Raw genomic sequence first — 64,037 nt, 5'->3', positions numbered from 1 at the left:
TTGATTTGGCATCTCAACCTGTGATCAACTCGTGGCTCGTGACATGTCTTGTGAATTCTCCGGCCGAAGCTCCAAATAAACCGTCACTGTTTGCCATCAAAGGTCCGGCTCTCCTCGTGTCTCTCTGAGTTCTGTTTCCAATTGCTTCAGAAGTTTCCCTCACACATACAAATAGTCAAATACAAGCAAAATAAAGAGGTAAAGTATGTTTTGTCTTTTTGCAAGTGCTTTCTTAATTGCAGTCCTCGCAGAAGCTGCATGCATTGCATCTAAATAGCAGTGACTAACTAACAGGAAGCTAACTCACTAAATGCATTTTAAAATAAGCTACGAATAACTAATATAGTACTACAAAATATCATGTTCTGTACATCTCCAGTCTCTGCTTGTATCTGTTCAATCAATGTTTATTTATATAGCCCAATATCACAAATGTTACATTTGTCTCAGCGGTCTTCACAGTGTGTACAGAATATCAGTATGACAATACGACACCCTCTGTCCTTTGACCCTCACATCGTACAAGGAAAAACTTCCAGAGAAACCCACAGTTTAAAGGGGAAATGGGAGAAACCTCAGGGAGAGCAACAGAGGAGGGATCCCTCTCCCAGGACGGACAGACGTGCAATAGATGCCGTGTGTAAATCGAAAAGATAAAACATTTACAACATACAGTAGGTAGTCCAAATGTTTGGAAATGCATGTGTCTATAATAAGAAGCTGAATCCACGAGGATGTCAGCAATCTTGTGGGAGCCATCAGGGAAGTAGTATGGTGAGAGTCTGGCAGGACCGCAGAGACAGGTTCAGCCACGACTCGAAGTCCAGGACTCAGATCCAGGGCTCAGGATAGAGGATCCAGGACACACGACCACAGCAACAGGATTAGCCTCGACTCAGGATCCAGGCGTATATATGAACTCAAAAAAGAGATTTGGGGGAAACTGGGTTAATCGGAACATAAGACTACACAGGTACAAACAGCCAGAAAGACGGAGTAAGGTGCCCCCCCCCCCCCAACAGTCCAAGCCTAACCCTAAACTAACGTGTCTACATACATGCACTCCCTTAGGATAGGTTGAGGGAAAAGGGTAGCAAGTAACAAGTAGGAAACAGAGGTGGAGAGGCACACACTGGGAAAAAGGTCTCCATTGGAACCTGAATTTGTCAGAGTTAGGAGTGGGTCAGTGACAACGTTCCACACTCCCCGGCCGGGCTAGGCGTTCTCTGCAACCTGCTGCCCTCTAATAAACATCGAGAGGTCATAGAGGGGAAAGGTTTGGATAAAGTTTTAAATATAAGATCTAACTTTTTAGGATTTAAGTAAAAGAGTAAGAACTAAAATGTATAGGTGAAGAGGCACAACGTATCTACGTCAATGCACTCTTATTAGATTATTTTATTTTATCACTATAAGCTTTATCAAAAAGGAAGGTCTTAAGCGTACTCTTAAAAACGGATAGGCTGTTGAATGTACTGTAGTGAGAAACGGTGAACTAGATCTACCCAGCATGCCGTTGGGGGGTTGATAGGGGTCCCCTCTCATTACACTACACACTGTGTACATAACAGAGTTTTAGAAAACGTTCCATAGATCTCAAGAGCTTGCACTCAACACTGCACTTCCCTGGGTCCTCAGCAATATACCCGTCAATATGAACAGATGTTGTGAAAATGGATATAAACATACAGACAAAGACTTCTTCCTTTTAATTTAGATAGAATGTAATATAATACTAACCTGTGATTGTTTTGGTTACATTTGCCACTTCTGTTAGTACACAGACAACAGACAAAGCAGCTCAGAGTTGCTCCAATATTCCAGGGCACAACCAAGGACAATAAAATGACCTGTCTCTTAGGATTTATCCACCTTATTGTACTCTCCTACTGACAATATCCGTCCTACATCTTTCAGAACAACATCCATGATTATAACAATATTTGTTTCCTTACAGAGGACAATATTTATTAGGAGTACCTGTGACCTAAGATTTTCATCGTCATAACTACACTGTAGCTATACTGTCTGTACGTATGACCAATAAAAGCCTTGAACCTTGTTATATTAAAATAAACTTAGATCATGTGCGCCTTCATTAATAACTCAAGAGATGACTTAACAATGCATAAACATCTACACAAGCTCATGTTTTAATAAACACAATGCAGCCTGTTTGAATGCACACTTTGTCTGCATTGCAAGGACAAGTCATATCATAATTGTGCTATTGATTATACATAACTCACTTTGTCTGATTATGATTACAATTTAATATTGACTTCTCCGCATGCGATGAATTCGCTCTCCCGGTGTCAGTCTTGTTGACTTGTATGATCTATGATTCATCAATACCATTGATTCTCCCAAAGTTCATCCATCCATATGTGACTGGCACATCAGTATTTTACATAAAAAAGATTGAGGGGAGGCAATCTGCATGTCAGCAAAATGTCACCATAATTGAGCCTGGCTGATGTCATTGTCCCTTAACGAAGTTCTGACTGTTTTATAAACAGGGCTGGGACAAGAGGCATCACTCACAAGGGAGACTGTTAACATTACCAAGGACAAAAGCGTCTCGTATTTAAACATGAGCATGCCGCTCTCTGATGCACTGTGATCCATGTAAATATCCATGTATCTATGTATCCATGTAACCATGTATCTATGTATCTATGTATCCATGTCTCTCTCTATCAATCTATCTATCTAGCTATCTATCTATCTGGTTGACCCAGACAGGAGATGTGTTTACAGTTTACAGAACAAAAGGAGCATTGCAGTACTACAATAGTTCACAAGAATGACAGCACACTGAGGCTAATTGGAGCAGGTCTGTCACTGATTACTGACACACTGTTTGTGTACGTCTGTTTGTGTGTGTCCACGTGCCTGTGTGTGCCTCGCGTGGGTGTATGGCTATTCAGTGCACACACACCTGTGTATCTCTGGCAATTGCTCTGCTGGTGGACACCGCTGTGACAGTGGACTGCCCTCGGAGGTCTCTGGATATCCAGTGTAAATCCAGCCCAGTGGAGCTGTGAAAAAAGCTAATAATATGTTATTGCAGTCTCGGTCCTCCTGTCGCCTCTCCATCAGAGCACCACTGTCACCTTACACATGGACCACGGTGTGATAATGGACAATAATGCGGAGTAGCTGAGAGTGAGAAGTCCAATCTGCCTCCTGAGTGGTAAAAGGGCCCGAGGAAAGCACACCCCATATGTTGTGTGAGAGGTGAGTGTCATCCTATGATGAATCTCTGGGCATCCCTCCCAATAGGTAAGCATGCTTGTGATTGATCCCATTGATTATTATCTTATTTCATACATCGCAAAGGTTCCGTCTTGACAACAGAGTGCCTGTGTGGGATTTCCCCGGCGCAAACTCTCTAATTACATTCTCTTCCACCGACAAGTGAGACTAATTTGGGAATACTACTTCACAGCTTTGTTTATGTCGGTACAGGTTGTTGTTTTTCCAGCAGTCAGATACTTAAACCAGCTACACAGAAGACCATTGCCTAATTGTTTCATCATGATGTGTATTCATATTTAATGTAGGAGCATTTTCTTCTGCAAAAACATGGTCATTAGCGAGAGCTCCACAAAGAAAGAAATATTCTGATTTGTTGTGAAAGTGTTTAAATGTCTCAAAGAGAATCTAAAATCATGTTATCAGGAGTGACTGCAGGCGTGTTTGCAGTTAGTGAGGAACACATTAGCCAATGAATTATTGTTGTGCCTTCTTTGTTTAGAAAAAAGTGTTGTAAAAGAACCTTCAGAACATAAGTAACAACTCTGTTTTTAGACCTAAACACATTAAATATGCTTCCTTTGATCAAGCAAGTGTTTTCTGCTTACAGTGAAATGTTTCTCGGAGAGAAATGTTAAAGCATTAGAAAACAAAAGTAGCAGCAGAACTGAATATATAAAAACTAAGTAGTGCAACTTCAGACGGAATGAGGCCTCTCGTGTCTTGAAACACCACCCCCACTCAAACTTACCAATAACATTACCCTGGTGTCAAGGGTCGAAGGATCACTCTCGAATTTGATCATCAACTTTAGAATCCCATATTAATTTAACATACTGTATATGTGAACATTGGTAGGTGCAGAATACAGTTTGATGTCTTACAGCTGTACGTACTCTTAATGACGAAATACTTGACATTATGTGAAAATGACTTCCAGATATTTCACATGCTTCACAGCGCTTTCTAAACGTATCTGGTTAGAGTAATTATAAGACGGTAAATTGTATCTGACTTTCTATTTGCAATGTTTGTGATGTTGAAAGGGCACCAGGGGGCATTTTATTTTGTGTCTGATGATTGAATTCCTGCCTCTCTCCAGTGCTGAGCTGTATTTCGGTGCGTGACCACGAGCTTTGTGGTTTTCCAAGCCTCATGGGACCAATTCCCATTATTTACTTGACTGTGACCCCGTATCGTGACCCCTCAAGTCTCTCATTCTCCGGAAGCCTACTTTTAAATTGCCCATCTAATGGCAACCTGCATTTTTTACTGAACTGTAATGAATGCTCCAATTACGCTGAAGGTGATGGAGGCGATTTTCCTATGATAGAAGGGGTGATTGGATCTCCCACACTCCATTGCACTATCACTCTGCTCTTCAGGCATTCCCACAGACGTGTGGTCAGCACTAGCTGTTGGGGAGGAAACTAAGCCTCCACTTGTGGTAATGCACCCTCTCAGTGCACTGCCAAGCCGTGCAACAATGAGGTGACTACAAAATTAAGTGCTTGAAATAAATGAATTCATTCTGGCAGAAATGTGTCAAATGACCTTTCCGCTGCTCATTACACATGGTGCACATTACACCAGAGAAATGCTCCTGTTGTCTGGGCTCCTTTGTTTCCCACATCCCCTCTTTCTTGTCAAATGGGGAATGGTAATTAATTGAAATCATTTCCATGTGTAAGGTTGAGTAGATCCCTCCTCAAGATGTGTCAATGGGTCGATAGAAATTTGGAGTGTGTAGCAAAGTCAGGTGATAAGAACGTACTGTGCCTAAATGACTCCAGATACACAAATTCAAGGACAGAAAAGTTTGAAGGCAGGAAATAGCTGAGGGAGGCGAGCGATGCTCTGACGGCAGTGTCGGTGGTCACCATGCACAGAAATTGAAAATGTTTTGGATCACTCAGGAAAGGGCACATTTTTCATTCGCCACCTCTTTTTTCCTTCTGATTAAAAGGTTGTTTGTGAGAACAGTCTCTCCGGTGAGGTGGTATCCTCTTGCTCGACTGAATGCGGGACATTTCACCCACTCTGTGCACGAGAGAGGAGAGCTTATCCTAATGCAGAGGCAGCCTGTGTGCCTGCCAAGGAGAGATGTGGCTTTAAGAGGCCCATACATGGTGTTGATTAGTTTTACTGAGCGGGTATGCAGAGACCAATAAATTAAATATGAATAAATTAAAAATGTACTCTAGCAGAAAATTGCTTGGAAAACAACCACCTCCCCATTAAAATATGTATAGTAATGCCTTTTATGTGAAGTAACTTGGGATTAGATATCACTGTAAATTAACACGCCATCCAACCGTAGTCAAGAACTTTTCACTTTTAACAAGGACTTATAAAGGAGGTATTTACTCCAGTGTGTTCAGTAATTAATTTGATATTCAAATAAGCTTACAGTATGTATTATAATTGCAAATATCCCAAATAAGAGTAGTTTTAAAAAAGGGGGTAGTGTCAACAAAGATTGATGAGGCTTGCTTTGAAATTGCCATCTGTTTCAAATGTTTATTTGAGCATCCCCCCCTCCCCTGCCTCCCTCTTTTCTTCTGTGGAAATAGAGGCATCATGGTTCTCTCATGCCATTTGGCCGTATGTATCTATTGTTTTTTTCTTGTGATGGGGGCATCAGAGAACATAGCAACACAGACACACGCGCACCTCCACACACAACGTACACATTGAAGGGGATCAGGAGCATCAGCATGTGTGATGAGCCCCCACAGATAACGTCTCCGCAACATTTCCATGACATTGTAGCTGTGTTACCTCATTACCACAATGTCACAGCAGCAGTGTTAGGATGTTGTGTTTGGGGTGAGGATGGAGGGGAGTACAGTGTGGGGGGGGGTTCAGCTGCAGGTATCAGGCCTCTGCAGATGAGCTGATTAATTAAAGAGAGCTCTATTAAGGTTATGAGATGCGCCCCCTCCCCTCTCCTGGCAGCCCCCTCCATGCTCCTCAGTGGTTAAAGGTGGATGGAGCAGAGGGGGGGCGAATGGAGGGGAAGCATCCTTGCCTGTTTTGACATTAGCCCATGCGCACCCACTTCACACACCCCGCGACTCTCGCCACAAGTGCCTCTCGGCACCTTTGCAGGAGTGACACTCTCTTCAGGCTCCAAAATGGGGCTGCAGAGTTTTAATCCCTACAGCGCGTCAACCCACCCACCCTCACTTCCATCTGTCAGGAGCACTGCTGGAGGAAAATGGGGGAGGGATTTGAGGGAGGGGGGGGGGGGTTGGGCTGGTGGGGGTCGCATCCCTTGTTCCATCCCGACGAATTTTCTAATTTCCTTTTCCTCCATGCTTTGTCCCAAAATCACGCCCCTAACCTATCCACCATACAGCCCGTCTCGTCCTGTCCCCCCTCCCTTAACACCTTTTTTTTCCTATGTTGGTTTGACCAAAGGAGTCAAAGTAAAACTGGGGGATTGCAACAATACACACTGACAGTTTTGTACAGCCACTGAAGCTACTGTCATCATATATAAAGAAACACTGATTCCTCCATATTTATTGCAACGTGTTTCTGTCTCTCTACATTTGTTTCACCCTGAGTCATGAACAAGCACTATGATTTGCTTGAGGTCATACTCTGCTTGCAAAGAGGTTTTTTCTTTAGGTTTCCCTATAATTAATCAAAAATCTGGCACAAGACAATGAGGACCATATGCTCAAATCCCATCTCCTCTTCTGACAAAAATGAGCCATACAAGAGGTTGTTTCAGCAGACATTCAGTTTGGGGAAAAGAAGTTTAACTAGGACAGAGATTTTTTTATTTTTTTTATTTCTCAAATTCTCTTTCAACAAAATGAAATGTTGGGTATAAGACAGCACCCAAAAAAGCATGTCTTAGCCATTTATTCAGTTTGAATGGACCATGAAGACATAACCATACAGCATATTAATCAGTGACACATTGCATGGACATCACAGTTTTAATAGGCAGTGACTCAAGCAATCAATTCTAATTACACATCTGCATGCACAAAACTAGGTAGTATGCTTTAGGGATAGCACTCTCCTGTCAGATTAACTCCAGGAAATAAATTCAGCAACTAACTACAGCTCCATCTGCTGTTGGTACCGGTACGAGTGAAACAAAGGCAGACAGTATGTCAATAAATGTGCAGTAATGTATTTTGGCAAGCAGCTTAGAACAAAGGTAATTAACATGTTGTCATTTTCATACTACTGGTGTGTTTGGTTAAAAATAAATCTAACATAAGACAGTGAAAAAATCTTCTATGTCAAGTAACATCAGCCGAGATGAGTCAGTCTACCTGGACTGCATTTGATAAAGGTTAACACACCATGTCCATACTTTTACAACAATTACCTCTTCCCTGCAAAGTAGAAATATCTTTTTGAAAACACTTCCGACAAATGCACACTGCATTTACAGACACGCTAAAGCACAGAGCCTTTGCATGGGCACGGAGCCCCATTGTTGGCACTCATTCACTTCAAGATGCAAATGGGTGGATTTGAAATTCAGCCTCTGTGTGTTATGCTTGGCTACTTTAATGTTGTATCTATGCTGGGGATTATTCTCTCTACAGCGGAAAAACCTGTGCTTGAATGGCAGTGCCCTCAAAGTAGCTTCTACTGCTTTCAATGGCCTCCAAACGAGATTAGACCCGCAGCTGCCCTCAGTCCCAATCCTCTGCATTCAGATGGAGCGTAACCAGCCTGTGTGACGGGTTTTCTGTTTTGACACTGAGTGGGTGCAGTCACTGCATACAGGGCGTTTGGAATTGAGAGGTCAGAACAGAGGAAAGTAAATCCCTAATGTTCACTTTGGCATTGTGCAATGGTATCCAACAAATAATATCCTGTAGTCTGTGTGTATTCTCTGTAATTAAGCATGTTATTATAAAACAATACAAATAAATATTTCATATTGAAAATAAATTAAGCAAAATTGCTGATTTGTGTTTTATGATATTTGGCACATTTAGGGTCTTATTCTTATTCAATGTATATGTACACTATTATATTACTGATTTGAAGACGGCTTTGACTTGTTTTGTGGGAATGAATTTTTACATTTCTTTAAAAAAAAAAAACTCTTAATAATAATAATATTTTTTTCCAATGTAATAAATTAACATTCACTTTTAGGACAGTTTTGGGGGGGAAAACATAGAGTATATTCACAGTTTAAGAGATGATATGGAATGACAAAATATGCTGCTAGGTAATAAGTTAATTACTAAATAACAGTTTTATTAGGGCATGAGCTGTGCTTTGCTCTTATCTCCTCTTTAGATGACGGTTGCTTTATAATAAATACTTTATTTAGATGCGACTGGTAAAACCTGACAAGCTCATTCAATCTCTGTGTTTGCTGGCCACCATAAAACAGTTGAAGTCTGTATTTGGGCTGCATGACGTTCCTAAACAGTTGGCTGTGCAACAGCAAACATTTCTCCAGCAGTTTGGCCCCATCTAAGAACACCTCAGAGCAGGGCCCTTTCCTTTGGCACGAGGCGATGCTGAGGCCGGACCCTCAGCTGCAGGGGTCTTAGACTTTATCTATTCTAACACCTGCTTATGAGGCTCATTTGTTTGACACTGCTGTCACTGCATAGGCTCTTGTTGCTACTATAAAGGTTGCACCATACACAGCAGTTTCACATCATTGCTAATTCACAGAATCAAATAAAACAGAATAACATCAAATAAAGTGTCCACCTCTAGTTTAGTTTTTCACTTGAATGCTCACTTTGTCCACTTAATTGTGTTTTCTTTTCACAATTGATATTTTTTAGTTTAGCTTGTTTAGAGTGTGCGTTGGTTTTAGAGTTGGGGGGGCAGTCCTATTTGTACTGGAGGTAGAGGGTTTCTGGTCGTCAGCCTTACGGAGCTCAGAGGCTGCTTTCTGTCCCGTGCTGACGTCCTTCTTGTCCCGAGGCCTGCGCTGCTTTGTGCTCGGCTGTGGGGGGGCTTTCACACCATCTGGAGACTGCAGGGATGAGATTCATATTCTTCTTACATAATAGAATTAACTATCATATCCATTTTAAAACAGCTGCATCACTACACCTTCATCGCCATCTGCTGTAATAGTTCAATCTGGCACCATCTAGTGGTGATTGAATATAAAAAGGGAATTGTGCATTTCAATATAAAAGCACAAAAAAAGTTGTATTTCAAATAATATACGTACACGTGAATATTTAAATTATAAAGGATATTTTTATCTTGATTTGTTTAATTTCAAACCTGTCTTTTGGATGTTGACATAAAGAACTTTCAAGGATGCAGCATGAACACATCCTAAAAACTATAGGTCACTTACGTAACCCCAGTTCTCAGAGTAAGTGAGATGTCTCACTATGGGATGCGCCTCATCGCGGAGCAAACAGAAGCATCAATCTCATTACGCCAATCCTGATTGGCTGGTGATCTTGACGTCAGCGTCAGGGAATTCACCCACCCTATAAGTAGCTTGCGCCACGTCGCAGCGTCATTCAAAATAAGCACCTCTTCTCGCTTCACCTTAGCAAGGAGGGCCGTCTGGTGAGACATCTCACTACATGTTACTCTGAGAACTGGGGTTACGTAAGTAACCTATAGTTCTCATTCATAACACTCTGTTCGATGTCTCACTATGGGATATTGAAGCTCCCGTATTGCCAGACGAGCTTATCTCGAAAATCACCAAACCAACCAGAACTTAACAGTTAGAGCTCTAACTCAGCAGGGGGCCCAGCACTACTGGAGCAGAGATGTCTAACCTGTAAAAGCTGACAAAAGTGAGCGGCGAGGACCAACTCGCTGCTGCACAAATGTCTTGGATGGAAACACCTTTGAACAAAGCCCAGGATGGAGCCAGACCACGAGTCGAATGAGCAAGCAGACCCGTAGGTGCCTGCAAACCCTGACTCGTATAGGCCAAAGCAATCGCTTCCACAATCCAGTGGGAGAGCCGTTGCTTGGTAACAGGCTTGCCCTTCTGAGGATTAGCCCAGGATATGAAGAGCTGGTTACTACAACGAAACTCTTTTGACCTGTCCATATAAGTGCTTAAAGCACGAACTGGACACAGCAAATTCGGCCGCTGTTCCCCGGAGGAACACAGCGGCGGAGGAAATGCCTCAATGTCAATTGGGGTACATGAACCAACCACCTTAGGTATAAAGGCAGGGTTGGGCTTCAGCAACACTCTCGTTTGCCCCGGGGCAAACTGAGTGCACGAAGGATGTACAGAGAGCGCATGAATATCACTGACTCGCTTGGCGGATGCCAGGGCCAGTAGCAGCACTGTCTTCAGTGACAGGTGCTTCATGTCAGCTCCTTCCAGGGGTTCAAATGGGGTTCGAGTGAGCCCATCTAAAATCACTGTCAAGTCCCATAAGGGCACCAGTGACCTGAAACAGGGAGGAGCCTGCGAGCTCCCTTCATAAAACGGCAGACCAAAGGATGTTGGCTAGCCGTCTGACCCTCAAAGCCCACATGGCATGCAGCAATAGCAGCCAGGTATACTTTGATCGTAGAAAAAGCTCTGTGTTTATCAATCAGGTCCTGTAGAAATGATAAAATCACCCCAACAGGACATTGAAAAGAGGTGTGCCCTTTTTGAAGGCACCATTCCTCAAACACCCTCCACTTACAGCCATAGCGAGACCTGGTGGAGGAAGCTCTTGCACTCTGAATAGTGTTTATCACCTTCTGCAGGAGACCCACTGTATTCAGATTGTACCACTCACGGGCCAGGCCCATAGGGCCAGGCGCTCCGGGTGTGGGTGAAAGATCGTCCCCCCCGTCTGAGAGAGTATGTCCCTGCATAGTGGGAGCTGCCACGGCTGACCGCAAAGCAGCTGATATATCTCCGCCAGCCAGTACATTGCAGGCCATTGCGGAGCTATCAGGATCAGTGCATGGCGCTGTTCCCTCACTCTGGCCAGAGTTGGGGGTATCAGAGCCAGGGGTTGAAACGCGTACAGGAGGACCGGAGGCCAAACGTGCGGGAGCGCGTCCACGCCTAACGGTGCGTTTAGATCGCGCATTGAAAAGAACAGCTGACAATGAGCATTTTCTTTTGATGCGAACAGATTTACCGCGGCTCGGCCGTAACGCACCAACAGCTGTCCAGTCCGCATATAGTGGTGCACCTCTGGATAGCAGGTCTGCCCCGAGGTTCATCACTCCTGGTACGTGCGTCGCTCTCAGAGAGAGAAGACGACAGCAGCTCCACAAGATCAGTTTGCGTGCCAGCATGTGTAACTGGAGAGAACGCAAACCCCCTTGACGGTTTATATACGATATTGTGGTCGTATTGTCTGTCCTCACGAGGATATGGTGTACTCTGAGAAAAGGCAGAAAGCGTTTCAGGGTGAGGAACACCGCTAAAAGCTCCAGGTAATTTATGTGCAACCGTTGGAGGTCTTTGCTCCAGAGACCCCTCACCGGTCGAGCTTCGTAAATACCTCCCCAGCCCGTCAGACATGCGTCAGTGGTGACCACCTTCCGCGATAGGACAGCACCCATAGGCACGCCCCGTACTAGAAAAGTCGGGTGCAGCCAGTGGCGCAGTGCCATTACGCATTTCACAGTGAGCATCACTCTCCGCGCGCCATGACGCACGGGGTTTAGTCTGAGGGCGGCTACCCAACGCTGAAACTCCCTCATGTGTAAGCGTCCCAGTCATACCACCAGGATGGCTGACGCCATGAGCCCCAGTAACCGCAGGCATGATCTGAAGAGAACATATTTGCGCAGCCGGAAATGAGCGAGACAAGCTCTGAAAGCTTTCACTCTTTCTGCTGACAGGCGGGCTGTAAAGGGCACCGAGTTCAGGTGTAGACCCAGGAAGAGTACAGTCTGGGCTGGGGACAACATGCTCTTTTCTGTGTTTATTATGAAACCCAGGTCGAGCAGGTGTTTTACGAGGACATTCGTCTGCGTAATAGCCTCCTGTTCCGACTGTGCGAGAAGCAGCCAGTCGTCCAGGTAGGTTGCCAGACGAACACCCTGTTGTCCTAACGGGGCTATCGCGGCTTCCTTACATCGTACAAACAGTCTTGGACTTAGAGACAGACCGAAGGGAAGTACTCTGTACTCGTAACAGACACCCTGAAATGCGAACCTCAGATATTTCCTGTGTGGGTAATATACTGGGATGTGGAAATACGCATCTTTCAGATCGACTGATGTGAACCAGTTGTTTTGTCGCACGAGACGTAGCAGAGATGTGTGAGTGAGCATTCTGAATTTGTATCTTTTGAGATATTTGTTCAGAGCTCTCAAATCTAGTATTGGCCGAATTCCGTTCCCTCCCCGTGTGGGAACGAGGAAATACTTGGAATAAAAGCCGCTCTGACTCTGTTCGGCGGGTATTATAGATATAGCCTTATTTTCTAGTAGCGAGAGAATCTCTCGCTCCAGAATATGGGCTGACTCTCCCCGGGCTTGTGAATACAGAATGCCCGAGAAGCGAGGGGGGGTGACAGCGAATTGGAGCCTTTAGCCCGTGTTACTGTCTTGAAAACCCAAGCAGAAGCTGTGAGCATCTTCCGCCTTTCGCTCCTTAAAGCGAGCGGAGATGTCACGTCTCTTTCCCTCTGAGTCTCTATTTGTTGTGTTATGGGGCACTCTAAAGTCTGAACACGATGGTACCCCAGGTTGATAACCCCAGCCGACACTGCGCATGCACGTGGCGGTGGTGTCTTCACAGCTCCAGCTGGCACTGCGCATGCGCGTGGCGGTGGTGCCTTCACAGACCCGTCTATTATCCGCCTTTTGAGAGAGGCCGTAGCTGCTCTCAAAAGAGGGACAGGTGACAGACTGTTTATTGTTTTTATTGTTTTTCTTTTCATTTTTTTGGACTGCGCCCTCGGCTTGAAGCCTGGATGTGACAGTAAAAAAATGGTTTATTTGAAAACAACAGTATTTATGAGCAGAACTCGCTGTCTCTGGTATTAAGTCCGTTTCCCTTCTGGCGCGAACTTGAGGATGGCGTTGCGGCATCACTCGAGGCGGCGGGAAGATGGGGGCCTGGTGGCACCCCGAAAACACATCTGGAGCTGGGGAACAGGGAACTTCCAGCTCTGTCACTGAGGAGAGGAGAGGAGGCAGTCAGGCCGCCCGCTTCTTCTTCTTCCTCGACTGGTGACTGAAAATCTGAGTCGGCTGTGCCTGAACGGCTGCTGCCGGAACCGGAGATTTTCTCGGCCAGCTCATCCTCGCCTCCTGCCTGGGCTGGGGACTCGGGGCGGGCTGTGGCCTCTGCTGCCTCGGTACCTGGAACTGGGCAGGACGTGAGGCAACTTGGGCGAAGGACTGCCGCGAGACCGTCGCAGGTACCGGCTGGACCCTTCGGGGGAGACAGAGGTGGAGGGCCTCGTCTTCCTTCTTTTTCGACTCACACCTCCGCTGCATCGAGACTAAAGCGGAGCCGAAAATACCCTCGGGAACGATAGGCATGTCGAGAACATCCTCCTTTTCCCGGTCTGGGAGGTTGATCAGGTTGAGCCACCTGGCTCTCTCCTTTACCACCATTATGCCCATGACTTTGCCCGTGGCCTGGACTGCACAGCGCTGAACACAGAGGCAAATGTCCGCGATCGCTGCAATCTCGTCCCACACGGCCGGCCCAGGTTTGCTAGACAGATCCTCGCAGAGCTCCACCTGGTAGGCGGTCAGCAGTGAGGATATGTTGAGTGCCCTGGCGGACAACGCTGCGGCTTTATAGGCCCGTTCTGTCATCGCTGACTGGGTTCCTGCTTGGTGTCGGAGCCAGCCTCGGTTGGTGGTGGGCTGCCACCAGCTGTTCCATGGACGGTATGCGGAGCAGGCCGAGCCTCTCCATTCCGTCACAGTCCAGGGAGGAGGCACCCTGGATTGGGGCCTTATTACTGAAGGGGCGGTCTCTCCACGAGACCGACACCTCGTCCGGCATCTCCGGGAAGACTGGAAGGAGCTGCCTCTTTGTCCTCGCTGCTTGGGGCAAAGTCTTCCCCTCGTAGCGAGATCTGGAGGTCTCCTTGGCCATTTCAGGCCATGGGATGTCCAGCATGGACGCGGCACGTTGACACACGGCCTGCAGGTCCATGCTCAGACAGGGCGATAGCGCACCAGCTTCGGGAGAGCAGCCCTCGCTCCCGGCTTTGCAGCCTGAGCTGATGACACGAAGATATCATCTTCTTGCTCATCTGAGTCGGACAGGAGGAACTCAGAGGCATCCTCTTCGTCCTCCATGTAGTCCAACTCCAGGACATCTTCCGCGGGCGAGACCATGGTGAGGTCCAGTTGGGAGCCCCAGCTTGACACAGCGCGGGGCTCCGCTCTCGCGGCTGTTGTAGCCTCCTGGGCGTGCTCCAGCCCGAGGCAGGACGAGCAGACCTGGTGTGAGTCTGTGCCTGATATCTTCAACCCGCAGCCACAGAGCCGAGCCTCCGAGTCCCTGACTCCTCTGGTGTGAGGGAGAGAAGCGTCCATCTCGTTCGCCGTGGTGACGGCGTGGAGAGGACCCGCTCGTAACAGGTACGTTGCTGAGAAAAAATTCTCTCCCCATCTGTCGTTAATCCGGAGAAAAAGCGACGGTGTAGAATTTTATTCTCAAAGAATATTAACTGGTGTGTTAATACCTTTTTATCTTCCCCTCCTCTGGTGTGAGAGAGAAAAAGAAAAAACGTCCTCGCTACCGTGGTGTCGGTAGTGAGGGAAGGCAAGCTAGCAACAGGTGTGTTACTAGCTTGAAAAATCAAAACCTTACCTTTATTTCCAAAGAAAGAAACGGCGAGGTGGATTGCAATACTAACTGGTGTGTTAGTATTAACAGTCTTCTTGCGAAGCAGAAAAGTAGCCGGCAAGCGCCCGTCGACCGAAAGTTAGCTTTGGGTTCAGTCTGTGGACTGTTAAGTTAGCCCGGCTACCAATCTATCGAGATGTGCTCTGAAGCGAGAAGAGGTGTTTGAATGACGCTGCGAAGTGGCGCAAGCTACTTATAGGGTTGTTGGATTCCCTAGCGCTGACGTCAAGATCACCAGCCAATCAGGATTGGCGTAATGAGATTGATGCTTCTGTTTGCTCCGTGATGAGTGGCATCCCATAGTGAGACATCGAACGGAGTGTTATGAATGAGAACTGTGTGTATTTATATTCCTGCAATGTAAACCCATGTGAAGCTTGTGTGAATCTGGTACTTTGGAGTACCTAAAACATTATAAAAAGAGTTATGGCCAAATTCTTATTTTCTTTTCTAATACACTATTTGCTTTAAGTGCAGAATGATCTACTTTATGTAAATGTTTTAAAAACAAGATAATTTCCAAATGACGTAAATGATGTGTAAGCAGGAGTACTTAAGAATAAGGGTACTTAAAGAGAAAAGCAGATACTTGAATTAAACTTAACTGGGAGCCTTTCAAAGTTAGAGTCCTGGATAAGAAACACGCTTAGGCATGTGAGTTCAAAATGCAGAGCCGTGCTAAACAGATAAACCGTACCTGGGTGGAGGTGGAAGGGGGGCACGAGCAGCTGTCTGTCTCAGTGTGACTCCCGCTGTCTGTAACTGTTGAATCCACCGGGAGGACCGTGGAGTCCAGTGTGCCTTCAGAGGAGGACAGGGACAAGTCCCCCAGAGTCTGTGCTCCTTTTGGGGACGATATTAAACAGAAGTCAACCCAACTAGCTAATAAGAAAATGCTTCATATTTACATACCACAACTTGTCAATCTATAGATTTGACTATTTTGACTCTATTTGGTAACGTTGGCATCTCAAAGGATTCTGGGCACTACACACATAATTTTGGTGAGAACAATAATTATGTTAATAATTAGGGATGCACCGAATATTCGGCCACCGAAAATTATCGGCCGAAAATGGTTAAAAAGGCCCTTTCGGGTGTTTTGATTTCAAGTGGTGGAGTAATCCCGAAGTGGTGAAAGTCTCTGCAGTTACACCCCCTCGAAAAATGTCAGCTGAACACGTTTTACAAATTACAATCCGCTACTCTTTCTCTGATATTTTGAAATATCTCCAAGCGGCAGACATGTTGCCTGTTGCGAGCATGGTCGTGCGCCGTGCTTGTCGCCGCGTTTTGATTACGTCATCACAACAACACGTTAGGTCACCAAACTTATAGGTGCATTTGTTGTTGTTGAAGGCCTGGCTGTTACAGTCTTTATTTACACTATTTTTGTTGTAGGCCTACTGGCCTAGATGTTTATGCAGTTTTAAAGCACCTTGGCTTTGTTCTGAATGCACTTTGTTGTAGTTATCCTAAATAGAAAAGAAAATGCACTTGACTTGGAATAAATGTACTGTATGCATTCAAAAGTGCTGAATAAATGTTTTATGGACCTATAATAGTGATTATTATTTAAGTTACGTTTTGCCATAATCATGTCTTTTTCCATAATCAGGTAGCTGAACAACATTGGTAAAAAATGTATACATTATATATATATATATATATATTTCTATTAATCATTTTCGGCCTTTCGGCATTCGGTTTTCGGCCAACTGTTTCCTATTTTCGGTATCGGTTTCGGCAAAAAATGTCCCATTCGGTGCACCCCTATTAATAATCATAATAGTTTACTACAAAGTGCTCTGCCTGAACTTTATTTGTTACTGTTACAGTGTATACCAGTACACCTTGCACAATTTTGTTTATATAATTTATCAACTTGTGATCTGGATGAAGTTACTTAAATTAAATAAACTCTTCTTAATGATCTCACTCTCTTTCTGTTCCAGGTGGTTGCGCATCATCTCCAGCACGTTTGACGGCATAGCAGGCACATTAGTGTCTCCCTGTTGGAAAAGCCACCCATTAGAGCTCCTCATGTGGCTCACTTTGTCGAGTTTACATACGCAGATGAAACTGTTATTTCCTTACTGTGATCCAGGGGTTTTCCAGCAGCTGATTAGCAGACATGCGGTAAGCAGGGTCCGCCTTCAGAAGGCAGGTCAAAAGATTTTTTGCTGTTGGGTGAGACACAGGACAACTGTTGGGTTTGTAAACCTGCATGCAACATCTTGTGCTGTTTGCAAATGAAATCATTTCCCATTTTTAGCAGGATTACATTTACAGTTTATGAATAATCACCTGCATCACTGACTGTGGCCCAGATGGGTTGAGTAAATTTGGCTTCTTTGTTCATGATCTCCTTAAGAAGTTTGGACTTCGTCTTACATACAAACGGGGGCTCCCCACACAGCCTACGAGGACACACAGCTCAGACACATGTATTCACAGTATATACAGTTGCAAGAAAAAGTATGTGAACCCTTTGGAACTACCTGGATTTCTGCATAAATTGGTCATAAAATGTGTTCTGATCTTCATCTAAGTCACAACAATAGACAAACACAGTCTGCTTAAGCTAAAACCACACAAACAATTATATGTTTTTATGTTTTTATTGAACACACCATGTAAACATTCACAGTGCAGGGTGGAAAAAGCATGTGAACCCTTGGATTTAATAACTGGTTGACCCTCCTTTGGCAGCAATAACCTCAACCAAACGTTTCCTATAGTTGCATATCAGACCTGCACAACGGTCAGGAGGAATTTTGGACCATTCCTCTTTACAAAACTGTTTCAGTTCAGCAATATTCTTGGGATGTCTGGTGTGAATCGCTCTCTTGAGGTCATGCCACAGCATCTCAATTGGGTTGAGGTCAGGACTCTGACTGGGCCACTCCAGAAGGCCTATTTTCTTCTGTTGAAGCCATTCTGTTGTTGATTTACTTCTGTGCTTTGGGTCGTTGTCCTGTTGCATCACCCATCTTCTGTTGAGCTTCAATTGGTGGACAGATGGCCTTAAGTTCTCCAGCAAAATGTCTTGATAAACTTGAGAATTCATTTTCCGTCGATGATGGCAATCTGTCCAGGCCCTGAGGCAGCAAAGCAGCCCCAAACCATGATGCTCCCTCCAAGATACTTCACAGTTGGGATGAGGTTTTGATGTTGGTGTGCTGTGCCTTTTTTTCTCCACACATAGCGTTGTGTGTTCCTTCCAAACAACTCAACTTTGGTTTCATCTGTCCACAGAATATTTTGCCAGTAGTGCTGTGGAACATCCAGGTGCTCTTTTGCAAACTTCAAACGTGCAGCAATGTTTTTTCTGGACAGACGTGGCTTCCTCCATTTTATGACCAACTTATGCAGAAATCCAGGTAATTCTAAGGGTTCACATACTTTTTCTTGCAACTGTATGTATGTGTATATGTACGTCTATACAAAGTATGTGTGCGTCTACTTACAACATATACATAACGACTCCTATGCTCCACACATCACACCACTGGCTGTAACCTCGGCCGCTCATCACTTCAGGTGCTGAGATTCACACAAGAACAGAAAAGGCTTTTCTTTAAATGAGACATGGACATTTCAGAGCTTTAAACTACTAGTTAAAACTAGTTTTTGACCACTATCAGTGCTGCTGAGCAACATTTTAATAAACACATTCTATATTTGTTTTTATCATGTTTATCAGCACACTTACTTGGCTGTAATGCATATCCACAGCTGGTAGCAGTAATGAGCCTTAAAAGTTAGCAACGCACCAATAAAAGTGGAGGAGGAGAAGAAGAGCAAGAATGTAGGAGTGAAAGGTGTCGTACCCATATAGACGAGAGTCCCACAGGCCTCCCTAATTATGTTCTCAATCCCTACGCCTCCTGTCTTCACTGCTAATCCAAAGTCTGTCACCTAGGTAGAAAAAAACACTTAAGAAAAAGGTAACGCAGATAAACATGATTTAAATGTGCTGACAAAACTCACACAAACAAACTGTTGTGTTCTGCTATCTGGGGTCTCGAACCAAAACATACATTTACTAGCGTTGTCTATTAGTGTGAGATGATCGGGGGTTGCTGTCTTCATCATCATCATTGTGGTCATTGTCTGCATCTCCCGGTTATGATTACTTCTTTGTTCATGGTTTAGGAGCTTATACCGGGAGCCAGTTATCCGAGTCATGTGTCACATTAAGAATCTGTGTTTCTGTGACACAGTCCAGCAGAGAACATACATCTGAGGCAGTTGTCAGCCAAGTGGCCACTAATATTTGCTCAGCTGGTTTCTCTGATAACATTCTATCCAGACGTACAGAAGGATTACACCAGGGGCAGAATGAGCTATTGTAAAAATCTGGGTTACAATTTGAAATGTAACTAATGACCCATTCTGGTTTACAACCACAACCCTAAGACACGTGCAAAGTGCATATGAGACGGACCGTACCTTGTTTGGAATTACAGTTTCTCTTGGTTTTGGAATTTGATGGAAATATTTGGTAAAATGTAGTACAACTAAATATATATTCCAACAAATACATAACCTACATATAAACGTTTTAATGTGCAAATGTTAGATATTATGTCTTTAAATCCTTTGTGAAAGGCGCTTTAGCGGGAAAACAAGGTTCCAACATCCGTGACAATCTACATTATTAGCAACGTACAGTAGCTGCACAGGTCCACAGTTTGAAAAAAGCCACATTATGACAAAAGCAAAACAAGAAGGTGAGATGAACTCTTGTGAAATAAAAGTAACTTGTGCTTTGCAACACTTTCTTACAACCTGTGAGACAAAGAGAGAAAATAGAAAGAAAGGAACATTTATACTGTGGTCTAGCTTTCTTTTGCTCGCACACCAGGAATCTGCTTTTGCTGGCTCATTGTCAGTGCACACAACATGCTGTGCTCAGCTGGTCATTTGTTTAGAGTTTCAGAGTCTCTCTTTGTAAAGGTATAATATACTGAAACACCAGAGGGAGTCTGTCATAATGAGGTAGTATTTCAATCCCTAACTAAATATAAAGGAGATAGGTGAGGCCTGTACTCCCCAACAGAGAATGGATAAAAAGGTGTATTGGAAAGTCTGTGTCACCATCTTACCTTGATATTAATCCTGCCGTCATCATCCTCATCAAGATAATTCTTCACAAGAATGTTCTCAAGTTTCAAGTCTCGGTGCACTATGTCTGTTAGATGAGAGGAGGACAACTTCACAAAGACATCATGGGTTTGAAAGGTTCTACCATATTCTTAGAGATGAAACATCTGAGAAGTATCTGCACTGTTGCAGGTTTTCTCCATTTAAACCCAAAATGATTCCAAGTTAAGCCTTAGATCACAACCATAGCTCTGGGGGAAATAAAGTCTGTGATTTGCTAATGTCATTCACCAGAGAAAATATATATATTTTGCACACACTCACACTTTGATCTGTTTACCCTGCTTACAGTATAGCAAGCCAAAAGGCCTCGTTAACTAAACTTGTGGGAGTGAGGGAGGCAGGAGGAAAAATACAATTTGCCCTGAGCACTCTTTTTTACGGCACTGTTTGAAGCAAGCAATTATAAAATGCAACAGTGGTGATGGTGTGTGAAATGTACGTTGGACCAACTGGTGTGCACAAAACAAACACCTGAAAATGCTATTTTTTCCTTTATCCATTTAAAATAGTTTTTTTTTCAATGATGAACTCTCATTTCAATTTAACTAATGTCTTCATTTGGTAAACATTTTCGTACTGTAAACTCCAATTACACAGTTAAAAATACCATTAAAATTCTGCATTTCATTTGTTTCTTTAATAAAATATTGGGTTATTATATTACCAAATATAACATCCTGTTTGGTGCAGTATATTTCAGTAATCATCAATGAAATAAATCAAAAGCAGTTGGATGTGCAGTGTTGGTAGTAAGTAACATGTACATTCAAAATGCACCATGTTGTTACCAGGATATGTTAGCGTAAGAGCTCAAAGCACAGTTGAGCTTTAGTATAGCTCTAATGACTAATAATGAATTTGACGAACAGCAGCCGAGAAAATTGATCATCAGAGAAAAACAATTTAAGCTTTATAATTGGTCATTTGAAAAAGGTTCTGTCTTTCCAATTTAATGCCAGTGCTGTCTCGTTAATGTCATGTTTCTATAGAGGTGAGGAAAACCAGCACAGAGGGACTTTCCATGTTATAACACACCGATTCATCAGTATTTCTCCCTAGCTTATTGTAAATTAGTCATTAACCGCATGTAATGATGTCTCACCCGGGGCAGTGTCCTTATTTCCTCTAACCAAAGATCTGGCCATTGAAAGCAAAAACTACATTTCTTTAAAAAAAAAAAACATGCCGCATTAATTAAAAATAAAGAAATCTACTAAAAGTTGTTTATCATGAGTCTTTTATCAAAATACGCCGCTTATCTATAATGAGTAAAAGCAATAATGGCAAGTTATCTTCTAGGGGAAATTTAGTTTTGACTGTTGTTCTACCGTTACAGTTGAAATACACATAAGCGTAAACAGGACCTATACATAGATGATGCCAATGTATACACATATATAATATGTTATATATATTTATTATCATTATTTCTTGGGGGGGGGAACTGGACCAGTGACGATATGGACTGAACTGCTGCATGAACCAAGCTGTTTTCTTATTTTTAAAATATAAAACAGCCAAGTCTAAAATAAATTCAATAAAGCTTGTTCCACACTTGGGTATAAGAAGAACAACAAGATCAATTGCATTGTTTAACTTCTATAGTTATAAGTTTCAGGCTAGTGATTCATCAGTGTTTTCAGGGTTTAGTGAGCAGCATGGCGAGGACTAATAAAACGAGTTCATCAAAAAGGAGATTGTCCGCTAGCGTTAAGATGATTTGCAACACTATCAAAATGTCAATGTGTAGAATGACATTACCTCTTCTGTGAAGGTAGACGACGGCGTCAGCTAAGCTACAGATGATATGCCTCGTCTCGTCCTCTGTAAGGAACTTTTTCCGCTGCAACAGCTGCTTCAGGTCACCTCCAACGCACAGCTCAGTCACAAAATAAGTCATCTAGAAACAAGCATAGGCAATGCCAGTAAATGACCAGTAAAAAGCATGTCATTTATATTTATTTAGACAGTAATGGAAGATAATCTGGCTTAAAGTGTGTTACTTAAAGGTTGGCAATGCTCACCTTAGCTGTGTGGTAGACTTCCTGTAGATGTATTATGTGCAGATGATTGACTTGTTTAAGAATGTTTATTTCGTGCCCCAGCATCTTGGCTGTTGAGCTTCCTGCCTGAAGTCATAGAAAGTGGAATTACAGCTGAGCCATTTGCTTATCTTAACATTGAACTTTCACCAACAAACAAAAAAACAGGCACTTACCGCTGGTCTGCAAACCTCTTTAATAGCCCATTTTGTCTGTGTCTCAATGTGTGTGGCTTCATAGACAACTCCGAAGCTACCTTGACCCAATTTCTTTCCAAATTCATAAATTTCCTATGAAGATAAGAACATATTGTGTAAATAGTTAGTAAACTCTTGCTTCCTGTTTCACTGTTTTGGATTACAAAAACATGATGTCTAACTCAAGACCTAGATTCCGAAGTATATCCTAAATTCAAGCTCTCTGAAAGAAGGGAACATTTTCAGTTCTCTGGAGGTGCAGAATATAGTATTTCTAATCAAGTTACAAATGATTAAGTTGCTGCTGCAGTTCGTTCAATCTCAGGTCTAATTAAGTTGATCATTATCTGTGTGCATGCAAGGCTGAGCACTGGCTGCTTTGGATTTGGTAAAGAGAATAGTCAAATTCCCCAATGAAGGGGTTTGTTCAGCAGCAACTGAAGTTTGATCCTCTTCTGGTCCAGGTAAGTTTATTCTAGAGGTCACCAGTGAGTGAGATCTTCAGTGGTGGCCCAACACTGGACTGCAGTATCCATACCCTGAGGTCAGCGTCGTCCTCCAGGCGTATTAAAGGCACATTCCTCTCCAGTGTGTCCCTGCTGGTCCAGGGGGACACCATGTTCATGCCTTATCCACCAACATAGGCTCGTGTCATCTGGAGATAAAGGAGAGGGCAGTCATTATCCATCTGGAATGTCTCGTCGAGCCATACGATGATAGGTTGTCAATAAAGAAAAGTCATGTTTCAAATGATAACTGCTACTCTTGGACACTATTATTCATTTCAATAGAAATATCATGGAGAGGGAAAATCTAGTATTTATTGGAGACCAACACGTTCTTTTTTTTTTTACAACCCAATTTACCGTCATCTTTCCTAATCATAAGAGCTTTTGGTTAATCACTAGCTGGCTTTAAAGTATCACCACTTTAACTTTTCAAAGACTGAGCCGAATCCCAAAATATTACAATTGCAATGAACATGAGACAAAACCCAGACATTTTCTTACTAGGCCCAATTTTTTCAGTGCCAACTGGGAGAATAAAATGTTTGCAGAAATACAGTATACCAAAATCACATGTTTCTGTCCATACCCCAAAATATAATTTTAGCCATTACAAGAAAAACAAATCATGTGCTCTCCAGTACAAGCAATCATTGCTGCTGGTTTTGAAATAGCATTAAGACATTAACAACATAGCCTAGTTTTAATTACAGCACATTGAAGAGAATATTTGTTTTAATTAGCTCCTAAAGTTAGTTCCAGAGGTATAAACTTTAAGAACCAGAGTGCAGGATCATTGAATCTTCTTTATTTCCTGTACTCTAACTTGTCATTTTTTTTAATTACCGGTTTATGTCTAAACTTCTGTCTTAGTCTGAGTCCATATTAACTTTAAACACAATTTACGCAGTTTGAAAAACAGTCTCTAAAGCCAAATTAAATGTAAAGCAATTATCAAGTGATGACTGGGAGCGATGAAGTGGATCCACCACATGCACAGCAATTAATTATTAACAAGGAAGCGGTGTCTTTAACCTCTTCACTCTGATGCATTATTTTAGCCCTGACAGGGCTCTCATAACAGGCCTGTCTCTCCCATTATCTTCTGTCTATTTCCCAATCAAAACGAATGTGACAGCCTCTGGAAACTCCAATCACCTCAATCACAGCTCATTTGTGGAAGACAGAGGCATGTGATGAGTGTATCACTGGGGACTGGAAGTGAGTGAAAGAGGAGGGTCCTGTGCACGTCAGGTGTCTCCAAGACAAAGGTGTCTGCTATTTAGCCCCTGGTTCCGAGATGCAAAGGAAATTGGATATCAGGGTCAGGTCAGGGTGAGAAGTCTGACCTTTAAAAGGTTCACTAACAGACAAAGGTTTAGAATTGCTTAAGCCTTGGGTTATCTTTCTGCAATTTCTAGACCTGTGTTTCTACTGAACATCTACAACTCAAACTTCAGGTTATATCCATTAAACACTTGGGTCTGTTTTTTAACTTAATAACTTAAAATCTTTACACTGAAGGTTGAAACCAATCAGAAACCTAAACTAAGAACTTACAGTGCTAGAGGATGGAAATTAACCAATACATGATCAGAATCTAAAAGCACCAAAGAATTAATGCATTGCTATAAAACCTCAAGTGTGGGCAAGGCTCAGTGCCACCTGTCACAAGTCCCCCATTAGGCCTTAATACTCAGTCCAGGTATCTACATCCAAAGTGATAAAGTGAAATTCCAGAACCTCCTTAAATCAAGTCTTCTTAATCTCCTTTCAGCTGACTCGATTGGCTCAAACACAACAAATGATGTGCTTGAATCTCATTTTTCCATCTCTACTTACATGGCAGATTGACCCAAGAAAAAGGATTAGGCTACGCAATGAGTACATAATAGGACAAATCAACAATGTCAAACCATAATATTCTTAGTTCAGTCACACGCTGAAAGATGAGCAAACATCAGTATACACCCTGACTCTAAAGAAACACGGGCTGCGGTCCACCTTTACATTGAGTCTCATCTCCAGTTTCAGCAGGAAGTAATTAGAGCCGACGGTTCATCACAAGTCAAGCCCATACTTGCCTTATCTCTCCATCATTCTGTCAGACAGCAATTTGTTTATTTACACTACTGAGTGAACAAATATAGGTGGTGTGCCTAATGACCGGGAGTGAGTGGGAGACTGTCTAGGAACTTAGCACACAGAATCAATGTCACTTTGGAACAAAGAGAGCACGGACACACAAAGGATGACTCTGATCGTGTGTAACCTTTAAAACTGCTTGTCTTTCAGGTAATATATGTTTACTCATTTATCCCACACTTCATGTTAGACTGCTAGTCCCTATAAGACTGCAGGTTTCTTTACATGTCACACGATAACACTTTTGAACGGGACCAACACAATTCTGACAATTTTGTAAAAACAACCATTAATCCCTTTTTCTGACCTTTTATAGACTTAACTGTTCAAATCTGATTTATCGATGATAGAAATAATCACTATTTCCAGCATTAATGCCAATTCTAAGAGGCCTTTGTCAGTATTAGATATATCATATATATAGATCTAGTATCCTAGATAGAGCTGGCATATGTTGCTGAGACTACAGTGTGCAAATGGTAACGATTTTTCAATCTCAACTATAACGTCAACATATTGCACACTTTAGTTCATTCTACATGGCCTTTCTTTTCTTTTTTTTGAATAAATAGCAGAATAAATTAGGTTTAGGAGAGTCTTTAATGATGGTGCCTCAAGCTGTAACAAGCAGCCGCTAAAATAAAGCCTGAAAATCTCACAAAAACAGAATCTTACTTACTGCAATTAAAATGTACACTGCCATCCGTTTTGCTTGAGCCCAAATATTACATTTTCCTCATGTGAAACTTAATTATTTATTGACAGCTTGGCTTTGATGACAAATGATAAACTTCACAGTCCTAATGAAGCGTGGAATTACATTACCTGATGAGGCAAGAAATTGCATGTTTAGAATGCAAATATAGAGCCCACTAAGTTATGAGGTGACTCCTAATGTTATGCAGAGAGATTATCAAAGCTTGTGGTCTAAATGTAATATACCAAGAGAACACATCAAAATTAAGTCATTAAAGCATACAATAGACTCACTAAAGAGCTGTTAAAACATACCAGAACACTGATGGACTACAGAAAGGACACAGGGAGGGACTTTAAAGGGATCATGGGATGGTTTGAAGGGTGATTGTATAAGGTTCTTATCCATAGTCAGAATATGAACTACAGTAGATTGCAGTGGGCGCAGTCTGGAAGTAAAGAAGAGAGAATAACTATTGTATCTTATTAAGACCTAAAGCTAAATAAAGGATGTATACAATAAAATAATCACCAACTCTGCGTTCTACAAGGTTATATTTATGTTTTTGTCATTGATGAGGGCATAGATGGATATAACGGCTTCCGTTTCCTGTCAGAAAGAGCTGTCTTCAACAAAATATAGTCAGGGAAATATGCAAAATATAACATACACTTAAAATGATGTTCACTGCAGTACATTCCTTTACTTCCTTGCAGTTACTGTCTTCCTCTCCGAATGGGGGCCTGCCCACTGCAATCTACAGTAGGTAATACATTGACCTAAGCCACTTGAAAACATCCAAACTGTTGCTATTCCTACACTCAGCAAACAAGTAATGCATGTAGTGTCCCTACAAACAAATCATTTAAAGGCTGCTCCAATAATTCCTCCTGTCTCCAATGGGCATGTTTGATAAGTGTCTATTGGCAAGAAAACATGCTTTGCCAAAAAGAAGGAAAAGATCAAATTCTGCCATTTGCTCTGAGCACACATGTTGCTGGGAGATAAGGGCCAACACATTCAAATGTTCTCATTGGTTTAATCCTGGTTAAGGCTAATCTCTACCCTTGCTGGGCTCAGCCTTGGGAAGCTAGGAAGGCAGACATCTAGAAAAATGTAGGCCATAGCAAAAACAAGAACAAATCCAATTCATTTCAATGACAATCCTGGAGAGAACTCAGCACATTCATATCACCACACACAGATGTTTACACCTTTAGTTATAAATCATTCAATGTCCAACCGTCATGCTAATAACAGTTACTAAAATATGATTTAACCATTTAGAACAACATATGCAGGACAACCTAAACGGTTGTGATTTATACAGCAGATTTACTGAAGTACTGTACTTAAGTACAATTCTGAGGTACTTGTACTTTACTTGAGTATACTATTTCCATGTTAGGTTACTTTGTGATTCTTCTGCACTACAATTGTGAGGTAGATATTGTACTTTTGCTCCACAACATTTACGTAGTACCTTTGGTTACTCAGCAGATTGGGATTAATGATATGAAATATAACCAACACTTAAATAAGAGTTTAGTTACACCTGGAGTAAATCCACAAGCTACCCTGCAGTATACAAAGTAATTAAAATTAGCTCAAGGTTTTACTAGCTTTGATAAACACATTAATGCATCTATAGTCATAACCAAAACGTATAATACATATTATAAGAAAATGGCCCAAACTGCTGACTGAGTACGTTTACTTGTGGCACTTTAAGTATATTTCGGAGCTAATACTTCTGTACTTGAGAAACACTTTGATTGCAGGACTTTCACTTGTAACTGAGTATTCCTAAACTTTGGTATTTCTACGTTTACTCGAGTACAAGACCTGAGTACTGTACTTCTTCAACCTGTGAACATAAGTTATAATGACACAATCGACATCAACTGCTCTTTCTATTGTCACATTAACTAATCAGGTTAGTTAGTTAGTTAGTTAACCTAACAGTGCTCTTTAATGATTATGACACGTTTACAGTAACCGTGAATCGAGCCTTCAATCCCTCATGTAACACTAAGCTAATAATGTTAGAGATAGCTACGCCTGTTAAAACTTAAATACAAACATGTAATAAAGCCTGGGATATTCTGACAAACATCTCGTGTTGTGTCGTGTAATGTTCCAACAAAAAACATTAACGCTTCTCATATTATTAAAATGAAATATGAAAAGAAAGTTTGAAGATTGGCAGTCATTTTTAGGTAAGCTACAAGTTGTCATGGCAACGAAACACGGAGTTGAACAGGCTTTTGCTTTATATCATGTACTGTTGTATTAAAACTGCCTTAAAAAGGTTTGCTAGCCTTCAGTGTGACTGCTGCTGTTAGAAGATTACACTGAAGTGTCTTACCTCATAGAGAGGATCATTTCCATTCAGCAGGTTGGTCGTCTTCACGCTAAAACTTTTTCGCAGAGTGTCTAGTGGAAGCGAGGAGGGACAAAACTAAAATGAATGAATGGACAGGGTTTCTCCTTATTGAGAGGCTTGCAGCGCCCCGGGTGGCTCGTGTGTGTCGTCGACCAAAGTGAAGTAGGCTGACGTTACGATAAAAAGTGACCACTAAAGTGTTTTCACTAAATGTACAACGTCCACATTGGCCTTATTTTTATCTTACATACAAGCGAATGAGGAACTCGCTTTTCCCTGTGAACACCTGGATTTTTCCTTGGTCCTTAGTCTCCATCTAGTGGACAAAACTGAGTACTTGGGAGTGTAAATGTAGCATTGGTGGAAGAGATGCTCAGGTCATTTGCTTAATGTAAAAGTGTGAATAACACAGATAAGATTCCATTGCAAATGAAGATCCTTGATTAAAAGCAGCCTAGAGAAGTATTATTAGCAACAAGTATTTATTTTTTGGAGAGTGGCTCTTCTCCCAGAGTTATAATATTGTGAAAAATATTCTCTAGTTTTGTTACAATTTTTTTTTTAGGTGTTACTAAATCTAACCTTAACTTCATTTTGGCATTACATTTAATTGCACCCCAGAAACCCATATTTAAATGTGGTCTACTATACTTTTCAGTATGTCCGCTGGATGTTGCTACTTCTTTTTTTCCTACAAGAAACAAATGCATGGTGTTAGGTAATTGATGTCCTTCTATTTCAGTCAAATTTGTGTTTTGTAATTAAAATGTAGAAAATGTTTACTAAACTTTGACAAGACAGTGGATATAATGTAAGCTTTATTGCACATATTGAGTGCTTATTGATGATTTTCAACTGGTTTCATCTTCTCCAGCTGCCACTGTTCATCCACAGTCATTAAATAAAATGCAATTCTTTATGTATATGTTATCCCTTCTCAGAAAGCATTAAATGAGAGGTGGATATAACACATACAGGGTTACTTAGCTTGTCAATAATTGAAGGTGTTTTGAGGTTTTATGAATCCAAAGTCAAAATGTCCTCAACCCATTGTGCTCGCTTTCACATTGTTTTGCTCTTTCTAGTACAGCATGTTGAAATGCAGTTTCTCACTCCAAGCATACAACATTGATTCTCATGATATGCTGGCAAACATTCATCTCAGGAATGCGACTCATTATCGCATCAAAGTTAAGTCCTCTCTTGGCTTCATTCTCAGCAGACTGTGGTCACTCTTCCTTTACAGATCTCTTTGATCTGTGGCAGGATGCTTTGGGTGTTGAGGAAGGACAGTCAGTCAAAGATGTTGTACACCACTACAAATCCATCTGCCCAGTTCACTGGCTCCCACAGGAAACACCTGCTGCTTCCTCTCTGACACAGCATGTGTTTATTCAAAGACCTGACAAGTTAAGCTATCAAAGGTTTCAGTCATATGGTACCTTTTCAACTTAATGAAAAGCATAACAAAGTTATGAGAAAAATTGTCAAACATTTAAAAAGGCAGTTAATTAGAAGCATCACAGTAAGCAGACAAGTCACAGGGATCCTTTCCAACAGTAAGACTCTTTGATCAATAAAAGTAAACGTTTTTAAAATAAAACCATGTGTGCATAGTCTGCTGTAGCAAATATGTCAACCGAACCTTTAAAGTGTGCTCTCAGTGACAGGGTACTGTTATATAAACCTTTAAACCAAAACATTCAATTACATGTTGCACACGACAGAAGCATTCTACACCTAAAATCAATGATCCTTTTATTATCAAAACATATTATTCCAGCCTGGGCACATGTATAAAATATAACCAAATTAAACTGTCTGCAATCAATGGACATCCTTTTATGAGATAAAGAATCCGCAAAGAAGTAAAATCATCATGTTATATTAAAAAGTGCAATATGCTAGAAAGCAAATGCTTATCGATAAATATTCAAACACAAATGGAGAGTTCAACACAGTAAATAAAACATATTTCTTATAAGAGGCAATGCACACAACATGGTGCCAGGTTAGTCGAACCATGGAACAATGATTGTTGTAATTACTGTGTGCATGATTACTCATAGGGGGCAAAAAGCCAATTAATTCAGACCAGAAGTGAAGATGTTTGAAATTGTATACCTCTCTGCAAACAGTTATTCTATTACAGTCTATTTTAGTCTATTTAGCTGCTAGTGTTTGTCCACTTTTGCCATCTTGCAAACATTTAGTAAAATGCAATTATTTGTCTATATTTGATCCCTTTTCAATTTACATGAAAAGAGCACCTTCGATAATTACCATGTTTGTTATTGAAGGTGCTGTTAGTTTCCACTTATACAATCCAAAATGAAAATAAACTTCAAAAGCTATGAGAGAAATGGTCAAACATTTGGCAAAATGACCAAGCAGTGTGCCAAAAGAGACAGTTAATTAGAGGCTTGATAGTATGCAGCCAAGTCACAAAGATCCTTTTATATGACACTCAGTCTGGAGTCAATACAAGTAAAAACAGAGAGGTAAAGAAAACCATTTGTGTAGTCTTCTGTAGCAATAACGGCAACCAAATCTTTAAAATGTGCTCTCAGTGACAGGGTATGATTTTAAACCAAAACATAAACTGATAAATGTTGTATAGTACTGAAGACAATAGCCACAACTAAACACTATGGTGCCAGTTTAGTCAAGCTATGGGACAATGACTAATTAATGTGTGCATGATTGCTCATAGGGGGCAAACACAAACAAGCCAACTCTTTTAGACCAAAAGTGAAGATGTTTGAAATTGCATACGCCTTTGCAAACTGTCATTATATAACAGTTCTCAGGTAAACATTGTGTGATGGTAAAATATGCAAATCACTGATTTAAAGGGCCGATGTAAATGGTAAATGGACTGTACTTATATAGCGCTTTATCCAGTATTTAAGACCCCTCAAAGTGCTTTACATACTACATGTCATTCACCCATTCATACAGAGCAGTGTACCTTACTCTATAGGACCTAACATTCACACACATTCAAACACCGTTGGCCATGCCACCGGGAGCAACTCAGGGTTAAAAATCTTGCCCAAGTATACATCGACATGTTGACTGCATGGGCTGGGATCGAACCCACAACCTTCTGGTTGAAAGACGACCGCACTCCCTCGCACCCTGATGTCATGCTTTTCCGGTTATTACCTGTCCCCTTGTGTGTTATGAAGGTGTTTATGCATGTAAACGGTCTGCAGAGTCAAAAACCCTCAAAGTACACCCTGTAGCGAGTAAAACTCTGACACAGAAAATACCTGTCTATGCTGCCCCAGAACGCCTCGTTGGAGATTTCTCATTTTCCATTGTTTGCTTCCTGGGTTCTGTGACGTGTGAGCACCCAAATCAACAACAAATGACCGGATTGGCCCAAATGGACCAATCCGCACGGAGCACCTCCCACACCAGGATCCCTTGGCTAACTAACAGGGAGTCCCCATTGACTTGCATAGAGCTACCTGAACGCTGGTAATAGACGAGTTGGGATCGTGGAGAAATGCTCTCCGCAGACCCATTCTCACAGCGTTATAAACCTTTTTCTTACTCAACATCACGCCACACTTATTGTTTTTACTTCGGCTGTGAATGTTTGTGTGTGCTCAGGATGAGTTCCGCTTGTTGTCGCTGTATCGCCGACCCGGAAACCTGTCCGCTCCTCGCAGCAGCGGCGAGCAGCAACGAGCCTCGTAACGAGCCTCGCAAAGTCCTGACCAATCCGAGCACACTGGGCTCACAGAGAGGGGACGGGGGGGCAGGAGCTCCAACAAGCCGTTTAGGACAGAGTGAATTCACATCCTATACAGAGGTGCTGTATGAGAAACCGATGTGATTTTGGAAAATTGCACAATTTCAATCTATTCTAGTAGACCTCAACAATGGAAATATGATCAGCAGAAATAGCCATGACATGGGACCTTTAAATCACAGGAAAAAAAGACTGAAAAATTGTTTTTTCAGACACCGTAAATTGCTAAAACATAATAAATATGAGGCTGAAAAAAACACATTGTAAAACCTTTGAAAGCAGTATGACATAACGCTCTTTAATAATACTTTTTGTCAGGAATCTCACCAGAAAAGCTATAGGGAGATTATAACAGTAAGAACATTGACATTTGAAATTGGATGTTCATCTGCTTACCCCGAGATTGTAAATTGTAAAGTAGCAGATAAATATAATAATATAGAAATTGGACATTTCCCAAGGCTTCAACTTGTTTCTTCGATGACGTATAAACCATTTTAATTTTGGAGTAGGCCTATACTGAAATGTATAAGTTAAATAGAGGTCAGACATGTAGATATAGGATAATATAAGCAGTATGCTCACCTGTTTTACCAGCACCCTCACTCCCAGCAAGACCAACTTAATTTCATTCATGCAGGTTTAAGAAAATTACCTGTTAAAGTCTCCTTCGTCTTCTCTCTCTTCTGCACTCTACGAACTTCATAGGCTAGTGTTAGGAAGAGCTGCTTCACCTCGACACGTCCCTACTCAGAGTACCGCCCCTTCTCAGCGAACTACACAAGGTTTGCAAGCGCCGATGTAAAAAAAGATAAAATGATACAAACAGGTTATAAGACACATGTGTGGAGAATAACAAGCCCCACATCTCCCCAAAGTATATACAGTACAAAAGATAGAAAGAAAAGGACAATCAGGATGTTGGATAACTAGAAAGCTATGATATAACAAACATTTTAGAGTTGCAAAATGAACCCACAGACTATAAAATGCCAGCATATGTTAAGGTTCAAATGTAGCATGTCTGTTGACCTTGATTCGTCAGAAAGCTTCAGCATCCTCACATAAGGACTCAGAACTTTGATTTCAAAGACTGTTCCCTAGTCAGATCTCATTTTTCTCTCAGTGCTTCTCTGTTTGCCCTCCTCATTGTTCACCAAAGGTCACAGCAGTATCTCAATCCTATCCTGTAATGTTTTACTCCAGGACTGCAGACTAAAAGGTCACAAACCTTAATCGAGAATAAAACATAGCAAAATGCCACCTGACCAAAGCATTGATCATATAACACCTTTGACTTATTCTTTAGAAGAAGAAAAAAACCATTGAGAGATGTTTTTGTGTCTTTCAATAAACAATGAATGTTGAATCACTTGATGTCAAACTGCCTGTGCACCAGGGATTTGTTTTATAAACTCTCCTTTCTACACAAATCAATGTATTTATAAGATACATCCCCCCTTTCTATTGCATAACTAAGTCTAAGACAGATTTTCTGCATGAAATAATTTTGTGAAATTAAAGGTGGGTAGGTAATTTTGGAGAAACCAGCCGGAAGAAATCTGCTACTTCCTTACAGAGCCCCTCCTCCAACACACAAGAACGCGCACATGACCAATGAGGGCACGAGATAAGTTTGTGCACAGGTGGAAGGCTGACAGGCAGGTAGGCCATCCAGTTATTTTAGGCGGGCCGGCTCAGATGATTGGTCGTGCTTTTTACAGTACTACGGCTTCCACAGATGACATTTTTGTATGGATTTTTTGTCAAAGCACTTAAGATATTCATTGCTATAGGGATGTTAAGAGCATACCATGGAATATAACAAAAAGTGTATCTCGAGCCGGTTTCTCAAACTTACCTACCCCACCTTTAAGAACAATTACAAACTATTCCCCTTAAATTTGAGACACACTCACAAAATACTTTTAAATGCGATGAAACATTGTTCTACTCATTTTCAAAACGTGAGGCAGAGCCAGCAAGGTCACCAAAAATCTACTTGTTGGTGCTCCTCTAATGCCTTACACAAACGGATAAAAAAAAAATGTTTGAGAGCATATCGTTTGTTTTTAATTTAAAGTATTGATAAATGGCTTAAACATTTTTGAGCTTTAAACAAAGGTTTTTAAGGTCAAGAAATTCAAAGCAGGCCAAAAGAAACAGAGGCAAGTGTCAAAAAGATTAAAGATAGAAGATATGGATTGCTCCTGGTGGCTTAGCAAACTTGCCAAAACCATAATTAGATTTGTATGCCCTGAGAGAAGTCTTCAAGGAGGTGCCACCCCTCAGGCTGGTTGCATCCCCACCAGAGCTCTGCCAATCATGGCAGGTTGACGGATGGTTACAGGTCAGGGTCATAAACAACGGCCTGATGGGAAAGCCTTGAAGGCCATATTTTTGAGCAAAAAAGTCCCCAAATGTCCCCCTCTCACCTCCAGCACTTCTAACTTTCTTACAGCTATACGGTCTGCTTTGGAAGTACATGTACATATCTCAGTGACATAATGTGTAGTTCAGTGCCTTCAGTGGTATTTACAAAAAGGCACTGTATATGACCTCATAATTCTACTTTTGAAAGAAATGAACTCTCTTTTATTTCTGTGGGTAATGTTTGGGCTTTGACTCTTGTATAGTGCATTGTCATAGCAGGTTTAAAACTAAGGCTAAAACCTCTGTATTATTATTATTATTTTTAATATTTGTCAATTATTATTTTAGAAGCAATGAGGACTTTTCTGAACACATTTTTTTAGCTTGTGGTTTCATCTTGTTTGTGGTAAACAAGTCAACTCAAACAAACTATGTTAAATCATAATGACACTGTAACAGACCCAACACGTATATGACATATAATGATGTAAGCATTACTTTATTTTAGTGAGGGCGTTTGGCCTACTTTATAACTCATTCTGTATATTCTTCTGTGCTCAGAATTGTCTTAAATTGTTTATTTGCCTCTGTTTCATAAAAATGGTATTGCTCATTTTAAAATGAAAAGTTGCATTTGACAATAAGAGCATATAAATGCTTTTTTTTGCCATGTTGGAATGATTGCTACAAAATCTGCACAATCATCCTCTGCAGCTTTCTACAATAACAAATTCCAGTGGGGCCTCTGGTGCTTTCGCTCAGAAACCGTTTTATCATCCAAAACAAACACACTGGATTTATTATCTCTCTACTCTTTCTCAGAGAGCGATATTGGCTCTGGATACTTCAATCATCATCATCAGTAAGATTAATCAGAGAAGACACAGTTAAATTAGATTAGAAGATGGAAGATATGAGTTTTATTCACAATCCTAAACCTGCTTGGACTCTTTTGAGTAATGGAAAAATCTAATCCAAATTTAAAGACCTTAATATAAGTTTATAAACAAATGGTGCTGAAATGAATTTATGATCTGCAGGAAAATGTCATATTTTTGAACTACTGGAGATGCGTCTCCTCCCAAAGCAAATAAAGGGTAATCCTAAACCATTTGCATGATATTGCTTCTGTGGATATTTGGGAAAGAAGCTGAAAAAATCTCTTGCCAAACCTTTAGGTCCAACTTCAAATGGCTGCAATCCTGAGTTCTGGTTGTATACAAAATATACATATTTACAGTTTATGTGGTGCTGTAAATGATAAAACTGTTTCTTCCATTTTTTTTCTCCTGAAACATATAATGATTTACAATAGCAGAAAGGAAAATGATAATCAAATATATTTTCACTTGAATTCTTTGAATTTATTTTATTGATAATAATATATGTTGCATTTATAGTTGACTGTTACAGTAAAAAAGGAAGAAAGACATTTGATAACAGTGACATTAACTCTTATATAATAGGAAATAGTACTACATGTATTCATTTAAAGAAGTAACACTACATACCGTATACTGTATTACTTCTTTTCATACTCCCTGACAATGACCAAGGAGTGTACAGACAATAATTTGTGCAGTCATTCATCTTAAATTCAACTGAAATGTAACTGCAGGAAGCAAGTAAACATTATTTAAAAACAGGAAATGCTCTACAACAGTGTGTATTATAAAATGTATTTTCTCTCAACAGTGTGGATCTACAAACCATTAATACTGAATAATATGAATGCCTGACTCTCTGACTAAGCCTGAGATATTTAGATAATAAAGAAGAACAACATTTTTGCTGAAACACATCAGAACATAACGCTTACATAATGAATACAAAAACTTAATTTCATTAAGAAAAAAATGTAAATGTCTTGGGTTGTTTCATCCGGATGTTAAATCCTCTAACAACATGAACTTACACGAGTTCTAACACTGGTTATAGTGCCATTAATCGCTCGCATTCTGCATCACTCTGGTCAAAAAGACAAAGCCTACAATATTCATTGCTGCCTTTTTGAAAAGCTACTGAGATGCATCATTATATTAATAATCCAACCTATGATAATTGCCTGCAACCATTAAGTCATTAAAATGACAAATATAGTAAAATAAAATAAGTATTTACCCATACAGTAGCAAAGGTTCAAAGTGCCGTGTATAATCAAAGCTATGCTCACTTAGAAAAAAAAGAAATAATAAGCACGCAAAGTGAGATAAAAAACATCCACAATAATCCTCACCCTCCTTGTAAAATATAGTATATAACATCAGTTATGTGATTTTAGGAGGTCTGAAAGTGAATCATAAATTATATGTTTAGCGCAGCAGAAGTAAATCATGAACAGCCAAAATATAATACTATAGTAAAGTGTTACAGCATCATCTTAGCGTTTGCAGAAGCAAGCCATCAAACTCTAATGTGTAGCATATAGCATGTAACTGAAGCGGTTTTTAATCAGTTTGTAACCTCTCTACTGCTCCGATTGGTCTTATTTCTTTCTATTTTCTTTGTTGGAAACAATGTTACATTTTGCTGAGGTTCAAACTATAATTGCAGACACAACATAATTCAATAGCAATAGTTAAAGTCTGCAGGGATAATAATTGCTCCACCTTTAGCATTATAGTTGAAGTATTGTTCCAGTATATCTTGCTGCCATCCAATGACAGCACTGTGATATTATAGCTAACCACAAATCGATTACAGACACTGTCACGGCCCCACAGACTAGTTAATAAAAAAACAGTACAATTACCCAGATATACAGCTTATTTGTGTCCATGGTTGCATTTCGTGCCCCTCTGGTCAGAGGTTTTGTCTCCTGGACTTGAGAGAGTGTCTCCTCTTTCTCTTCCTGTGGCACTGCTCTCTCCGCTCTGGCCAGGGGAATCCGCTCTCTGCCGTCCTGTAGGCCTCATCGTACTCATCACTGTCAGAGTCTGCCTCGGCCACGACGAAAACTCGGTCCGGGTAAACGTCTTTCAGCTTGGAAGTGAAGAACGCCTCAAGGCTGCGGCCTGCTTGGGCCACCTCAGAGTCAGGCTGTGGTCAGAGAGAGAAAAGCTATAACACTCCAATCAGTGCTTGTTAAGTACTGACTCATGATGTTTATCATTAAGACAAACTGTAAAGTGAGTAAATACATATAGGACATCCATTTCAACTTACATAATTGAACTTTGCACAGTTGTGGAACATGAGATAGACATCAGCAACAAACTGTTCTGGTGAGTTATAATGACGAGTATTCCTCTTGTTGAGTTTGGCTCTGATCACAGACAGGTCCATGGGCCTCTTGATGATCTGGTAGTAATGACGAGCCTGCATGAAAAAGCAGACATTTGAGACTGTTTTCAATCACAGACACTTTAGTTCCCTGCCTTCAAAATGTATCAAATAAATGCTCCATAGATTGCATTATGTATATGCTATAACAAATGGGACACCATATATTTGTAGATCCAAACCAGGTATCCTAGTTCCTCCAAAGAATTCAATATGCTGACATAATGGCAATGCAGATATGAACCATTGGCCTGATAGTGTCTTTCATTAACTGCAGTTTCTTTTTAACTACCCTGAACCGTAGCTATCAATATTAAAGGTACCCTGGAGTTATCAACCACTAGCAGTGCTATTGTGCAATGTTTGTATGAGTGGGATCCCACTGTTTGGATCACTCAGGATACAAGAATGCACATTCAAGCAAACATTTAATGTTTTGAAAATCAGCTTTGCAAATGTTTAATGGGGAAGCAGATACATTCATGAGTTTGTCAGGCCTCAAGGAAACACTCAATGCGATTGTGTGACAGATATACCAGCAAAGTGTGTTTATGTTTGCCGAAACAATCAGGAAAACTCCTCATGATGCTGCTATGTTCTTGTGAGAGTTATAACAAATAAATGAGATTATTAAAATGATTTAGCCTTTTCTGTAACTGATCTGTAATTAAACGGGTGATTACTCACAAGTGGACTGACGGGCTCATGGAAGGGAGAGCTCAGGATGTTACTGAGGATCAGAAGGGTCAGCCCCTCACATTTCTACAGTTGAGCAAACATAAAGGAAAATCATTCTGAATGAAGACAAACACAATCAGAGAGCATTGTTACAAGTACTTAATAAATGACCTACTCTCTGGTCACATGCAGGCGGTCCATGTGCTGATGTGTGTTCTCCAGATGTTCTCTCATTCTCACAGTCATACTCAACCTCGGGCGTTACCACGTCCCTGCAGAGGCTGCACACCCAGTCACCTCTGAACAGGAAAAGAAAGGTTAACGAAAGTGCTTCAAACAAAAGGTTTAAGAAGAGCTGAGAAAATAATGTTGAATGTGCTGGATCAATTCCAGGTTAAATTATAAGAAGCTTACGAGGGGAAGCTTAGTAGAGATGGGATGTGGCAAGACAGATGAAAAACCTTTGGACAGCGGTCACAGCACAGCAGGTCCCCTCCAATCAGACACACAGCACAGAAGTCCTCGCTCTCCATCTCTGCATTGTCGAGGTCAGACTGGACTTCCTCAGAGCATCCCTGATCGTCAGCGTTTGCCATCAGAAGTGTCCTCTGGGCAGATCCAACGTGGGCGTCCTCTTCCAGGTCAGAGCGGAGCGGCTGGGGGTCGTCGGTTGTTAGCTCAGGTTCAGACTCTACGTCGAGCTCAGACTCCACCGAGCCCTGAGAGTCTACAGGCTGATCGGACACAGCCTCAGAGTCAGTCTCTGCCTGAGAACTGTGATCATAGTCAGGCTGGACGTCTGACTCTATTCCAGGATCCCCATCCAGCTCTTGGCCCTCCTCTGATCCTGCTGCTGGATCTGATTCTGGGTCTGCCTCATACTCAAAACTTGGCTCTGAATCCCCAGTGATATCATTCTCATCGCAGAGCCCAATCTCTCCTGCTGATTTCTCCTCAGCCAGATATTCAAGTTCAGCCTCAGATGAAGACTCTGCATTTGAATCCGGTGTTGCATCTGAGTCTAGCTGTTTGGCTGGATCAGCCCTGGAAATGACTGCGTCCTCTGAAGCTGATCTCGGATCAGATTCAGAGTCCAGGTCCAATGAAGAGTATATCTGTGGCATATATTTAGGGTCAACAGACTTACGACAGCTGATTCTTCCTCGGCTGTCAAACTCACTGGTGGTCAAGTGTGTGGTAGACTGATTACGCTGTGCATATGGTGATGATGTAATGGAGTGAGGGATCCTGGTGGTCTCAGAGCCTCCAGATATCCCCTATTTTTACAAACACAGAAGAGAAGAGAAAAAGTCTTACATGCTTGAATCATAATTTGTTAAATAGATTTGAAGAATAAAAACATTATTCTCTAACAAGAGAATTTTAACCTTCATCTCTAGTGATTTCTATTTCTTAGAGAATAAGTAGCCATTGTTCCAAAACAATATCAAACATATATAAAGGTACGAAACATTAAGGTAAGCAATATTTTTTGATACCTTACTGAAGTCATAACCTAAGTTAAATGTTCTCAAAAAACGGTCATACAAGAAATACTGCTTAACTTTCGACCACTTCTGCTGGTATTCAAAAAGTATTGAGACTGAACATGACAAGCTGAATATCTAAAATAACTTGGCATAGGATGTCCTTTGAATTTGAAGAAAAACAAATGTTTATCATATAAAAACACAATGACCACCTAAAGAAAACCGTATAAATACAATTAATTTTAAATGTCATTACTTTCTTTAAACATTCTAGTGTATTTATTTAAATAATACATACTTCAGGTGTTGCATCTTGCCAGTTTCTCAGAGTCTCACTCTTCTCCGTGCGGCTGGCAGGTAAGGGGTCGCTCTGCCGTCGTCCATGTGGGGGGAGTTGAGACACAAGTATTTTGAGACGCTCGAGGCAAACCACTGGGACCCTGGGCTTTCCTGAGTCCTTCTGAACGTCTCTGTTGACAAGTAAAGAAGAACTGAATAAAACCTTGGTTTTATAATATAATAACAGGCGTTTGACTAGACAACTATAGCACACCTGTTTTGGTCGTTTCTTGTCGCCCTGCTTTTCTCTTTGGCCTCATAATCAATCTCTTCATTTACACATGTAAAGGAATGATCTAGAAAAGAGAAGGGTGATGAGCATGTATTTACAAACTTTGCACTTTATTTTTATGATATGATAATTATGAGAAATAATTGTATGCTAAATATTTATGCAAGTAGTATTTAGCAGCACCTGGCTCTGTCTTATAGGATAGAGGAGAGCGGTGTCCTCTGGAGGGCGCTGTGTAAGGCGAGGTTTCCTTCACAACACAAAGCACCCCATCTGAAGCTCTCCTCTGCCTGGGGTCCATACCGACATACTTAAAACAAAAGAAACATTATGTAAAACATATTAGTATATTTAACCTTATTAGTATGTGTTTCTTTTATTATGATGCTCATATTTGTCCAAACAAAGACTTGCTCCAGAATTGTTTTGATATTTTAAATAGTGATATTGTCAAAATTGGTTGGAAAAACTGGATTTCTAAACTAACATGGGTTTGGATGATCATATCTTAAGCGGTAGCGGTAGCTTAAAGTGGACCTATCATGCTATATTTGAATAATATGGTGTAGGACCATACCTATATAAGGCATATTTATAGTTTTTATTTTTCAAAATACCAAACAGATCATGCATTTTAGCCATTCCTCAGTTCGCTCAGTTTAACAATGTTGTTGCATGGGCTGATTCTGTGAGAACAGCACCATCTACAGGCCTGGCATATGTACTACAGCGTCTCCAGCGCCTTGGAACGGCAATGTCCGTGGCTGTCTCCTCCTGATTGGTGGAGTTGGTCCAATAGCCGTAGCGCCACTTCTGTGACGTCATAGAAGTGTTCAAATCTGGATCAGTCTGTATCAGATCCGTTGCAGCCCCTTTTTAAGAGATTTGGGTATGGAGGAAAATAGAGAGGGTTGTGTTTTCTGACACTTGGTGAGTTCCCTGGAACACCGGGGACACATATTCATGTATAAAAGACGTACGAAAGTGCATTTTGCATGATAGGTCACCTTTAAGATATGACTACCCTTAAGCCAGGGTACAAAGTGAATTATTTGTCCTCATTAGAGAAAGTATCAATGTTGTAACATGGGTTATCCTTGATCTCTGTCTCACACTTCACACAAGCTCTTGAGAAGTCTCTGAATTTTTTGAAAGTGTTGGGACCTCATTTAAAAAAAGAAAAGAAAAACATGACATTCCATAAAGATGAATTAAATGTCAAAGAAGATAATCAGCAAAATAATAGTTTGGCCCCTAAATCAGAGTAGCATTTTAATGTTTTATTGAAACTGTTTATGACAAGAGAAAGCTTGTTATTGCTAATCCTTTGCAAAGCCAGATCTTACGCGTACAGAAGGCAAACCACATCAGTGATCACCTTTATTCTATATCAAGGCTGAGCTGCATTTCCTCCTCATGTGTGCTTGTATTCTGCAGCAGGGTTACCTTAGTTGCAGTTCCTGCCTGTAGTCCGTGAGTGCATCCTGTGGGCCTTTCAGAGTGAGGGCTGGTAGACGGGGCTGCCAGTTCTGCAGGGATGCTCTGGGAGCGTCTTTCCCTCCTTGTGCACCCTAAAGAAGGGCTGAGTCTGCTGCTCTGCACATCAGATACACACTCATGGGCTGTCAGCGACACCTCCAGGGATGTGGAGCTCTGTCAAAAACACAAACAGGCAAAACTGAGCAGGTTTCCAATCCGCATCACATGCACAGATACCCCTGTTTATGCCTTTAACAACAGACAGGAGAGAAAAGGAGTGGGATGTGTGCAGTGAAAAAAAACCCTGAGTGTCACACAAGCACACACACAAGCAGACACTGAATGAAACATCATTAATCGCCTATTTATTCTCAGACTAATTCTAAGCAACTAACAAGCGCAGAGCTGCATATATTACAGTTATACAGGCAATGAAAGGTTTGGTTACAACACCAATTATGATATGTAAATTCACTATCAGGTGTGCAGTGGGGGCATTTTATTAAAACAAAACCAGCTTTCTACCACTCTTTCCTTTTCTTCTATTACAATTTAACTAAAGCAAATGTCCGTAAAAGCTTCTTCAAACATCTCAAGCGTGCAGGAGGGCTGACAAATCATTAAACACTAGGGTTTTTTTTTTTTAAAAACCTCACTCCTTCCTCTTTGTTTTCTCTTGCTAGTGAACCATCATAAAGCCAGGTTGACACCGGGCATGTGCTGCTTAGTATCATGCGATTAGAACACTTACCTGATCCATGCCCCTTGGGAGAGGTTTGCAGAGTTAGACTGTGGGGGAGAATAGACTATAATCCTTCTCTCTGGAACGATGAAGGGGTGTAGGAATTTATCTTAGAGTGCTAAACAGAACTGAAATCAAACAGGCAGCTCCCTCTATTCCCTTAGCGTCTCATTAATGACAGGTTAAGCACATAAATGGCTGTGCCCAAGTGGTTTTATGTCCTTTTCTAAAGTTGTATGACTTGAAAATGAAAAAATAATGCATCTTTGTGTTGGAAAACATGCACCTAGAGAGTTTTTTGGGGGGGTAATTACATGGCTACTCAAACCTCTGGCATCAAGTGTGATTATGATGAACAGTGCTCTCCTGGTTTTGGGCATTGCTTTGAACAGCACAGCTTTAAATGTCAAAGCCTCTCTTTGTTTACCCTTCATCCTCCCTTCATAAAAGCAGGAGCACATTTCTGTTGCACCATCTGTTTTCAGGCTAGCTGTCAACTGTGGGAAGTGATCATTCTGGCATTAAAATAAAGCGCTCCTTTGGTGTCAGTCTTTTACAGATATTAATTAAAACTGATTACCGCCTCAAATTCAACACTTCAACTTGGATATTGCAGAAATGTATAATAACAGCTTCCCATATGTATATCATTTTACCACTGGCGTTTGATTAGACATAAGTGTCACTACGTTAATCTTTTTTTAAATTAGACTTTGTTGTCTTTGTTCTTTTTGTTTGACCTATTTCGCATCAAACACAGATGTTTGATCGCTTGCTCGGGGAGACTGATACATTGTGGTTTTTTAAAGGTGTGAACAAACAGTGTTGTGTGGTTTACCATGTCATGGGTTGGGAGTTGGCTTCAAATTAGTGTGAGGCTGTAAAAGCATTGCTGAACAGCGTGTGAAACAAAAATCCGAAGACTAAGGTACACATAATCGTAGTGTTAATGTTTACCACAAACAAATACGACTGATTTACAAATGAGGATCACAACTATGTCGCTTTACAAACACTAAAACTATATAAAAGTGATTTTAGAAGAACAACGAATAAGCAAAAGTGGATATGTAAAATGTTTTAACGGCTGCATTTTCCGGAAAAGTTATCCCCTATCCTTCATGACAGCTAATTTGAGCTATGACAAATATATTTGTTTATTTACTCTGTCATTTGTGTTTTTGGCATATCAAAGTTTTTGATAAAGGTTGCCTTATGTATTTTGCATCGTTTGATGATTGATAGCTTTAGCTATTAAATGGACTTTGTGTCGTGACTAAATGTAAACTGCTATTTCAATTTTTTCGAAATAGCAAAAGCTAATGATTTAGTTTCCAGCAAAGCTAACTGGTTTTAGTGTACATGTTTGTGCCAAATGTATTAAACATTTGAATTATGTTGTGTTTATGCTTAACAAACAAAGATATTGCAATATCCGGTATAAGTACAGTAGGTGTCTATTATTAACTTTATCTCTCACCCTGCCATCTCTTTGGTCTCTGAGTCTCAGTGCTGGTCTGTTTCTCTGCAGCTCTCTCCTCAGCTCTGGAGGACCAAGGAGCTGCTGTTGGACCGGACTCTGCCCCCTCCTGTCCTGCTGAACCTCCACACCCAGCAGCTCTCTGCTCTCAACTGCTGCCGTTTGTCCACCAGCCTCCTCCACTCTGCGTCTCCCCTCCCAGTCTTCTTCAGTCAACAGGCCTCTGTCCACGCCTGTGTGGCTGAGATCCTGCTGCAGAGTGCTGGTAGACAGGTTCCTCTGACGTTGGCCTGGCCCACTGCGCTCTGCACTCGGCTGAGTCTGGCTGTCTAGAAGAACATCTCTCTGGTGCTGGCGGTAGAGATAAGATTTTGTTTGAGACTGGAGCTGTGAGGCGACAGCTTGTGGCTGGGATGTAGATCCTCGACTGCAGTTGATAGGTCCTGTGATCCGGACAGGTGAAGATGCAGGAGGACAATGTGAGACACTCTCTCGGTCCCAGCACTTCTGGAGTTGCTGGCTCTGGTGCAAGGAGGCAGAGATAAGAGCAGGCTGAACACAGCTGGATCTATAAAGCGTGGCTTCCAGATGGCTTTTTTCCAGGCTGGACATATCAGGCTGAGAGGGAACGCCATGCAGGCAACATATTTGGGGCTCGCAGCAGCTCTGGTAACCGCAGCCCGGCTCTCGTCCTCTGTGACACACGGACGGCAGAGACAGGCAGGGGATGGGCTGAGGCCGGAGAATACTGGAGCAGGCTAAGCCCTGAGGATACGTGCAGTTTCCCCCTTCAACAGTCAGCTGGCCTGCAGAGCAACATTAAAAACTCTGTTTTTGAATGTAATACATCATGCAATTATTACATGATTAATAACACACTTTTTAAACATTGAAACAGAAAATAATTTGTTCCAACTATGAGAATTACGATGGTAACTATGTACACTTTTTTTTAAAAGATATAACAGATATAGTTACATTGAAAACAAATTCAAAAAAATGAACACATTTGCTTGCATTTTTCAAAAACCTTATGCAAATTCACTTAATCCTAAAAAATAAGATATTCTCATATAGATGATTTATTATATTAAGTTTAACAGTAATACAACAGCTAAATATAACCATTTAGCTTTAATAACATTCCTTTTACCTAATGAGGAAATCTGCTTAGTCCAGTAACTAGCATCCCAGTTGAATTTTATCTTAACAGGACTCCCAGAGTCTGAGTGGAGTGACGAGTCAAGAAGTTGCTGCATCTGGAGAGAAATCTGAAAAAATAATATTGTGTTTTATAAACCCAGCTGCTTTACAGAGTGAAAAGTAAAGGGAGTGTCATAAACTTCCATATAGAGAGGCGAAGTCCCGCCCTTCTACTTCCGCCCCATGGGACCTTGTTTCGGAAAAATTATGTATTGAAGTCAATGGAGAGAGAAAGATTATCTTTCGATCCCGTTTGAATTGTGCCACGAATTACACATATGATGTTTGTCAATTTAAAAGATAATTTCCAAGTCAAAAAAGTCACACTTTGTCATAAAACTGTTGAAATATAAGACTATGAAAATTATGCAACTAGAAAGACTACAAATCTCAGAGTTGCATAAGAGATGTCATTAACGTTACACATTACACTCGTGTTACTCACTGAAACCTTGTAAGGCCGGTCCCGCATGCTGGCTCTTACGGAACCAACAAACTCGCCTTGTGTGTATGTACAGCTCTCAACATGCCCAGACTTGTAGTGATTTTCACCTCTTTTAATACTTTTCGCCTCATTCTGAAAGAAAGAGGTGAAATGTACCAACGTGGCGGCCATCTTGGTGACGTGTGCGAGACCAGAGATGTAGTTAATTGAGCGGTTCACACAAAAAAATGTGGTACTTCATTGTTTTACGACACATTTTAATTTTTTTGACTTGCAAAATTATCTTTTAAATTGACAAACATCATATGTGTAATTCGTGGCACAATTCAAACGGGATCGAAAGATAATCTTTCTCTCTCCATTGACTTCAATACATGATTTTTCCGAAATAAGGTCCAATGGAGGTCCCCCGGAAGGGGAGGGACTTCGCCTCTCTATACTGCTGAAAGGAAAGCTGCTGGAGATCGAATCCCACACTAAGTTTAAGATTACTAAAGTTTAAAAAAAAGCATCCCCTTTGAACTATTAGAGTATGAGGTTTATTTGGAATACTCTTCTATTAAGTAACAAATATTACATGAAACTTACAAAAAAAAGTCCAAATTAAGACCAAGATGTCCTGACTTGAAAGTATTTGGCTAAACCCTCCCTGCATGTCTCAATGTTACATAAGTTCATAAAACCTGCTTTTTCATTATTTTATTTGTGGTTTTTCAAGTCTCAGCAGATGCAACTTTAAAAAAAAGTTTCCCCTGGGTCTAGAAACCCAGGGGACATTTTACAGCTGTTCTCGCTAGCTGAGTAGTGCCTTGTAAACTTTACATCTATAACATTTAGAAATGAAAAAGAAGCAATTGAGATGAAGTATTCCTTCCTCATAGGACCATATGGACATAGGACAGTGACCGTCTGCTGCTTGCCCTGTCAACGCACCAGAGCCCTGCTGAAGAGCACCGGGCCTCTGCAGTGGTGGGTCGTAGCCCAGGTGATGAACTTCTGAACATGGTCCAGCTGGCCACATATCTCTATTGCCCCCTGCAGCTGGTCCTCCAGACGCTGCTGGAAGTCCTCGGAGATTTTCTGCGAAGAAAAACGCATGAAAAAGCATCCAGTAATTACTGGTACACACTACACAGAGAGTCAATACTGGACTGTGGGGGAAATCAATGGCCCTTCTTTTCTTTTAGACAGATGCAGTTCCTGAGATGTGAGTTTAAGTAGCTTTGACAGATTATTATGGGTTCTTGTTTGCTTGCTTTCAGGACTGATTACATCACGGCGGTTACTGATTCTTTGCATGTAGATTCATGGCTGGCTGAACGATGAGAAGGAAAGAAAAAGAAAGTAATTACCTCCAGTTGCTCTATTAATAGGTTGGCTCGTTTGTTAAGCTCGTTCATCATTATCATCTTTGCCATTTTAATCTGGTTCTCTGCCTTCCTGTGTGCAATCTTTACTCCATGAAGTCTGGAAAGACAGAAAGGCGAAAATAAATCCCAAAAGCAGAACAGAGCAGCATTGCAGATGGTAATTTATGCATTAGATCGTTATATTTCACACTGTTAAATTATTGAGCATGTGTGGCAGAAGTTGCTAAGAAATGGGACGCTGATTGTAGAGTTCAAACCAACCTGTCCTCTATCTGCTTAGCATTGTTCTCCACCACAGACCTCCTCTCATCCACCTGCACCACCAGGCTTTCAAACAACCACTGCTGGTCCTGGAGGGCCTTCCCGATCTGCACCACCCTGAACACAGATCACAGCATCAACCACACAGAAACACAACTAATGTATTCTCTGGGCAGGAAGAACACAATGGTTTCCCTTGGGGACAAGACATTATTCAGGTGACCTCAAAAGGCAGATACAGTACTGTAACATCACAGAAAACTAAAGCGTCTGAATACTTAATATGTATTAGGTGAGCCAAGGGTAGTGTATGCAGATACAGACGATGAAAGTGACACGGCAGTTGAAGTTGCGCGGGGAAGTTTTTAACCTGCGGTTAGCCCTTCTCTGCAGTGCCCTTGTGTTTTGTGTCTGAGGACTGACCTGTGGTTTTTGTGGGAGGACAGGTGACAGCTGCTACAGCACAGAAGGTCACATGACTCACAAAACAGCTCCAAGGGCTCCTGTCTGTGAGAGTGGCACATGAGGAGGGAACAAGGATACGACCCTGGGCCTAAAAGACAGACGGAGGGAGGGAGGGAGGGAGGGAGGGAGGAGAGAGGAGTGAGCATTAGCAACAGACAGCAAGCAAAACACACAAACAGCCAGAGGAGGACGCTCGGGACAAAGACAAACATTAACTAGTTTAATAAGTTAAAAGTTATCAAATGTATATTATCACAATGTCTAGTGAAATAAAATCAGTAAGTTTTTGGGTGTGGTTTGGCTAATTGAAAGAATTAGAAAATGTGTTTTTTATCATTAGATCATGCAGAGAATGTTGGGATGCATTGTTGGGAATGTATATAAATATAATTATTGTATATAATAAAGTTTTAGTTGCATATTTTTTCAAACGATCACAATAAGAAATCGGTTAGTCTCTCAATACACTTCTTGTCTTTACATTCATGTAGCTTTTCAAAGTATAAGCAGTCTGTGACTATTTACAATGGTGCTACAAGTGGGACAGGGGGCTAACAACTAAACTGTGATGAGTTATATTGGCATGCATCATTAGAACTAACTCTGCAAGTTAATACAAAAATACAAGTGCAGGAAATAGGTTGCAAGTTGAGGTTGTAATGAGACTTTGATAAAGATGTATGATATGTAAGTGAAACAATTTTCAATGCTGTCCAATGCCTTTGATGTACCAACTGCACATACTAATGCACACCTCAGAAGTATCTCTCACACATTTCTAAATAGGTCACTGTAGAAGGTGCAGAACATCTATCTAACAATAGATGGATATGGCTAATGAACACTCGCCCTGCTGCTCTACGCTGATCACCTCACCTCATCCAACCCCCCTGCCTGCACATTATCACACCTCCATGTGGTGAAGAGCTGAGTATCACCCTGTGTGCATCAACGTTATCTCACTGACCACATCCTGTCTGTCAGCGCGCTCACACGGCTCTTTCTCACAAGTACACAAATCAAACAGTAACATCCCCACATCACAATAAAGTCCAGAACTTAGTCTTTATCGTTTGACAACTTGAGCGACATACACTTGCAAAAGCAGCTGGCAACAAAGCTGCCAGCCATACTTGAGGGTCTTTAAATAGCAACACTAATATTAGCAAAAATAAAATCATGCAGGCAGCTTAGAATCCGGGCCACGTGTTGAAGAGAGGTTTTAATAAAACGCAGAGATCTCCAGGAACTTTTATCAACCATCATCACTCTCATGCATTATTCATCACCATGGTTCCTACTGAGACATGATTAACAAACAAACAAAGCCCCAGAGGGAAAACAAAGAAGCAAAAACAAGCTTTGTGTTGACATAGAGCCCTATTGATAATCTGTCATACTGGGCGGGATATGGAGGAGATAAATTGTTCAAATATGGAAAATATCTTGCCTTGTCCAGTCGGAGGCAGGGAGCTGGAGCCTCTTTGGTGCAGGTCAGAGCACGGGGGGGCACCGGGCCTATGCTGCTGGTGCATGTCTGTGTACTGGGAAGTGGTGGGGGCTCTCTGATGCTGATGCACATCTGTGCACTGGTAACACAACCACTTGTTGCAGAGTGTACACAGGCTGTGTGCAAGAGTCGGCACTGAGCACTCTGAGCAGCTCTGAAACACACACACATTCAAACATGTACAGTGTCTGTGCCACACAAAGAGGCACATGTGATAGAAAGACAAGGTTGCATATGTCAGAAACATTTGTGTTGCCACTTTGTGCTAAATCACACTTCAAAGAGTTGTCATCTGTTCTCAAGCTTGCAAATGCCTCAGAAAGTGTCAGAAGAAGAGGATCAACAGTTACAGCATCATTTGTGTCAGGCAAAATCAGTTAAACACTGATTTAATTTTCCAAACCTCAGCATTTAAACATTATGATGTATTGAAGAATCTGTTAAATAAAATAGTATGGCAGCTTTCTACAGAAACCCAGTAAGATGATGCACAGTGCAGCTATTTTTACCTTAATAATACCTCATTGATCCCTGTGGGGAAATTCATTCTCTGCAGATGACCCTTCCTACTAATTTAAGAGCAGCCTTGGGACTTAATCCAGTTTTAAAAACCTGTATTCTCTTCCAGGTATTCCTAACATCTGACCTATCTGTTAGGCGGATAGAGCAACATAAACATAGGAAGCATGCCAAATCTGCACAGAAAGGCCCAAAATGCCCTAAGGGGCTTCAATCTCAAGATCAACAGTGAACATTTAGAAACTGCAACACAAAAATAAACATCTATATCTGTGTCAAAATCCAGATAGAAAAAAATGCAGAAACAAACCTTACCTTCTCCATTTTAGTGCTTTAAGAGTGGATCCGTTGATTTCTCAGCTGCAGGGAGAGTAGAGCGATCAGCCTGACGCCTCAACAGCAGAAACACTGAGGCTTCTACCTGAGGCAGGAAGCAGCGCGCACCGAGAGGCGGCCCCAGAGGAGACGGCTTACATGACAGCCGCACTGTGCTCTCTCCTCCCCCAGTTCATCCAAGTGTAGGACCCCCTCACTGCAGCGGAGGACAGGAGTGTCACATTCAAATCCATCCCCCCGATTGCTGGTGCAGCCACCAAAAAAAGGGAGAAAATCTAATCCGTTTTCTTAAATAAGCCTGTGCATAATAATTGGGAATTAGGGAGATAAGATAATTATTTTTTTGTAGGGCAAAATATACCCGGAAGCTTTTTCCAAAACTGGAAGGAAGAACAAATGACCTACAGTGAGACAAGGAGGGGTAAAGTGTACAATAAGCAACTTTTAGTTCTCTGGAGCAGGCAGTGTGAAGCAGGATAAGGCGATGTTAGGCTCAGGTTGGGACGGGATATGTCGCACTGGGCTAGAACGGGACGGCTGTGGCCTTCTTCCCTTAATCAGCACGAGGAGGGGGCAGGTCCCAGTGGAGCTGCAGCTACGCAATAACGTAGCACACAGAAACCGGGTCAGGCTCTGATAAGCTCCAGATGGGACTAGGGTACACTTCTGCAATTACCTCTAACACTGTGAAATCAATTAAGATTTTAACTCAGCATGTCAGAGAAAATGAAGCACACACTAAGAAGAAAGAAAAGCAGCCAACTGTAGACAATGAGTGAAGACTATTTGACAACAAAGGGATAATACTCAATGCATCTGCAAAAGAAACATGGCAATATGAGAGAAACAGAATGCTAATTACGGTAAATGCATTTGAAATTTCAAACAAACACTCTTCATCAAGTTTAGCCCATTATAAAACCGCTGTGATATGTAAAACTGTGAGCTAGTCTGCCTAACAACAGCCCCTGCAGCCTGACCTACAAATCTGACAACTTTCTCATCCTTGGGTGTTTCAGTGGGGAGCTCATAAAAATCCCATTCCCCATTGTGTGCTCAAAGACCCAATTTGAAACACAATTAGTCAGTCGTCGTACACCCTGCCTTTCTTTGACACAGCTTCATAGCCTTCTCCGAGTAGCTGTGGCTTTCACTGAACCTTCAGAGCATTCATCTTTAAAACTGAAACCTCCTGGCCGCCCTGCTAAGTGAAGCTGGGACTAGATACGCACGCTATCTCAAGAGATGTCACAATAATAGAAACCTGCACAGTGATCTCTCCCTTGAAAGCACCACCTATGTAACCTTTATTAACACTGGAGAGATGAGATCACAAAGAAAGCAGGATTATCTACAACCACTCTTGAGCTATATTCCATTCAACTATTTCTGTCTTCATATAACTTTCTCTCTGTTCTTCAAAGAAATCCACCAGAAGGAGAAAACTCCACATAAAATGCAAATAGATTCTTAAGAAATCACAACTGAATATCAAAAATACCCAAACTATTTCAATATTTTTGATAAACCCTTCTTGAGTTACTGTATATAAACTCTTTGTACAAGCATACTGTATACACACCTTGTATAGTTGATCTTGTCAACAATAAGTGTGTCATGCGCTTCACATTTGTACTTTCTCTTTGCTGTGACACCTCATCGTTATGCATAAAGTTATCTCTTGTTTAAAAACTCCCTTAAAAAAAAACCTTAATATTTATTTTCAAATGCCTTCAATACATGTTTGACCACCTGGGGTTCGATGGAACGAAAGCTCTAACATATTATGTCTGTGTAAAGTTATTGACTTAGAAGCAAAAGTTGGTGGTTGACACAACAACTTGGACACCACAGATAGAATATCTGATTATGCTGAACAAATAGTTAACATTATTGTAGAAATGGGACATATATCTGTTGTTCTGTCCCTTTCAAATGAAATGTAGTCATGTAATTCATTAATAATTATTCATTATAAAAATATATATTGATTAATACAGCTTTAGGTTAAATGTTGAATGTATAAGTTACTGTACATGCTAAATTGTTTATCAAAATAGTTTAAAAAAAACAAGTTATTGAAATTTGTAATCTAGACAACAATGTGCAATATTCAGGAAAACAATATTGTGTAGCCCCTTGCTAATCTCTGTTAAAACAGAGAGCACTCAGTAGCATTTTTGGGGTAGACTAAAACATTATACTAAACTAAACTATACACATTGTATACAGTATGTCTAAAATCCTTGTTATGGCCAGGTGCCATAATGTATGCTAGTGTCTTAGTGAAGTCAAGTAAATGTGTTCTAATGAATATTAAGTTGGAAGAGGTTTACATGATGTACTTTAATTCCGCTGTGAAATCAAACAGGAGCTTTAACTTCTCAATAAACATAAAAAACAACCTACATAATTCTTATTTGTTGCAACTATAGAGTATGTAAAAATCAATGTAAAACAACACATCCCTGTTTGAACGTTACAATGAAGTCATGAAAATCCTACCGATAAGAAAAAGTATGCCACCATAATTTGGTGATGTATACCTTACGGTACACAGCGGTGGGAGTTTAGGGTTTTCCTTATGGCACGTGCGGCTGTTCCATCTGCTCATGAAAGTGTCTGACAGCACTTTACTAACGCGTCAACAAGCCTGCCAGTCAAACTGTAGAGCATCTGCACCATAGACTGTATGAAGGTCTGCCCCCACATCCTCAGCCTGCCTCTGCATTCGCATCATCACCTCCAGCAGCAGCACTGAGCGGCATTTTATTTTTTAGAAAGTGCGCATGAGATTACGCCCTCATCATGGCATCATGGAGCACCACACCAAAACAAAAGGACACCGACCTCGCAAACACAAAGTCAGCACATCGATAGTTTGTTGTAACCGAGCCTCCAGAAACTGCTTCTGTGTACAAATGCGAAGTGAAATGCGAAGTGCGCTGCTCTTGCCAAGCATCCTGTCAGGTAAACATCAGTGTGAGCGCGTGCGAGGATGAGACTGTCTGCTGCTAACTTCTGTCGTCCTGTCACTCACGTTAGGTGTGCTGCCTGCAGTGTGTGTCTGTCTTAATCTCGAGTGTGTTTGTTTTATTTGTTGTTACCTTGACCCGTGCATCTCCGAGTGTCGCTCCCCCCATCGGATGTCGCTCTTTAGACCGGCCAAATGTTTAGAGACAACCAAGTCTCGCAGTTAATCGTGAGATGTTATATTCGTTCTCACGCAATTCTTCTGACGTTTCTCAAAGCTGTAGTGTGACACTTTCAATTGTAACAGCACAGTTGCAACGTGATAGAAGAAATATTCACATCATATCATAATCACATTTTATCCAAGTCAAAATAACAGTAGGCTTAACAAAATGTGAAAAGTATATTATAAGCAGAGGAGAAATGTTATTAAGAACATGTATTTTGTTATTTTACTACTTTCAATTGAACTTATTACTTTTATTTCACAAAGTGTCAGATATTTCTAATAATCTGAACATGGTATATCTACTCTGGTTTAAATAAAATAACTGAGTTTTCATTTTATACTTAGCCTAGAGTCATTCGGTGGATGAAAATAAACAATATCGCTGATTTAAAGTAGAAAGTACAAGCATGTGAATATATTCTCATAAAAAAAACATTAAAATATTTTCTTAATTATGGGCATAATATAGCAGTGGAATAATAAACACAACAACAGTACAGTACTCATTCTGCGTTATAGTCCTCTTCATGGTATTAAATCACTGATGCACGTTTGTTTTGTATATTCTCAATATGTAAACCATTAGTTAGATTCAGTAGAGTAAAATCAAGATTTCCCAAAATTAAAATAAAGCCTTATACATAAAGATGTGACATAAATAGTTGTTTCATAAACTGCCCTTCCCAGTATGATAACAAAATGGATGTAGAGTAAGTGTCCCTGCTAGAACGCTGTGATTTCACATCAAATGTCACCCTTAATTGCAATAATGGACACAAGCAGAGGAAAGTAACATGGCGGTGGAATCAACAGCGAGCCTCTCAGTGAGGAGAGCTATTAACAGCGTGGCAGTGACAGCCACCAGAGTGATGTGCAGAGACGTAATAAGGTTAGCGGCAGCATGTGGTAGCTGGTGCTAGACTAACTGTGCCTTGTGGGATCTTAGCAGCTTCTCTTAATGCGTAGCTTTAAGGGGGGCTGTCATTGAGATGTCGGCTGTAAATAGAGGAGATTTGTATATCGTCTGTCAAACTGTGAATAACATGTTTTTGTTTCTAAGAGTGCAAAAGCTCTGGGTTTAGTTTTTCTAGATTAAAAAGGCTGCAGAGTACATCTGTATTGTTGTGTTTGATAATTGGCCTTGTTGGTAGATATGAGAAGAAAAGGATAACTTTTTTGTCTTCAAAAATAAGAACAAACCAATGATGTGTCAAAATTATAGATTGATCTTTAAGCAAAAACGAACAACACAAATATTTATACTAATAATCAATATTGTACACGTTGAAGCACTTTAAAAAACATTTAATAAAAGATTGCAAAAGACTCTATGAAGAGTTACAATCATTTTCTTCATTGTCTTACAGTTTTTTAATAGGTATTACACTCCTGAAACAGAGGACAACACTGTGATGAAATAATGCAAAATGAAAACATATGAACTGTACATATATGCCCATGTCAGGTCACATACACTCACACACTCTTCTCACACACACCTGGACATCAGTGGTTACTCTACGGCTCACTCTCCGTGTACCGTCCTGCTATTGCTATCTCATAAGGTACTATAAACATACACTGAAGAGTATCACAGCCAGCTTACAGTGAAATAATATGTACATGTTTACATAAAAAACATCGATAAAATATTTTTAAAATGGTGAAAATCATCATAAGGCAGAGACTTCAGGTCTTTTCCCCTCAGTTCTTTTTGTGGAGAAACTTCATTTTACTTCCTGAAAACATAAAAAAACAAATCAATTAGATCATGTAAATGCATAAACATCTGAGAGATTACTTTTATTTAGGTAATTAAACAGTATATGGGGATCAAAGCAGGCTCAGATTACATGAGGATTTAACTGTGATCTGTCTCTCTGAAGTCAGTGTGGAAATCTTAATATCTTCTGTAGTGTGTAGTTTCCTGATAACCTATTTCAATATGCCCTCCAGAAATCTTTATTGGCATCAAAAAAGACTCTGAATAAATACATAAAATCCTACGTGCATGGAGCATCACACGCCTTAAACTGAGATTGCAGGTGAGCACAGATAACATGTCCCCCTCCAGCAGATGAATGTGGAAACCCTTCTAGTCTCAAACTGCACATATATTATGCTGCACAGTGCAGCTAAAAGTGAAGTTAAATTAGAATTATAAACTATCAACAAAGTTTATTTTCTCCATTCGTTAAAACATGGATTGAAATGTGAAAGCGGCAAATTGTAAGTTGGTGTGTAGCTCCCTCTGGAAAAATAACTTCTAACAAAGAGTTGTGTGATATAACCTTGTAGTACGAGATTGTTCAAAAAAAGCTATAGAGGAAATATCTGAGCAGCCTGATTTCAGAACTGCATAAATAAAAAACGTATGCAATCTGAGTTTGTCCTTGTGTGTGTGCTGTAGGACTCACCAAGGCCTTTCAGAAACTTGTTGACTCCACTCTGCTCCGTTTCTGGCAGCTCCTCCAGATACTGATCCACCCTCTGCTCAAACAGACCTGACAACAGCACAATACAAGAGATTTAAAAAAAGGAAATATGAAACATCTTAGTATTCAAGGAAGTTGCAATTATTTGTGTCTGCCAAGAAGAGCAGAAGGAAAATATGCATATGGTAAGTTCCAACCACTAGAGATCAGTATTACTGCAGAGCCCACTCCTGCACAGTTAGTATTTCAGTTAGTAGAGGGGTGGAAATCCTTAAAGAAGAAGTGTACAGAAAAATAACTGACAGACTACCTTTAGCCCGTGTCTTCCTCAGCTCCCGGTCCTGAATGAACCCTGCAAACATCTGAGACTCCATGAAGACACCCAGGAAGCGACGGATGCTTTTAGACGCCACAGACTTGCGGAAGGCCTCTCTCTGGAAAACACGCTCTCCTCGCTCATTCTGAGTGATAAACAGGGAGTAATGACCGATGGTCTCCAGGAAGAAGCGGATGAAGGCCTCTGACACCAGGCTGTTCAAGGAGTTATACTCTGTAGACACAAAGGAAAAGGGATTATACAGAGTACTTTTTTTGCTATTCATAGTAAAGTCCTTACACAGATTTGTCACACACAGTATGTTTACATCAGAAAGAAGCAATCAGAGTCAGATTAAAACAAAAATACATGGTTTGGATTACAGATATTTCAAATGATATGTTAATCTCATGCTTGTTCAAATCAGTCAGTAATTTAAACACAAAATATAAAATAATAATGTGATGGCATCTTTATGACTTCTATTTCTCTTACATTGGTGTTGTCACAGTATTTAGCCAGTATATATCTATTGGGAAATCAGAGTGAAAGCTTCATGGGGAGACCTGTTTAAGATCCATTAAAGGACATTTTAAATTAAATGTTCCCCTCCTATAATCATTGTTTTGTACAGTGAAGGTAAGATATCATTGCCAGCTCATAGGCCTGGCAAACTGTCTAAATATTACAAGGAGGAAATTATTGTTTGTAGACGCATGTCAAATAAAGCTCAAATGTAAATTTGAGTTTAACTGACTGCAGGTTGCAGGTATTTCGTGGAAGAATGTGGAAAGCAGAGACAGAAAGTCTGTCCCACGAAGGCTTTCTTCCTTTGAATGCAGCGATATGGAACGGTGTGCATATCTTTGTAAAAGATTGATCAGATATTATTTATTATTGACTCTGCATATCCATATTCTTCTCTTGTTATTTGGCCTGTAAACTGAAGTATCACAAATAAAACCCATTATTGATCCCTTGGGTTTAATTAAGCCCTCTTAAAATCCTAGTTCCCATACCGGGAGTTGAACCCGGGCCGCCTGGGTGAAAACCAGGAATCCTAACCGGCTAGACCATATGGGAGACACTTTGAGACATTAAGCTAAAGCCAAAAACTTCACTTATATGGGATTTTTGTCTTCTCACAACTGTACGGATCAAAGTATTTGTGTTAATTTGCCACAGATTCACCCATTTTCAATAATAAAGCCTCATTGGAACCCATTACAGGTACGGTAAACGTTACAACAATATGATGATGACATATTTGCACACTTCAGATGATTAATGTATGCATGGATCCGTAAACATGTATGTGCATATATAGATATGTTTATTTCTTATCTAGTCTTGCTATCTCTGATAAAAATGTTATTCATATTATTCTTGTTAAAATATTAATAGTTGTGTTTGTGATTTATTTTGTTTATTGTGTGTATATATTTTGATCTTTAAGGGAATATTCATTTGTGTGTTCCCCTAATCGACTAAACTTGTTTATTTGTATTTAATATTATTACGTTTGTTGCGTTTCTGTTTTTAGCAATCATTTTTGGGGATGGGACAGAGAGAGTTTGCTGTTTTATTCAAAATGAAAAAGCAAATAACCATAATGGTAAAAAGAACATAGCATGAGTGTGCACCAGTCTGCTCGGTACGTACCACTTACGACCAGGAACAGATAATGGTTTACCTCTAAAGTGAGGCTTTCAGTGTGACTCACTCTGATGAGCAGTGTCTACAGAAGACGTCAGAGTTTCACAGAGACTGAACATGTTGCTGCTACAGTAATGGTTGTTCTAATTAACAAGGCAAACATCTGTCTTGGCGGGACTTGGGGATTTGTCTCTTATTCACCTTCGTCTGACTCGCTGTCGGAGTCCTGACTGATGATGTCATTCCTCTGCTCCAGCGCTTGCTCAAGAGCTGCCTGAAGTTTCCGCGGCAACAGTGAGGCCTCGTCGTCCATCTATAAACAACCGAAAACATTGCCGTCACCAGCGATAAACAACAACGTTTGGAGAATCAGTTTCAAAGGCTCAGACTTACATCAGAGAACCGCATGTTCTACAGCCTTGTTTAAAGCGAGACCATGTAACGTTTGAAAGAAGAAACAACACACTCTTCTTCTAACAGACGAGAATAAAATGTACATTCACTCTGTACACTCGGGGGGTTTTGCTGCTTCAGCCTTACATGGTCTGGTATGACTAGTAACTCATGGTGACTCATGTTTGTTAACTTTACATAGATACAGTTTGATGACTGGATGAGGATATGCTTTTCAGCATGTCAATAATGATAAACATTTATTTAATATACAGGTGAAAAGCAGTTTACAATATTAGGCAAAGTTAAACAGACTGGCTTTCAGTTCAGGTTTCCTTCAGATCTTTAGTTCATAAACGTACCTGTCGGATGAATCGGTCAGTTCCTAGGTCAACCATTAAAGCCTTTGAAAAACAAAAAGAAGATATATCATTTTTCAAAAATAATTTAAAAAACTTAATTGATCTACAATATAGATGGATAGAGAAGTACACATGTACAATTGTAATTTTATTGATTTATCAAATCATTGATTGGTCTTTCTGTTCAAAATCAAATCAATGAAAATGTTGCTTACAAGTTTCCAAACCCCATTTTGAAATGTATTGTTGTTCCATGACCACCACTGACCCAAAACAAATAATGAATTCACATCTCATTCAAAAGGTAGAGTCCAAGAATAAACCTTTGCTTTAAATTCTTTATTTTAGTTAATAGTGACATGGCTGGTTGATTAATATAAAAAGACAAGAGGCAAAGGAAGAGAAAACAGCCCACCAATTAAAAATGGAAATCCTATTAATCTGTATTGTTGAAATGACACTAATATCCAATAGTCCAGGAAACAGACTTCAATCAGGGATGACAGAACATAGAGATAGAGGCAGAACAATCTTTGGGTGTTTCTCAATGTCGAGGACGCTTGCTTGGTAGCACATGTCTTTCGAGTCACTTGCTTCAGAAGCGAGGCATTAATTCTTCCTAGCCTCGGAAACCGAAGAATTGTGGAACAGGCTAACAGGTGTGCAGGTGTGCGCCATATGCGAGGCCCCGCCTTAAATGGAGCGCCATTTTCCGCCAAAGATTTGGAAATTGGTCCGTGCGCAAAGCATTGTGGGGATTTTAAGACTGCAGAGTCTACACATGCGCAGCCTCGAAATTTCTCGTTACGAAGTACGCCGGCCTCGGTAGAATTCCAAGTATGCTGGACATTGGAGCAGTCTTTCGGCGGCACTCGATGACGTAGTATGCTTGAAATAGTGGCTCTGGAGCAGCCTTCCTCGACATTGAGAAACACCCAGGGACAGAGGTAGACATCCAGAGAAAGTGCAGATATTTTGAACTCACTTCCTCCACAGGCAAGTCCTTTAGCTTGGGCAAAGAGCTGGACAGCAGCCCCACCAGGAAGGGAGTGGGACAGCACACGATATCCAACATGGACCCCGGCAGCACGGGGATGAAGGTGTGTTGCCAGGAGAAGGGGTAGAGCAGTGCCACCACTGCATGCATGCAGCTGGACAGAGTACTGATGATAGGAGAGCAAAAAAAAGAAAAAGTCATACACCATCAATCATTTTCACACTCGTACAACAACAACTCCCTGCAGAGGCCACACCAGATCAAACTGAACAGGGTCAAAACAGCCGGATGTTTCACTAGATAATGAAAAAAACGTTTGTTCCACACTGAAAAGGGGAGTGGTAGTTTATATGGTCACAACATTTTCCTAAAAATACCTTCTGCTGCAGTCATGAACTTGAAAACAAATAGTATCACTCCCTTAAAACGGTCCAATCATTGAACTGACAGAGCAAAAACAGTCTATTTGCAACACCAATCTCTCGACCCAAGTTAAATGGACACTTGATTCTAGTTTCCTTGTTACTTTAAATGTGAAAACAGCACATTTTATGTAGTTTGAAACTTTGTTCTTCCTTCAGCTCATCTGAGGGACAGTAAGATCCAACAAACCGTTTTTTCAGACGAAAAAATCCTTTTAAGACTTCACATTTCAACAGCTTCTGGATAAATATTGCATTTCTCCTACTTGGAGTTTTACACCATCCACTAAACCACACTGAAGAAGGATGAGACCAATAAAAAGCATTATTGTGACATTACTATACTCTGTCTGCAGGGCTGGCGTGACTTTGACATGTTGCTATAGTTAAGCTGGAAGCTTGTTGGCGGAATACCAAAAACGCACCAATTGGGTCTAACTCCGACAGCTGTGGTATAAAATGGAGATCACAAATAGCAGCCCGTCTTTCTCACGATCCGCCGCTTGTTGACAGTGGCTGACCCTCCTCCCCTCTGTCCTCTACATAATGTCCAGTCCATGTACACAAAGGGAGTGAAAATAAACTGTGGGTCTGATCACGCACACAAACACACAGACACACAGACACACAGACACACACAGCGAAGCTCTAAATCAGTATGGATCAACAACATGAGCAGGGATCAAACATGGTATGCAAACGCACCCCACTGAAGATATATACACTTTTAATGAGGAATGTTTTTCCGTGGTCGGAGATAAAATGACAACACTTCGAAAAACTATTCAATTAATTCAGGCTACATGTTTGCCACTGCTTTTTTAAATCTTGACTTCCCATGAGTCAAATTGCCAAGTTCAAAATGTGTTTTCTCGACAAGGTTCAATGGAATTACACTAGTGAAAACCCGAAGGCTGCAATAACCACAGTGCTCAGTATTTTTAAGGCCTTTTCCAGATCACTCATACCGTGAAGCACTTGCAGCTTTTCTTTGGCCGGACTGATTTCCATTTGCCTGAGGAGGGCTCGATAATTCCTAACAGATCCCGTCTCCTGGGTTTGACGAGTTCCAACAGGGAATGATGGGGCACAGATCTCAGAAAACCTTCGCCACAGGCTACACGCGGCCCCACACACCACTGATACCAAAAGGATCTATTACACTCGTACCCCAACCGCACACTCTTGGGAGAGGATGAACTTGCAATGAAAACACTCTGCGCGACTAGAGATTGCCACTCAACTCTGGAAAGAGAGAGGGACATTCCTGTTACAAACAGACCGAAACTTCAGACTATCAGACCACACAAAAAACAATGAAAATGTTTTCTGGTCCACCAACAGGTGAGAATAATATAAAAGTAACAAAAATATCCTGAATGAATGATTTTAATTAGAAAGAGTCAGCAGACAAATCATTGTTCTCTTCTTATTTGATAATGCCTAATGTTTTTGGGGGTTGTAGATGATCACAGAAGTTTCAACCTGCTTGTATAGGGAAGGAAATGTTAGTCTGTCAGTCCACTTCTTTGTTCCACAATGATAATATGTTAGCAACTACTGGATGGATTCCCATAACATTTTTGTTCAATGCTAAATGCCTGCAACACTAATGACTTTCCCATCAGCTGTACTTTGTGTGCATCTACATTTGGCAAGTGGCAAAGAGAATCATCATGTTAGCAAGCTAGCCTAGCCTCCTTGTTTGCTTTTAGTAAAACCCCACAAAGCTCCAAGCATTGATTAACACTCTGTGGTTATTGTGATGGCAACAAATACACACAAGGACGAATTTTTTGTTTTCCGTGCATGTCATTTTAATCACTTTTCAGGACACGGATGCAACGTTTGCCATATATAAGTCCAATATATTACTTGTGGAAAGTACACTAGGCAAGCATAAACTAAGATTTCAATATTATTTTTGATGGATTTCTATTTGATTACACACTCAAAACTCATATAAAGTTATGAGTCAACTCTCAGGAAAAGAGATGGACATGTTCCCGAGGTCTTTGCAGAGCTTGTGTGTGTTGAGGTTGGGAGCTAATCCTGACATATTAGCTCTCATAGGTCTGCCAGGCCTGGTTTAGTGTGTGAGAGTCTGAACTGGCACATACTCCAGGAAACATGGGATCCAGAAGCTTAGACTGTGAAGCCCAGAGGAGGAGGGAACATTTCAGTTTCCAACACAGAGAGAGGGAGACAGAACTCTGCACAGTCACAAGCTTCAAACCGCTACTAAAGCGATGCACCGTGTCTCCCAGTGCTGGCATGGTAAGGCTGACTCCACAGAGAGAGGACAAAGAAGACCATACCGAACCTCAGCTGTCAGACACCAGCTGTTCTGCAAAGCCCTGAAACCCATTCTTCAATGTTAAATCTCTTCTCAAGCCCAAAATAACACTTACAAATCATATACAGGTTAAGCAGAGTACATATAGACCTATAAGATTATGACAAGCTGCACAGGGTGTATTTTTATCCGCTAGCAGAATGTTCTCTGCTCCCTTAGTCCCCAAATGATTTCCCCTCACTTCCTGTCTTTAAGGATCTCCAGCCACCGTGTCTTAGTCTCGGTTCTGCGTCTCCACAGAAGGCAACAGCAGATTCCTTTTTACAATGAGAAATCACCTCCTGATGGGAAACTCTACATGCTCTTATTCTAACCACAGAAACGTCTGAGTTTCATCAGCGCTGTCTAGAGAGCGCAGATAAATGTGTGCAGGTGTTTGCATACGCGAGGGTCTACGCGTGGGTGTAAACATTCACAAGAACGACACTGATGTAAAAATCAGCTGGTCAGGCTCCGGTAAAGTCTTTCTGGAATCTTTAAAAAACAGAAACATCTCACAGGTTTGCAGTGTGTATTTCACTCCAAGTTTAATACCACATGGGAAACCGGTTAAGTTGTTAAAAGCGGTTTTGGATTTGTGCCAGCTCTGCAGAGCGTGTTAGAGAAAGTGTTTGAGAATAACTGAGGGCTACATGAAATGAGTATGCTTCCATGCTTGGTGATTAGCAGAATGCCAGCATCGGTGCAATAGTTCCACCTGTCTGATGATTGCAGACATCATTGATCATAATAATGCAGCTGCAAAATGTGCGTGTTCTACTGACTTCCAACTCATTTCCAGTATATAGAAAATACACCATAAACTTAAAAAAGGGATACTTGACATTATACTTTACATCATTTCCTTTCAACCAATCAAACAAGAGTCTCGCATTCCACTGTGAAAAGTTAACCGTTTTTTATCTGGTGCTTCTACATGATTCTTGTTAGTGTTTTTAATTCCTTGTTATACTGTAGTGTCTTTGTTACTTTAATCTCAACAAATAGATATGATTAAATGATGATTAAATAGAATAGAATTGCAAGTTTTGAGCTGTTTGGGACCAACCTTAACACTAATAGGGCGAAACCAGAGTGTCTATGCAGCGAGCCAAGCAGTCTTCTGCACCTCCCTTTTTAATCTTCCCCTCTCTTGTCCTTAAACATAGACTTCTCATCTTTCATTACATTTCTCACCCTTGTTCTCTTCAACCTTAATTAATTTGTGACATCTACCTCCTGTCACAGGATATGTGCAATCAAATATTATTGTATACGCTTAGTTTGGATGTGGACATTCTGATTAAAATACTGCGACGGTGGGATTCCATCATCTTAAGAATGGAGTCAAATCGGGGAAACTCATTTAAATCTAATTCGCTGTTACACTACAGTACTGACTGTAGAAGTATTTCACAGCTATACCAAGAGATACATTTAGGCATGCACATACACTTTTGGTTACTTTCCTCAAATCTAGCGGACTGAGACTGAGAGAGGCAGTTTAGATGACAATGCAGCACTGAAAAAACTCAGCAGCGTCAGCCGGTAAATCGAGTTAGGCTATTACAGAGTGAAATAGCTGATGATGAATTTATCTGATTAGGCATTCGACTTGTCATTACAGGCAGCAGATGATGAGAGATCACTTTTAAAAAGAAATCGTCTGTGCAGACTTTCATGCCGAGGCAACAACCGCTTCGAAGAAACGACAAAAGGTTTCATTGTAACAAGAATGAAGTGATCGTAGCATGCCAAAGAAACAGGAACTAATAG

At 40.9% G+C, this 64,037-nt stretch overlaps 3 protein-coding genes across 9 annotated transcripts in view; all 3 read right to left on the bottom strand.

Moving 5' to 3' along the window:
• Positions 1-7,041: 7,041 nt before the first annotated feature.
• On the bottom strand, positions 7,042-32,696 carry stk33 (serine/threonine kinase 33). Of its 3 annotated transcripts, none has more exons than XM_079662723.1 (13): positions 32,595-32,696; positions 22,981-23,097; positions 22,422-22,535; positions 22,228-22,332; positions 21,965-22,103; positions 20,143-20,228; positions 18,865-18,952; positions 18,502-18,577; positions 17,339-17,451; positions 17,129-17,214; positions 16,971-17,043; positions 15,729-15,874; positions 7,042-9,241 (listed from the first exon to the last, which is right to left on the bottom strand). In XM_079662723.1, exons 2-13 carry the CDS (start codon positions 23,065-23,067, stop codon positions 9,044-9,046), a joined length of 1,311 nt encoding a protein of 436 aa, XP_079518849.1. In that variant the 5' UTR covers positions 23,068-23,097; positions 32,595-32,696; the 3' UTR covers positions 7,042-9,043. The 3 variants fall into 3 exon arrangements, with proteins under 3 accessions (XP_079518849.1, XP_079518848.1, XP_079518850.1); XM_079662722.1 differs by lacking the exon at positions 32,595-32,696 and adding an exon at positions 28,159-28,293; XM_079662724.1 differs by lacking the exons at positions 22,981-23,097; positions 32,595-32,696 and having other exon boundaries at positions 22,228-22,328; positions 22,422-22,522.
• A 2,997-nt stretch (positions 32,697-35,693) lies between these two features.
• On the bottom strand, positions 35,694-53,375 carry trim66 (tripartite motif containing 66). Of its 3 annotated transcripts, none has more exons than XM_079662707.1 (18): positions 53,251-53,375; positions 50,123-50,339; positions 49,229-49,442; positions 47,737-47,866; positions 47,314-47,430; positions 47,035-47,149; positions 46,616-46,762; positions 45,188-45,305; positions 44,035-44,840; positions 41,780-41,986; positions 40,517-40,643; positions 40,316-40,397; positions 40,061-40,232; positions 38,687-39,549; positions 38,448-38,571; positions 38,282-38,356; positions 37,478-37,630; positions 35,694-37,351 (listed from the first exon to the last, which is right to left on the bottom strand). In XM_079662707.1, exons 2-18 carry the CDS (start codon positions 50,129-50,131, stop codon positions 37,115-37,117), a joined length of 3,696 nt encoding a protein of 1,231 aa, XP_079518833.1. In that variant the 5' UTR covers positions 50,132-50,339; positions 53,251-53,375; the 3' UTR covers positions 35,694-37,114. The 3 variants fall into 3 exon arrangements, with proteins under 3 accessions (XP_079518833.1, XP_079518835.1, XP_079518834.1); XM_079662709.1 differs by lacking the exon at positions 53,251-53,375 and adding an exon at positions 52,690-53,230; XM_079662708.1 differs by lacking the exon at positions 53,251-53,375 and having other exon boundaries at positions 50,123-52,618.
• Positions 53,376-54,634: 1,259 nt separating this feature from the next.
• Positions 54,635-64,037, bottom strand: part of dennd2b (DENN domain containing 2B) — a 45,065-nt gene continuing 35,662 nt past the window's right edge. For all 3 annotated transcript variants that reach the window (XM_079662711.1, XM_079662710.1, XM_079662712.1), the window contains 6 exons: positions 59,493-59,670; positions 58,508-58,549; positions 57,954-58,065; positions 56,091-56,330; positions 55,763-55,849; positions 54,635-55,084 (listed from right to left, as the gene is read on the bottom strand). In XM_079662711.1, coding sequence (XP_079518837.1) covers positions 55,050-55,084; positions 55,763-55,849; positions 56,091-56,330; positions 57,954-58,065; positions 58,508-58,549; positions 59,493-59,670 — 694 coding nt within the window. In that variant the 3' untranslated portion in view covers positions 54,635-55,049. The remainder of the gene's footprint in view (positions 55,085-55,762; positions 55,850-56,090; positions 56,331-57,953; positions 58,066-58,507; positions 58,550-59,492; positions 59,671-64,037) is intronic.

Source organism: Notothenia rossii, assembly GCF_949606895.1.
Source record: "Notothenia rossii genome assembly, chromosome: 2".
In the NCBI taxonomy this organism is placed as follows: domain Eukaryota; kingdom Metazoa; phylum Chordata; class Actinopteri; order Perciformes; family Nototheniidae; genus Notothenia; species Notothenia rossii.
This window is presented reverse-complemented; position numbering and strand designations above follow the sequence as displayed.

Coding starts and splice junctions, on each gene's coding strand:
- trim66 (XM_079662707.1), bottom strand. Junction 47,150..47,313: donor GCTAAGCAGATAGAGGACAG/GTTGGTTTGAAC, acceptor CTGTCTTTCCAG/ACTTCATGGAGTAAAGATTG. Junction 46,763..47,034: donor TATTAATAGAGCAACTGGAG/GTAATTACTTTC, acceptor TTTTCTTCGCAG/AAAATCTCCGAGGACTTCCA.
- stk33 (XM_079662723.1), bottom strand. CDS start 23,067: ATGAACATGGTGTCCCCCTGGACCAGCAGGGACACACTGGAGAGGAAT. Junction 22,536..22,980: donor AGGACGACGCTGACCTCAGG/GTATGGATACTG, acceptor TTATCTTCATAG/GAAATTTATGAATTTGGAAA. Junction 20,229..21,964: donor CGTCTACCTTCACAGAAGAG/GTAATGTCATTC, acceptor CTCATCTAACAG/ACATAGTGCACCGAGACTTG.